This window comes from Leiobunum rupestre, chromosome 7, assembly GCF_980474605.1.
Source record: "Leiobunum rupestre chromosome 7, qqLeiRupe1.1.hap1, whole genome shotgun sequence".
Classification (NCBI taxonomy): domain Eukaryota; kingdom Metazoa; phylum Arthropoda; class Arachnida; order Opiliones; family Sclerosomatidae; genus Leiobunum; species Leiobunum rupestre.
Window position 1 is genome coordinate 13,930,875 of NC_143390.1, and position 72,089 is coordinate 14,002,963.

Here is a 72,089-nt window from a genome sequence, read left to right on the forward strand (position 1 = left end):
GATCGGAGCCCCTGAGAGCAGGAAATGGAACATGCAAAACTTGATCGGGGAAGATCCGAGCACGCAAATGGAACATAAAATGTTGATCAGAGTGATCTAGAGCACTCGAAAGCCGTCAAATGGAAAACGCAATTACATAGTCATTCTCCCCTAAGTAGAAATAAATTTACATTCTTGATTTAAGCGAAGCATTAAACTCCTTTATTAAAAGGTGGGTAAAAATGCCAACCCACCCAGCAAAGTTTGAATTTATATGAAAGGAAAATATGAAACTGCTATTTCGTTACAAGTCGTCTAAAACGACAACGATTTTAAACCTAAAACACGAAACTAGCAAGGCAGGAAATTCGTTTCCATGTAAATTAAAATTTAGCAGGGTGGGTCGACATTTTAGCCCACCTTTTAATATAAGCATTTAAAGCTTAAATAACTTGCATTTATTTAAATTTCCGTGCACTTTGACCTCTTAACCCGAATCTTCCCTTTGGGAAATACAGAGGTTTTAACCTTGACGTCGAATTCGCAGCGACAATGGCTAGGTTACTCAAACGGGGCTTTAAGTTCTGTCATAATTCCTTTAAACTTGCATTATTTAAACTCTACTCATATCCGGTTATATATGACATCGTCATTTGGTCATGATAAAACCTAGAAGGGCGGTTGTAAAAACGGAGCGGATGAAAGTAGACTCTTTCTCAGGTAGCCCAAGGTGATTTCGGTGGCTTTTGATCTTTGCCGGGAGGGTCGTGCGCCGAAAAGAACGCAGTTTGCGTTTCTTTTCCTGTTTTACGAAATTATTTCGATTTCTCTACTTAAATAGTTAAATTTCCGGTATTGAGAAACGCCAGTAATATAATGAACGCTATCAAGAAAGAACTTCATTTATTTTTTTATTTCTTCATCAACAACCGTATTAGAGTCGCGTCACGCTTGAGTAAACCCCAATTGTAACAATTAACAAGGTAGCTTGAACGACCTTAATGTTTTTCGGGAAACCTTTATTATGAAAATATCCTTCACTTTTACTTGACACATTATAACGTTGAAGGCGGTAATTGGGTCCGTGGCTTTGATTAAGCGGTTGAAAGTAGTCTTTGTCGAATATCATACTAATTATGAATTTACTAAATAAAAATGTGTCAAAACTTGACGATTACTTTAAATAACCGTTATGAGTTTTAGTCAGTAATTGGATTATTAATTAATAATTATATATGTTTAGTGACCTTAAATCTCTCTTACTTTGCAACACTGTACTTTGTAGTGGTGGTTTAATTAGGATAATATTTATTTTAACGCGAAAAAAGTATTATAATAATTTTTTTTTCGTTAGGCCTATCACTTACTTCCATTTACAGTTTACACGCTTGACTGATTTTAGTTTTCGATGTTTAGACTTTTTTTCCCGCGTGTCGCGTGAATAAGATATTAGATTAACTCCAAACAAATCTGAATTTCGAGGGACATATGGTGTTAGCGCGTTTCACGTACCTCATCGTACGTTGAACTTACCAGGTTTCAAAAAATTCACATTTGCACGCTTCAATTTTCGATCAGAAATAATGCACATCCATCGTAGGCAAGTGAAAGTCTTGACTGTTTCTGTTTTTCTATCATTACCTAAGCGGTAGAACTGAAAACTTATAATTGATACTATCAGAAGTGTATGAGATAAATCGTATTAGAAAAGTATGTTTCACGGTGGTGGATTTACCAATAGGCACCCGAAGCCTCGTGGACTGGACACTGAGGGCTTCAAAAATTGCATAACAATAAAAAAATTACAAAAACCCCTTTTACTTAAAGGGCCACACCGTCGTTTGAATTTGAATTGTTTCGCGTGCTAGTTGGCAGAATAGGATTGGTCGTATTTGCTACGACGTGCTAAATTCCGTCCCAATTTTTCAAACGCCGGTGTGGCCCTTTAAAAGGATTCTTCTCTCGTAAGAGATGAATTATAAACTTTTGATACGATACTGGTGTCAAAAAAGTAAAGTAATGGACCCCAAACTAGCCCAGTCATCCAACTTCCTAAGATATCAATTTCAACGGTCCTGTCTCTTTGGTAAAATAATGCTTCCCCATTATAACAATACAGGTGTATAATTGTGGACGGTGGGACCATAGGTGAGACGAGAGTTTTTGGCGACGCTTCCCCCCCCCCTCGTTGTCCCACCCCTCTTTTGGCCCTCCGCGTTTTAATTCTGAAATGGCCAGGTGTGGGTGGGAAGGTGGTATTGTAAAAACAGCCTATTGTAATGAATCCGCTCTTTTTGGCACGGCGCATGCGCTCTGTTCAACTGCACCCAACCTGTGAAATTTGAATGCCATTCGCCGACAAAATAATATCATTTACGATTCTGATGTCGCGTGGATCGTGCGGGAGGAATTAATTGTTTATTTTATCCCGGAAGATTTCGTCGGCGTCGTTCCTATCTTCATATCGTGAATTTACAGTTAATAACTTTTATTTCAATTTAGTTTATAATTAAAAGTTTAGGTACAGGATTTTTTTGGCAATACAGAATCAAGATGGATTTGTCTCCATTGCATTGGGGTGAGTTTTTAAATAAATTTATGATATTTTAATGGAAATTTAAGTGTTAAGCTTTCTAGTCTTAAAAACTCCCTATGTTATCATTTCCAATTTGAATTATTATCATAGAAGTTCCAACGGATTATATAATTAGTTTTAAGTGGGATAGAAACTCAAATTAAATCTACAAATGGGAACATTTGAAATATGTGGTAATTTGAATTTCTTAAATTCGCCAATTTGAAAAACATTGAAATGTGGAACTTTAAAGATGTTTTATTTTGAATTTTCTTAAAATGCGGTTATCTCGTGATAGACCCAAATGCAGTCGAAGGCAGGAAGCTGGTATTACCATAAGTAACATTGTAAAAATATGAATGCCACTATCTATCGAGTTAACTGGTAAAATGTTTCCAAAATAAATTGGTTCCTTAAAGGGAATAGAACTTCCAACGCGTTCTTTATGGAAGACCCCATTATTTCCCCTTCACAATCAGCGATTATGAGCGCCGCAGGTGTGAAAAGCCATGGGAGGCAGCGGTCAATATTGGAACCCTCGGAGGGCGACAGAAATACCAGAGGTTATATTCCCTTTAAAAAAGGTCATCAAATTTTTTTCAAATAGACCTGATTTGGCTAAACTTACCAAAATAATTGGTTGGTGAGGTGCGAGGGGCAGGTCACTTCCTTGATTAACGACACACCCGTCAAAAGATTAAATCCGATTTAATCGTGATTATTTTGATTAAACTCCATTTAATCATGATTAAGTTGATTAAATCACGTTTAATCATGATTAGAATGTTTAAATCGGATTTAATAATGATTAAATGATTAAATCTCATTAAAATTATTAAATCTTATTAAAATTATTAAATCTGATTAAAATTATTAAATCTTATTAAAATTATTAAATCGTGATTAAAATGATTAAATCTAATTAAAAATATATCATGATAAGAATGATTAAATCTCATTTAAATGATTAAATCCTGATTAAAAAGATTAGAATGATTAAATCTCGTTTAAATAGTGATTAGATTTTTTAATCTTGATTACCCTGATTTAATCATTTTACTATGATTAAGACGCACCCAAAATGGAAGTGACCTGCCCCTCGGGGAGGTGTTTATCCCCTCAAAAGGTGAATCCCTGACTTGATGAATTTGCTTTGCAATCTCGCTACTTCAAAAGAACTTTGTCCGTCAAAAACCCCATCTGTTTTACGTGGCAACTTGGAAAGTTATTGACTTTCTTTTAACCTTTAGGGTCAAGCGTAGGTCAAATTCCATATAGAATTCTAATTGTCGTTTAGAAGGCGTAAGTGGTTTTGGGTAATTAGGGAGAAAGATTACGAAAGATGGCATGTAGTAAGGTAATAACCGATTCCATTAGCGAATTAGCCATCGTGACATCCGGTGACGAAACGCGCGCCATGATCGATTGTTTGGCGACATTGCCATTTAGTCAACAAATAACCGGACGTTCCGATTGTCTTCATCTTCATCCGTCATTAAGCATTCTGCCCCCCTCCCCTCCCACAAATTGGCGACCTTGCAAATTAGTCACGTTTATTCGAAGGTATATTACTACGATTACCTATTTCGTTTATTTCCCTAAAAACACGGGTAATAGCGACTTTTTAAATCGCGTTCATCGCCTTGAAACTCGTACGAATTCGTTAAGGCAATTATACACGATTTTCATTGTCGCGAATTTAGACGTTTGCGAAATTTACCGTATTATTTTTCCTTCCGTCGTTATTCCGTTCCTAGTGTGGTTTATATAAATGCCTCGTAATGTTTTCGTTCTGGTTGCGTAGGTTTGATGCTAATCGCGTTATGTCTGCCTGTCTCTTTGGCCGAAGAGTGCAACAGTCAGCGTTCGCAGCAGTGTCGCAGCGCCCTCCAGGACGAATTAACGAGGGAAACCAGCCAACAAAATCAGAGGCGGACCACGCAGACCAATCAAAGACAAGAATTGCAGTATCATTGCAGGTATATACCCACGTACAAATGTACCGTGACAAATTTAGGATAACAATTCTAGGAACGGTATTTCCTTTACCCCCCCCCCCCCCCGTAAATAAGGCAAATTATAAGGTACTAAATTTGAACTATAGACAATTATTTTTCCAGTAACGTTCTGCAACTGATTTTTCGAACTAGCTAAAGTATATAATAATAGACAGATTCACAAATAGCTTACAGGAAAACCAACGCTTAGATTTAAATGTCTCTATTTATATTAGATTATTTCTACAATATACGGGAAATCACGTGTAAATGTTTTTTTTCTTCTACGTCACTAGGTGGTTTTTTTTCGCTTGTCCGAAGACAAAAGGTGTAAACTTTTTACACTAAAACGTTTTATTCGCCTGTTCTCGGGGTAAGATTTACCCTGTCCCGAATTTTGTTCGCTTGTTCCAGAGCTCTAAGGTTACACTTTTTACTCCTCCTCGAAAGGAGGTGTAGAGAGAGTAATCTAGCTTTGTCGTCTGCTTAAACGAAAACATGACTCGTTTAGGCCTCTTCACATGAGGCAAGCTTTTTGTAAATAACCTTTAACCTTTAACTCCTCCCTTCTTACTCCAAATGGTTTTTTTCGTCAAGACAGAATTGAAGGAAAATGACGTCATATGGCTACACTTTTTAACCTTCTCAAAAAACCCAGAACAGGCGGGAAAAAAAACACTTAATATAGCTATGATAGAGAGCACGCGCTGGAGTTCAAAATATTCTGATATTTGAAGTACACGTGCGTAACGCACGTGCCAATAAAGTACTAAAAAGCTTAAAGGGACCAAAGATAATGTACCCTAGATTCGAAATAACGGCCTCGCGCGTAGTCAATAGCATTTACCCACTTCCTGTCGAAACTCCATGGTAACCGACTATAGATCAGACTACGGTCAACTCTGATGACGTTATCAAAGTTAGCCATGATAAGGCCAATAGAGGCCGATTTTTCGGAAGTAGGTAATCGCTTCGTTACAAACCCGTCAATCGGAAAGCCCTCAGCATTCGAATCTAGGGTACAGAGTTTTATATTATCTTTAAAGGGACACACCGGAGTTTGAATTTAACCAGTTTCACGCGCTAGTTTTCAGAATATGATTAGTCGTATCTGCTACCACGTGGTAGATCCGGGCCGAAATTTTTTCAAACGCCGGTGTGGCCCTTTAAGCTCGTGACGCGGAGAAAAACATTTAATACTTTTAATTTTTTATTGTATTATTTTATGGAAACACCTGTTTACACTTTTTTGTCGGGATGGGAGTAAATTATATTATAATTATAACATTCTTGGTTATACAGAAGACAATTTCGCTTTTTTTTTTAAATAAAATTTCTACGTTTCAAACTGCTGGTTCCATCTGGTAAGATTTCGGGTATTTAAAAATGGCCTCTAATGGCGTTACCCCTGTGAAAGATTCTTAATTCCTTATCAAATCTGTATTGGTCTATATACCTATACGATAAAGACGTTGGGCTAGGCAATAGGCGCTTAATTAAAACAACTTCAAGGAAATCGCCAAGAAGTAATATTTAATAATAATAAATTATCAGTTAGGTTAATACCCAAGGGACCACTTTAGAATAAGTCATCTAGCGACTTTTAATGCCTTACCAGGTGGCCGAGTTACAACGCGTAGGAGGGTGGTGGCGAGCCCTTCACGCGACTCGAGCCAATAGCTCCCTTCACTGAGTTCACTCAGAGTCAGGACCTGCAAGTTACTTAAAACAGAACATCGTGTTTTGCCAAGCCTTAATATGTAAAAAAAAAGCTACCTGGTTAAAAGGAAAAACTTTTTGCATGAAGAGTTTCCATTAATTCAACAACCACTATGAAAACAGTAACTGGCAGTTAGGAGGGGTGCTGTGTTTGTTGCTCCTAGCTGGCACGCCCTGGCTCTCGGAAATATTACTTATTGGCGTTTTCTTGAAAATGTTTTATTTAAGAACATATTCATCGGTTCTGTTGTTAGATAATAGGCCTTTCCATAAATTCGATACGACTGCCCAGCTGGTTCTTGAAATTGTCCAGTCAAACCTATGGACGAGAGCTGGGGAAGCATTGTAGAAGTGAGAAAAAAAAACAGTAAACAAGAAAGCCACGTTAATTTATAGAAAGGCCTATTTCAGTAAAACAGCCGAAATGTACACCGATTCGTAGGAACCCAAAGACTATATACACGCTTCGCTTACTAGACAGGCGTCTCCATACAAGAAACCTGTTAACACTTTCGAAACACGGGAGAAGCCTTTGACCAGCCGTTAGAGGCGCCACTAGTAGCACTGCTAAAGCGCGGGGAAATTTTGACCAGCGTCTGCTATCGTATGCAAGTTTAGCCATTGAACACGCCAGTCTATTTAGCGAAGCGTATATATAGTCTTTGGTAGGAACCTGTATAATTATTCCTCGACTTATTCACAAACCATATTTTCGTCTGTAATTGAATAAAAATAATATTTTATTATGAATTTGTCCTTGCACAAAGCTACGAAACAGCAGCCGAAGCCGGTGAAGGTACATCTTACAAGAGAGTAGCATTAGCAGTAAATTAAGCTAGATAAGATATACATTATCATAATTATATTGAATACTCTTAGAGATAAGTATTAGCAGAAGAAAATAGGGGAAGTACGTATCTGTAGCTTTGAGCCGTAGAAGTCGTCGTGTGACCCACGAAAACGCCTTTTTACGCATAATAAACCAAACTGAAAAAGTAGTCCTACTTTTGTTTTGATTCAACACGGCTATAATCGACGAAAGCAAATACGCCTTAGCTCAAATAGCAGAGAATGAGAAGGGCAATATGTTACAATTGTTCAATTTAAGAAAAATGACTTTTTAAACGATGTATTCATCCGCGATTTCCCGCCAAACCGTTTTGGCGCGAAAATTCGTGAAAAGTGACGCCTTTCCAAAGCTGACTAGAAGCGTACTTCCCCCTACTTTCTTCTGGTATTAGTCTTGAATGAAATCGTTTGAAACAAGTACATGTGCTTTTTTTTAAATACGTTTCGGATGAAAAAATAATGCGGAGCGAAATACGTAATAGGTGGAGACTTTTCGCTTCTTCTGGTATTTCGCTGTTGGTAAGAAGAGTAACCTTATGACGTCATTTTATTCCGATTCGGTGGTGTGGAATAGCTTGAGTTAGGTTAAAAATGTTTTTCCAAAATGGCCGCCTGTGGCCATTTTAGTAAATAAATTCTGGATAAACAGTTCGAGGTGTGCAAATACCATTTTTTGGGGAATATCAAATATTATTTTTCAAAGCACGCCAAATACCAAATCGAATATTTAAAACGTCAAATACTTTGGTCAAATATTTTTAGGTCAAAAATTTAAGCCAGTTAACTGATCAAATACCAAATAGTATTTCGAATATCAAATAATTCGACGTATTTGGTTTTCAAATAACCAAATAGTTTGCATATTTGTCAAAAAAAAATAAAAAAGTAATTGAAATCACTGTTCGTTTTGCTTGCAAATAGCAAAATACTAAACCAAATATATAATTTTTATTTTTTTTTTTTATTTTATAAACTAAAATACTACACTTTTTCAAAGAAAAAATATTTATTAATTATAATTTAAGTTATCAACTTATCATACATATTTTAATTGGGCACCATGGTAAAATAATAATAATAATTATTATTATTATTATTAGCTAGGCTAATACCCTAGGCCCCACCCCAGGCCTTTAACCTTTAGTAACTACTAACTACAATTAAAATCAAAAGACATGCTATATACTTCATGGTTTGCAAACAATTAAATATGTATAAAACACAAAGGTGAAGATCTTTTATTACAAATTAAAAAATTGCATTTAATTTATAAAAATTTTAAATCAATAATTTAGTGAACTCAAAAATTCTAAACAGACAAATCCAAAAAATTACTTCAACCTAGGTGTAACAAACACAAGGAGAACGCAGCTAGCCTTTAAACACGCTAACGCAGTGTTGTGTACAAATTTAATTGGACGAGCCTTTACGCTGTATGTTTTACGGAAAGGGGGAAGACAATTTCCGAATTTTCCCCTTTCAACGGCAGCAGGGGGCCTATTCTGTAAATATTCGAAATCCAATTTTCGAAGTCGATCTCGATTTCTTACAGAATCTCCCCCCAGGCGCTAAAGCGTCTAACCAATCATAACTGTACACAAGAAAATGCACGACTTTTGACGGGTTGCGTTCTTCTTGTGAGGGGTGCTGTGTTTGTTGCTCCTAGCTTCAACCTTCCTCCCGGTTTTCAGTTTTGTTTTGGACTTGGTTTACGTTTTAGTTTTACTTTGTTATTCTAGAAAATTACATAACAACAGAGTACACGCGAATAATCTAACCAATAGGCGCTAGAATAAACAGCTGCTGCTGCCTTTTACTAAGGGTTTTTAATACACGGTATCAAAAGTAAATAGGGGAGAAAGTCTATCACCGCCTCGCGATTTCAAATAGTCTCTCTTTCAAATGCTGACCATTATTTCCTTCGATAACGGTTGATTTTAATTAATAATTACTATATCAATTGTAAAATAAACAAAAAAAAGCTCGTAGGTTATTTCAGTTAAACTTGCAAATTGTATTCCTTAACATCGTAGATTTACCAATTAGTCCCGATCTCCGCTCTTAGATGGCGCCACGCTCTCCACGATTTAAGTGAGTGTTATTCTAGTTACGGTTTATTACTTTTCGAAAGTCGCGTTATTATTTTTAAAATGTCGCATTTTAGTTTCTATGATATATCTACTTTATTTAGGAACTAAATTAACCAAATTATCGAAAGCAAAAGTTTAATATTCACGTATTTTATAGAGAACTATTTTTCATCGTGGCGGAGTACAACCGATACCTTTGTGTCCCCGTAAAGAGGCGAGGGGGAAGTCATTTCCGAAGCCCAAAAATTTAACCCCTCAAATAAGACATCGTGCGGTTGGACCCAAGTGCCAGACTTTCTCCCCCTATTTACTTTTGACGGTATGGATAACGGACGTCCAAGTTACTCTTTATGTGGTCCTTGTCGCTGTGGCATAAAGAGAGGAGCCAGAAATAAGGACTAGTTCGGAAATTTCACTGCATTATCCTCTGATGGCCTTGAAACTCAACAAATTAGAAAAAGACCAGCGGTTATTCGACCAGTTTGTAAACTATTTGAAAATAATTCGAATAATTGATTTGGTATTTGATCGAATTATTTGGTCTCACCTAATATTTTGCACACCCCTAGAAACAGTTCACTCTCTTCAGTGGCGTAGCTAGGGGGGGGGCAGTGGGGCGATCTGCCCCGGGTGTCACCCATTTGGGCTAGAGACTAGTAAGTAGCAACACCATGATATCCACCCCGGGTGTCACCCCATGCACGCCACTGACTCTCTTTACACTTCCTTTTCAGGAGGAGTAAAAAGTGTAGCTCCAATAGGCGGACCTGGACGAATTGTCCACGGTGGAGAGTAATTATCTGAACCAGAACGAGTGAATAGTTTAACTTAGCGTAACACGTGTACATCTTTTGTTAGAGTATCTACCTAGTGAAATTACAAATAAGTAAATATTTATACAAATTACATCATCCGTTAGAGAAATACAGACGGTATATTTTGAGCCATAATTCGGTGTATGTTTCCGTGATTTGACCCGAGCCCTCCTGCACGACAGGTGAGCGCTCTATTACAGAACCACAGATATTTTGGCTTACCAACTTGTATTAATTGGCGCTTCAATAAAACCTCTTCAAGGAAATCGCCAAGAAAAAATATATCCGAGAGCTAGGACCTGCAAGTTACTGTTTATAAAGTGCTTCAGTGCCGTAACTAGCCTTTCATGGGCCCTGTGCAAGGACTTTATTTTGGGCCCCCAATATATAGAAATCACAGGTAGTCAATTTATGGGCCCCCATATGGGTCGTGGGCCCTGTGCGGCTGCACCTGTCGCACCTGCCTTGTTACGGCACTGAAGTGCTTGTTGAAATAACGGAAGCTTTTCACCTGTAAAAATAACGTTTTGTTTTTGCTAAGCCTTAATATGTCAAAAAAAAGCTACCTGGCTAAAAGGAAACACTTGTTGCATACCGTACAGGTGAAACGTTTTCATTATTTCAACAAGCACTAGGTATAAAAAGTAATTGGCAGGTCCTAACTCTCGGGAACAAATATTTTATTACTACTATTTTATAAAGCTATAGGGAAATATAAATAACAAAAAAATGCATTAATTATCGAATATCCGTTTCATTCATACGTAACTGAAATTGACGGGAAGGTGATTTGGGTCATTGTATTATTCGCGGTTTTTTTCTGTAACCGAATAATTATAAATTTTGGGTACAGGTCGTTGGCCGATAATCTGAGCTGTTTAGTTTGGCAAACTTCTAATTGCTTATCCATCGAAGAACGCGAAAAAAACAGCGACATAATCAATAGGTCCTGGAAATATCTTTCCAGCGTTTGCGATGCCGTTGTCGGTAAGTGACTCGGGCAATTTAGTGATTGTCAAAATCTTATTTCTTTTATTTTCTCTTACGCGAAACAGGTTGGAGAATCAGTCAATGTTTCCAACGAGACGATTTTCGAAGGTGCGAAAGTTTAATCAAGGATTCTTCCAGATACGCGAACGTGGACAATTGTCGGTAAGTTATTTGGTCGAATTTTCGTCTTTCTTCAGCGGCTCAGTTATGATTCCTCGTTAGAAAATTCGTGGCGTTCAAAGAATGCGTCGAAAACATCGTTCGGTATCAATGCCCCGTCGAAGACCAAAGCGTCATGACCTTATATATCTTGGACCAAGGGCGAGAAAAAGCTTGGAAGTGCTCTTCCGCCGAGACAACCCGATACCACGACGACATTCATTATCAAACTTTGCCATTGTCCGATAACGGCGAAGCTCAAGGTGAGTAATCCACGTTTAAGTTAACCATAGTTTAAGTAGTTATCTAATTAAACCATAACGTCTTTCAGACGCCCTCTGTTTGACGAGATCTCAAAGCGCGATTCGCTCGTGTTCGGACAGATATTACGAGAAAATTGACGAAGCCAGACGCTACAGGGACGCGCAAGACAGAATGCATCGCGAATGTTGGTAAGTGTCCTCAAAATGATAAATCAAAAATTGCGCAAAAAAGTGAGTGGTATCGTGTCTTTTTAGCGCTTCGATTGAGTTTGAAAGATGCATCCGCGACACTATTCGGGACTACTGTACTTTGGTTCGTAACTCTTTGGTGCAGTCAATTTTGGATCAACACGGTGTCCGGCCCGATCCGAGGTGTCGTTATTACGGAGAGAATGAGTGTTCAGGCGCAGTGTCTTTAGTGGCCACTTTCTTCTTGTCGGCTTTCTTGGTGGTCTTCTCATCGGGCAAAGGGAAATGGTTTTAATATCTCGAACTTTTTGGATTGTTATTATTTTGCCAAAGCTCTGTATACATTCATATATCTCTCTCATGATCGTCGATGACGCGTTTTTGTCCTTTTTATATTAAGTTTCTCAGGCATATTAGCCTAGATGTAATTATAGTAAGTGGTGTTATTTCATACGAAGTGTCGGTACTTAAATAAAATGTTTATATTTTTGTAATTCCGATTTAAAATTGAATACGTTTCGGAAGGTTAAACGTTACAAATATGTTTTTGTATTAGATTTATTTCTTTTTTTAATGTTTACGACGATATTTTTGTAGACTTTAATTACTTAAATTAAAACATTGTTTTCCATCAAGTATATAAGATGTGATTTCGGTGGTTATGAAACTAATGTTCACTAAAAAAAATTTGTATTTTACGATTTACGAGTTTTGAGGGTTCGGACAGACAACACTTGGGAATACATTAAACAGTCTTTAGCGTAATTACTTTTGAGGTACGTTTTCTTGACGTCAAACGTCCTTCAAATCGCGCCACATTCGAGCGCTGTCGTGCATTCAGTCCCATTCAACAGTTGGCTTCGTAGTTTGGCTCATTTTACTAGATTTTTAGGTAAGAAATTACTCTTAATTTGCCTATTTCAAATGCACACTTTTTAAAGAAATGGAGCCCTTATAATTAAATTATCTGGATTAACTAGCCGGCAAAGCTTTAATTTAACGTCAAAATATCTGTAAAGGTATTGATTCGATTTGATTGACGTTTGTAATGATAAGTGGTTGTATCTATGGGCTGGTCAGATCATAGAAAATGATGGCAATGAAAGTTATTGAACTCTTGTCTTGAAAAGGGAAAGTAGAGGAAATTTAAATTGGCGAAACACAGCTACGCTTTAAAATTAATGAATAATAAAATATTTAATTTCATTTGGTGGTTATGCTTGGGTTAATATAATTTTTGTCGCCCAATTAACTGGTTTTTACAAGGCTGTTAAAATATCCTTCAACATTTCATTCAATCCCATTCTTAAGGTTTAAAGAGAAATTATTCAAATTAGTTTTTAAATTCCTAGGTTCTGGCTGCCTGTACATTTACCACGGTATATATTTTCTCTTAAACTATAAGTAAAATGTGGATTAGACTGCATAAATATCCAAATAAAAACCATCTATCACTTAGTGGTATTGGTAGTTGTAGATGGACGAGCTCTGTAACCAAAAAGGTGAGTATTAGTTATTAGTAATTGTTTCCAAGTTTGTTCATGTGATTTTTCATTTAGATATTAGCCATAAGAAGGGAAGATGCTTCTGTTTGGGAAAGACGGGCTCCTCTGGCTCCGTCCCATGTAAAACAATTAGTCAAAACTGGTGTTAAAATTTTAGTTCAACCTTCCAACCGTAGGGCCTATCCCATGCAGGTAATGTACAAATATCAAAATGTTTTTGTGAAATTACATTTGGATTTATTTAGGCCTACGTGAATGCGGGTGCCATAATACAAGAAGATATAAGCGAAGCTAATTTAATCATGGGTGTCAAACAAGTGCCAGTCGATAGTTTAATTAGGGATAAAACATATACTTTTTTCTCTCATACGATAAAAGCTCAAGAAGCCAACATGCCTTTATTAGATGCAATTCTGGAAAAGGTAAATTTATTATTTTCCTAATTTATTTTGAACCCTTTAAAAATACAGTTTTCTTTCACAGAATATCCGCTTGTTAGATTACGAAAAGATGACTGATAATAAAAGTCATCGATTAGTGGCTTTTGGAAAATACGCAGGTGTTGCTGGAACTATAAACATTCTTCATGGTCTTGGTTTAAGGTTATTAGCCTTAGGTCATCATACGCCATTCATGGTAAGGTTAAAAATTTAAATTTAAATTTTTCTTGATACAACTTGTTGGGTTATTTTAGCATATTGGTCCAGCTCATAACTACAGAAATAGTGGTATGGCACGTCAAGCTATTAGAGATGCCGGTTACGAAATTTCCCTAGGGATGATGCCAAAGTCGATAGGTCCCTTAACATTCGTATTTACTGGTTCAGGGAACGTTTCCCAAGGAGCACAGGAGGTTTTTCAAGAACTGCCTTACGAATATGTGGAGCCTAAAGATTTACCTCAAGTTGCGGAACATGGCTGTAAATATCCGTATTAATTAAAACTTAGATTTTCGAAATAATATTCGGTAAAAATATATAATTACAGCTATTACAAAGGTGTATGGCGCGGTTGTGAGTAGAGATGATCATTTTAGACGGAAAGACGGAAGTGGTTTTGACGCAGACGATTATGAAAATAATCCTGAACTGTATTATTCTACATTTGCCAAAGAGGTTCAAGCATTTAATTTAATTTTAATAATTAACCATTTTAATTTGTTTTGATTTACTTAGATTGCACCCTATGCATCTGTTATTATAAACGGAATTTACTGGGCTGTGAATTCTCCCAAACTTTTAACAATTCCCGATGCTAAACATCTTTTACAACCCAGCTACGCTCCTTGGTTGCCAAGTATGGTTGGATCCCCGTCTCTACCCCATCGTTTGTTAGCAATTTGTGATATCAGTGCTGATCCAGGCGGATCTATCGAATTTATGACTGAATGCACGACTATTGACACTCCATTTTGTCTCTACGACGCTGACCAACATAAGAATAGTGAATCGTAATTATAATTTCTGTATATTCCTAGTATCTAATGGAATTTTTGGTATTATATTCCCCCCACCCCCATTAGCCATTTCATTCTTATGAAGTTTAATGGGGAATTAGGTGGATTAATGATATAAAAGAGGGAAATTACTCTTTTCTCTGTGAATTTAGTATAGAAAGTGTTTTTTTGTTGCAATAGTAGCACATTACGATTCAGACCAACCTGATTTTTCTTTCCTATTTACACTGTTGAATTTTACTTAACGCATCCAGGAGTAACAAGTGCAAAATTTAACTCCATTGAAAACAATGAAAATTTTTAGATTCGCCGGAACAGGAGTACTCGTCTGCTCCATTGACAACATGCCTACGCAACTGCCTATTGAAGCGACAGATTTTTTTGGAACTTTACTCTTCCCTTATGTGCCAAATTTTGTAAGTAACCTAAATATTGTGAATAGGTTGTAGATCAGAAGGGGGTTCATAGTTTAAACCCCACCTGAAATGAAATCCTGGGTACGCCCTTGTTATAAGAAAAAACCCTACCAATTTCATCATCTGCTAGCACTTCTACGAAGAGAAACAAAATTATTCCACCCTTATACAAAATAAGTGCATGAGAACGACCAATGTCTCTTGCACACTAGGGCGCTACTAGATTTGTCCATGCCTATGGTTCGTTTATAGTGCAATATTTCTATTTCGCTTAGCTTGAATCAGATGCGACTAAACCCTTGTCTGAACACAAATTTCATCCTGTAGTTGAAAACGTAAGATATGGATAATATTTAACTTTTTCAATGTATTCAATTAGTAAAACTTTTTTTACAGGCAATAATTACCAGCAACGGACAATTGACGTCAAATTTTGAATACATAACTGAATTAAGAAAAACCTCAAAGTCCAAGAAGAAAGTGTCTTCCTCTTCATCAACCGAAGATAGGGTTTTAATCTTGGGTGCTGGATACGTTTCGGCTCCCTTAGTCGAATATCTCAGTCGTGACAAAAATGTGCAATTAACTGTTGCAACTTCGCTGCAAAATGAAGGGGAAGCTTTGGCTCAAATTGGTGGCAACAATTGTGAAAACGTTATTTTGGATGTAGTCAAAGGAAGTGAAACTTTAACCCAGCTTATTAAAGAATCAAACTTGGTGATTAGTATGTTGCCTTATGCTCTTCACCCTCTTGTAGCGGAAGAATGCATAAAAAATAAAGTCAATATGATCACGCCTAGTTATTTGACCCCTGAAATGGCCAAGTTACATCAGGCGTAAGTTAAAATAATCTATTAGTTAAGTGTTGTTTTAACAAATTTAAGGTCATTACCAACAGGGCAGTTGATGCCGATATTACTATAGTCAATGAGGTTGGATTGGATCCAGGAATAGATCATCTTTTAGGTAAAATATTACAAAGGAAAGTTTAAATAAGTACAAATTAACTCATCAGTATTTTCACAGCTATGGAGTGCTTTAATGAAGTCAAATTAAATGGGGGCAAAGTAAGATGTTTTTTACCATCTTCTTTTTTATATTTAAACTTATGTTTAAAGTTCGTTACCAACTTTCAGGTTGAATCATTCATTTCATTTTGTGGTGGTTTACCAGCTCCCGAAAACTCGGATAACGCCTTGCGGTACAAATTTAGTTGGAGTCCTAAAGGAGTTTTACTAAACACTCTCTCACCAGCGAAGTATTTATTATCGGGAGAAGTAAAAGATGTTCCAGCGGGTGGTGCTCTGATGGATAGCTTAGTAGACATTGACTTTTTGCCTGGTTTCAATTTGGAAGGATATCCCAATCGTAATTCGGTGGCTTATAAAGATTTTTATGACATTCCTAACGCTCATACTATTTTGAGAGGCAGTTTGAGATACAAAGTATGTTTAGGGTTCATTTTTGATAGTGTATTTTAGTCTCTTACTAAGAGTTTATCTTAATTTAGGGCTACGCTGAAGCGGTTAAAGGGTTACATAAAATGGGTTTGATGAGCTCAGAACCTCATCCTAGTCTGCATCCAATGGGACCTGAAATTACTTGGAAACAATTTTTGTGTCACTTATTGGGACACCAAGATAACATTTTGCATTCCAATCTAAAGAATCTCATATATGAACATTTGGGAAGGTCAGAGTTCCAAACTAATGCTATCGAATCTTTAGATTTGATGGCTGAAGCACCCTTGGTTAAATTATCCACACCTATCGATACCTTAGCCAATTTATTAAATAAAAAACTTTCCTTCAGTAAGTTGTTTAAGAATAAATTCAATTTAACATTTCTAATTGTTATTTATTCTAGAATCGGGAGAGCGAGATTTAGTAATATTAAGGCACAATATTGGAATTCAGTGGGCCGATAATAAAAGAGTAAGAGTCATATTATGTGTAACTTTGTTTAGGGATTAATTTAGAAGAGTTCTTCATTGTTTTGTCTATCCTTTCAGGAAATGCGACACATTGATTTAGTTTCATACGGAGAAGTTGATGGTTTCTCGGCCATGGGTAAATTAGTTGGGTATCCAGCCGCTATCGCCAGTAAAATGATATTAGAAGGTGAAATTCAGACCAAGGGGATGGTAGTGCCAGTGGCGAAGGATATTTACCAACCCATGTTGGCAAGGTTGAATCAGGAAGGAATTTGCAGCACTGAGAAAACTGTTAAATTCTGAGAAAACAAAGTGCCAAAGCTTATTTACATATACAGATTGGGGCCAAAAATCAGTATTTATGCAATTTCCCTGCTGCAAAAACCTGACAGTTTTGTCAAAGGCATGTATCCATTTAGTTTGCCTATGATTGAAGTGTCTGGTAAATTGTTCGGTATTTTTTATATGTTTTTGAAATAAATTTATATCATGTTACTTTAATAATATTTGAAATATGTTTTTATATTAATGATTAAGCAATTTTTATTGGAGAGGTTTGATGAAATAGTATTTGAAGATATGATATTATTATAATCTCATTGCCAATTTTTTATCAAATTTTTGCCAACAGATGTTTAAAGCTTTAAGAAATTTAGCAAGATTAACAGTTTTGGCAAGGTTAAATATTAATGATTAAAGTACCACCACTTGAAATAATATTAGTGGTGTCAAGGAGGATTGTTGGGTCTTATCTTTTCTGATGGAATCCCCTTGTTCTTGATTAGAACTTGGTGTGTGGGTGTGGCATTTCTGTAAATTGTAATTGTTTTCGAAGAAGACATTTGAGATAGGAAAGTTTTATTTTTATGCCACTGAAGGGACCGGAAGCTAATCTGGAAAAATACCTATATATCTACATTATATCGAGAGCATTTTCTCGTTTCAAGCACGGACTATGATTCAAGGTCCTCAAGTTAAAAGGGCACCGCTATTTCGGGGGAAGAAAAAATAACAATCGTCGTATCTCGCGCCATCTGTATAGCCGAAGAGGTTTCCCCTTTGCGAGATAATTTCGTGAAGGGGGAGGGGGGACAAAAAAAAACATCTTCCAGTCTGGCGCGACTGGGATTCAACCAATCATGTTTCATAAATGAACCGCGTTTCTCTAGCGAAGGTCTGCTCCGCTTTCAGTTATAAAACTAGGTTTTTTAGTGTGGAATGTCTCTGTCTACTCCAGCGGTGAGAACTAAAAAAATCAGCAATTGCGGAGCGAAACCTTTCCCGATTCGTGGTGAGTACAACAATTTAATTAACCCCGTATTGTAAAGGTAGCCATTTCGCTTTAAACGTATTAGTACGTTAATAAGAGTCATTTGGGTTAAGAATTCAAGGGGAAAATTTCCACGATTTGGTAGTCCTTGGCCTCCTTCGCCTTATGTATTCTCCGGCTTTTTTTTGTTTACATATGCCGGTCTCAGCTTAATAGTCGCTTTAACTGTTAAAACGAGGCCTCATTTAGTTTTAACGGGAAATTCTGCGCCCATTCTACTGGAGCAAAAGAAGGACGCAATACGCTTGCCCAATTTCAAGGGCTTGGTACTGGTACCTAGCTAGGCCTATTCAGCGTTGCGCCGCTGAAAGACCGCTTCCGGTGCAATCAACCCGTCTGGTGGACGGACGGGCCCAGACATAAAAGAAATCCACGATACCGTGTTTTGGAGACGGTTTATTTAAAACTACGGTGTATATATCGAATTATTCAAAATTATATTCGTCATTTGTTAAATAATGAAAAGGATCTTTTCCGTGTGGGTGGGGTTTGTTTTATTAATGTCTGGGTATTCCCCCTTCCCTCATTTACACGCTAGTAGCACGTGCTTTCATTCTCTAGTACGAAAGAGCGCCAAATTTTAACGCCTTCGGTACCTCGGAGACCGCTTCCTTAACCTTTATTTAGTATTTGGCAAAATAACCAAGGTCGTGGCTGCTGTGAGATATTTGATTGTTTTCCCAGTGTATACTACTGCTAACATAGTGCACTGGCTATAATCAAACGTAGATAGATTCGGATTAGATACAGCTATAGTATATTTACCTTTGCTCCTACGCAACATTTTCTCCGATCAATAACGAATTGGTTTTATGTCTACTCGCATCTCTTCGAGGAATACGGTATGCCTATTTTTGTAACCTCATTCTTTTAATCCGATATTTTGCGCCCGGCTCTTAAAACGAATGACGCGATTGGCCATGGTATGCAGTGTTGCCAGACGTACGATAATTATAGTGCAAGTTAATTTTTAGTCCGTACATTAATTTCAATCATGACGTACTATATAGTACACTTTTTTCGATAATTCGTTCTGATTGTACAATAATATTATCCAATTTAGCGGAAAACCAGTTAAAATTCTAACTTTTAATCTTAAGTTTTTTGTTTTGTAAAGATTTTGTATAGGTCCAACTTGATTTAGGCGTTTTGGAAATCCACCGACGAAATTCAAATTTGCCGCCAAATTTCTTGCGCGCGATTTTTTTTCTGAAATCGTAAAGGTTTTGACCTTGGTACTATAATTTGATTTTAAAGGTCTGGTAACGCTTATGGTGTTGTATTATTATTTAACAAGCTGTTTGTAGGCACAGAACGGTGATTGCAGCTTTTTTTTACATCTACGTTTACATTTATGCACTTTTATAGCTTCAGGGGGAAACTTTTAAGGTATTTAGTTTTCAGTAGTACTTCAGTTTGTCCTATGTCCAAGGATTTCCTTGATTCTAGATAAGAAAGAAAAACGAGTGAGTTTTACGTAATGAAGTCCTTGATCGCGTGAGAAAGGTACACGTGAGCAAAGTCAAATGCCACTTGTACGAAATAGGTGAAGCAAGCTGTTTATTAACCAGGCTAACAAAACAGATAAAATTAAACAGAAGTATAATTTTCTCGCTACACTACCATTGTTATTCGCTTGAAACAGGGTTGCCACACGTCAGGGAATTCAATTTTCTCTTGACGCTTTTTGAAGGTGATTTTGCTTTAAATCTATGACCATAGAGATAGAAAAGAAATAGAGGGAAGATTACCGCGTTAAGGCACCCCTGTTTTTGACACGCATGTATGAAAGCGGAGATGGTCAGAATTTGCAACGCCATCTATCTTTCTTTTGTTTACATCAAATGACAGTTGATTTTTCAAAAGGCATAATGTATTTCATTTCTCCGCGCGTCGATGGCACCACGTAATCTGCCCATCTCATGGCTTCCTACATTGGCGAAAAGGGGGTCGGCACTCGCGGTCAACTTCGCCAGATACAATTGTGCCTCTTTCTTTTCTATCTCTATGTCTATGACAAATTGTATGTTTATCATTTATTTCCTTGAAAGTTTGGCCAATTTTTTCAACATTGCAATAACCTTTTTATTTAAATATAAATACATTTAAATTTATTAACTTCTATTAAAAGTAAAATATAAAATAAATATTTTGGTCAGGGAAAATCTCTTAAAATGGTCAGTGAAAACAGGGAATTTGAATCTGAAAATTTTGTGGCAACCCTGTGAAATATGTACTAAGAAAAATTAATTTATAATGGGGAAGGAAACACCTCACGTGGCTCGCTTCGAAAGACGTCAGATTTGGGGAACCAATGAGATACCAGTCTGATTTTATTTTTTAGGGAGAAGAGTTTAGGGTTAGAGGAAACGAGTCTAGGTGGCGTAACGGCGCTAGCTTCTCCGAGGTAGCGCTCATGATCTAGCGTCTGCTACAGCAGGGCCCCCAGAGGTCCTATAATTCCTATAAAATCCTATATATTTTAGCAAAAGTCCTATAAAATCCTGAAATTTTGATATATTGTCCATTTCCAAGATTTAATTCACCAAATATAGATTTTGTTTTTAAATGCATAAAGTTAGTAAATTAAATAACATATCTAGTCCTATAAAATCCTATAATTTTGATATTTTGCACATTTCTAATCCCGCCGCCCACAATTTGTCATTTAAGTGGCTAGATTTAGCTTTAGTATAAATTCCTATATACAAAGTCATTCTAGTCTGTACTTTTGTTATTGTTAACATGGTTAGCTACTAGTATATTTTTGTGATGTGATAAAATTGTCAAATAGTTTCTATTTGTTAAGTGAAAATCAAAGATTTATTTCTAGTGTTGTTAATTTTCCGGAAAAATAAAATGCGGCAAAATTTTCAGAAAATTGAAACATAAATTACTTTTTTAGGGTTTTTAATGTTTTTAACTTTTTATCGATATAAAATGGCTAATATCAGAAAACATACTACAAAACATTAATAGTGTTACATTATTTAAAAAAAAATGTTTAAACTAGTCAAAAGGTTTAGTTTTACTTTTAGATTCGAAAAAATTAGGCAAAAATGCCACTTTATTTAAATTTGCAAACAATATATTAGACTAATCATGGAATGAAATCTTTTTTTTTAATTTTTTTCGGAAAATATACCGGAAAAAAGGCTTCGGTCATTTTCCGGAAACTTTTCACACTTACAACACTATTTATTATGGGGGTTTTTAAATGCATAAAGTTAGTAAATTAAATAGCATATATAGACCTATAAAATCCTATAATTTTAAAAATTGATCTATAAAGTCCTATTTTTCATTTAACAAAATTGAAGATTTGAGTGGGGGCCCTGGCTACAGTCAACTGAGTCAAATTAAAACACTTAAAAGTGATAAGAGCTTTTTTTCTTAAATAAACTTATCAAAACGATGCCCAAATTATATTAAAGTGCAAGTATCCTTATTTCTAGAGTCAAATTTACGAATAACGATGAGGAAAAACTAATAGCGTCTGCTTTAGCCGCTACCTAGAAATGTAGACAAGATGACGGCCGTGACTCTTAGACATGGAATGATGGGGAGGAAAGTGGGATGACGTTAGCCAACCTAGCCTTGCATTATAGTTAGGATGACGCAGGGCCCCAAGAGGTCCTAAAATTCCTATAAAATCCTATATTTTCAAAAATGTCCTATAACATCCTATATTTTTAGCAAAATCCCCCAAAAGTCCTATAAAATCCTATAATTTTGATATTTTGCCCGAGGGGCAGGTCACTTCCTTGATTAACGACGCACCCATCGAAAGATTAAATCCGATTTAATCATGATTATTTTGATTAAATTCAATTAAATCAATATTATGTTGATTAAATCACGTTTAATCAATAATTAGTGGGTTTAAATCTGATTTAATCATGATTAAATCTGATTAAAATAAATAAATCCTGATTGAGACCATTAAATCGTGATTAGTATGATTAACTCGTGATAACAAATTATAACGAGAATCAGATTGATTATAATTGTACGTGATTAGAACGAGCTGATTAGAATTATCAAAAATTAAATAGGGGGAGAAAGTCTGGCACTTGGGTCCAACCGCACGACGTCTTATTTGAGGGGTAAAATTTTTGGGCTTCGGCAATGACTTCCCCCTCGCCTCTTTACAAGGACACAAAGGTATCGGTTGTACTCCGCCACGTTGATAAATAGTTCTCTATAAATACGTGAATATTAAACTTTTGCTTTCGATAATTTGGTTAATTTAGTTCCTAAATAAAGTAGATATATGTTGGAAACTAAAATGCGACATTTTAAAAATAATAACACGACTTTTGAAAAGTAATAAACCGTCACTAGAATAACGCTCACTTAAATCTTGGAGAGCGTGGCGCCATCTAAGAGCAGAGATCGGGACTAATTGGTAAATCTACGATGTTAAGGCCTAACAATTTGCAAGATTAACTGAAATAATAGCTATAGCTACGAGCTTTTTTTTGTTTATTTTACAATTGATATAGTAATTATTAATTAAAATCAACCGTTATCGAAGGAAATAATGGTCAGCATTTGACAGAGAGACCATTTGAAATCGCGAGGCGGTGACATGGTTGCCAGGGAATAAAATTCAAAATTTTCATCTTGAGCGCGGACCGGAATACCACAAATGCACTACTTCGCGCGTAATGCGCTATCCTTATTGGTTAGAAATATCACGTGATGACTAGCTCTTCAAAAAGGGTGTTAAGCATGGTGGAAGGTAAAATATGAAGGCAGTGATAGACTTTCTCCCCCTATTTACTTTTGGAATTATTATTTCGCATTTATCGCGCACGATAAAATCTCGATTCGACCGTTTATATTGATTAAATCGTGATTAAAATGATTAAATCTGATTAAAATGATCAAATCCTGATTAAAAAGATTAGATCGTGATTCGAATAATTAAATCTCGTTTAAATCGTTATTAAAGTGATTAAATCGTGATTAGATTTTTAATCTTGATAACCCTGATTTAATCACGATTACCCTGATTTAATCATTTTACTATGATTAAGACGCACCCAAAATGGAAGTGACCTGCCCCTCGATTTTGCCCATTTCAAATCCAACCACTCAGATAAATTAAAGACAGTCTCAGATAATCTGTACACCGAGTTCGTGCATTTAGCACTGTTAAAGGTACATATTTTCAGAGTTCCCGAGTTCCATTTAGCACTGTCAAAGGTACGGCAGTGTACACCGAGTTCGCAGTGTCTTACCCCTCGAGATTTAGCTATAGGATAAATTATATAAGAGGGTTAATTAAACTAAAGAAAGTTTAATTAACAAACGACACCTGTGTATGATGTAAGATAAAAAAGAGTAAAACTACTTTAGTTACACAGTAAAAACTTTTTAACGCGCTACAAAGAGCGAACGACTGATGATGCCTCCGTATGCGATGGCGAAACTAGTCGTTCGCTCTTTGTAGCGCGTTAAAATTTTTAAAATTTTATTAAAAGTTTTTACTGTGTAACTAAAGTAGTTTTACTCTTTTTTATCTTATAGGATAAATTCCTATACCAAATCATTCTAGTCTATACTTTTGTTATTGTTAACATGGTTAGCTACTAGTATATTTTTGCGATAAAATGGTTAAATAGTTTCTATTTTTTAAGTGAAATAGATATGGATTTTGTTTTTAAATGCATATAGTCTTATAATATCCTATATTTTGTAAAAATAGTCCTATAAAGTTCTATATTTTTTGAAATATAATCCTATTTTTCCTTTAAAAAATTGAAGATTTGAGTGGGGACCCTGGATGACGTCAGCCTTGCATCATAGTTAGGATGTCGTCAGCCTTACGTCATCCTATCTACTGCGGAAGTATCGATGAATTTTGGGGGTGCCTTGGGTATTAGACTAGCTGATTATTATTATTATTTTATTTTCGGTTAGGGAATGGATCGAAAGGTAACCTAGAGCTGGGGAATGGTTTTTCAATGTGGTGGCATTGAGAAATTTGCCCAATGGAATGGGAATAGTTGAGAGACAAATTTTTGCAACGGGAATGGTATGGGAATGGAATTTTCTCAACAAGAATGGTATGTGAATGGATTTTTCAACGGGAATGGTATGTGAATGGAATTTTTCAACGGGAATGGTATGAGAATGGAATTTTCTCAACGGGAATGGTATGTGAATGGAATTTTTCAACGGGAATGGTATGGGAATTAAATTTTTTCAACGGGAATGGAGATTTTTTTCTAACGGGAATGGGCATGAATGTTAAAGTTTCTACATCAAATGCAGCTCACTAGTTGATGTCTCTTGTTTCCGTAAAAGAACACATTTTTTTGTGTAATTCGAGGTGCCCACAGGAAAGTTCTAAAAACGCTATAGGGAAAATGATAGTAAAAGTGGAAAATTAAGGTAAACGTTTGTTGAAATTATACTAAAATATAGCTTTTAAATATTTATGAAGTGAAAACATGCACTTCTTTAAGGAAAATTTAGCTTTCAATTATTTGTGAAGTAAAAACACATTTTTTCTAAGGAAAATTTTGTAAAATAATTGGTCGAGCAAACCATTTCGCTTGTACAAAACTGACGATATTTTGTTCTGAATGTTTTACATTTATGTAGTGTTTGATTACCATAAAAATTAAAAACACATAATGGAAACATGATAAGTAAGAAGAGATGGGAAAATAATTACATTGCTCTTAGTGTTAGGTAACATGAGACTTAATAGCGGTAGCTTTATTCCGTTTGATCCGTTACCTCCTATGTCTCCGGTTATAAATTGTCTACTATTAATTTTCTATTGCAAACAATTAAATATTTGAGTAGGTGATAAGAAAGTTTTGATAGGGTCGCTTTTAAAATTAAGGGATTACCTTTTTTTGTTTTTAGCTATGTTGGAATCGCGTTGAAGGTTGGGAAAACACTTTATTGCTCTTTTTACGGACAGATGGCGGGATTGTCTCTGTTTAGGTTCAACATAGGCCATAGAATCTTTCGTAAAATTGGTTTGGGGGAGATAACTTATCTATTTTCAAACTAATGGTTTATGCGCCGCGTTTTAAAAATCTTTGTTCTAAATAATTTCATTTATAGAAATACCGATTACAGATGAGTAATAAATTATTGTAAACTCTAAACTGCCGGATTTTTTTTTTATAATTGTGACGGGTGGGACAATACAGTCCGCTCGTCCATTTGATTAATCAGGTGCGAGATATGTGCTACGGCCACGCCAACGGGGGGATACTTAGGGATAGGGTTGGGACACCCGTGGCGGAAGTATGACAACCACCCGTTGGGGGATTAGTGGTCGTCCTCACACGGCCTTCCACAAACTCTGCCTCCCGGACGCCTGGGATTACAGGAGTGAGCCACTACTCCCGGCAACTCGGATTTTCATCTGCTAAGTAAACGCTCCTAGATTTATCGACTGCTTAGCAGACGAATATGAACAAATTTATGACATTCTCGCGTTGGCCGCCACGTAGCTTATGTAAACTGAAACGACAGTTAATTTTTTATACTGAAATTTGTATGAAAAATACATAGGACGCGTAAAGGTAAAGGATGAACCTCCACGTTAAAAAGTTGCGAACACCAAATTGGGATATTACAGGGTAGTTCAAATTCTAACCACAGATGGCGATGGCGCATTGTAAAGTCATCTACATTAAAAAAAACATCCGGGAAGTGGGAAATAAAATTCCGGAAACTTGGCATACGCGTGTAGTTTATTTGAAATAAATCGCATTTTTTTCACATTAAACAAAATCAGAATGAAGTGAGACAATGAATTGTTAATTATTCGCTTCAGTAAACTTAATGTCACCATATGTAACATAATTACTCATAAGTATGCCTCTGTATAATATTTCCATTGAAAAAAATTCAATGAGACCTTGTTTCACGCGGAACATACAATGAGCGGACCCAAAAGTGTAAAAATGCTTATAATCCTTGCGCTATTGAAAAGGTTACCATGGAAATGAAATCACGTGATCGTGAGGCACGAGCTAAACTTGACATGGGCAAAGCCAGAAACGCGCGAGGGATTCTCACTAACTTCCGTTTCCCATAAGTAAAGGTGATGACGCGTATTTCGTTACGGAGTTGTAAGTGACATAATTTACGTCAAATCCCGTGAACAAGGTTTCATTAACGAAAATGCTTTTATGGCATACTTATGAGTGATTATGTTACATATGATGTCACATATAGTCATAGTTTCTACGACGACTACTTTTAAGCTTGAATCACAACCGCTGTTGCTGTTGGAGAGTTGATATTTTTGTAGGCCAAAGATAGACCAAGTTGGGTGGATCGTCGGAAAGTTTCGCACCTGTAGCCAGTGGCGTAGCTGATGGTCCGCAGGGCCCGCGGTGCGGGGGAGCCTCGAGCTTCGGAGGGGAGCCCCGCTAACCATAAAAAAAATAAAAAGGGGGGCCTCATAGAGATTTTTGCGGGGGGGGGGGGGCTCTGAGTTCTCAGCTACTGCACTGCCTGTAGCTAGAAAAAACTGCCAGAGCTGGCTCAACAGTTGATTATTTAGAAATAACTGATAGCGAAGGGAGTCGAAACGGGTTATATTTATAAACTTTTGACATTCTATTGAGGCCAAAACGGGAGCTAGATTTAAGAGGCTTAATTTGCGCAGACTCTCAGTCGCTCCAAAATCAGTTGACGTCAAAAAATGTATTTTAACTAGTTTTGTGAGTTTTAAAAGGCCAAGTGTGACGTTCTCTAGGCGTACATTGTATATAATATAAAATAGCTCTATAGATATATTTCTTATCACAATTTGCTGATCAGAATAACCCGCAAGACGGCTAGACCAGATAAAAAAGTGATTACCATTTTGCGCTCTTTTTGTATTAAGTCTTGTTATAAAAGCACCTTTTCGCGTTCTCTGATTGGTTGCCCGGAGCGAGCCTCCAAAGTTTAACGGCGGAGGGCTTTCGCGGACTCCGCCTCTTTTCGGCGCTTTTGGCAAATAACGGCAGTTGTTTCTAACGTTGATTCTTTTTTGGCGCAACCGACCAAAAGGAGGAAAAAGATTCTGCCGTTTACATTTTCCACGCAAAATTAAAAGGAAGGAAGGTGGAAAAACCTGCCAAAAAGGCAGTAGTCTCTATCCCCGCGCACGGAGAAGCGTTAATGGTGAAATATTCTTCAGTTGGACGACGCGTTCCCGCGTTGGATCCACTATCTTTTATTAAATACTTTCCCGGATTTTTGAACGGAGCTAAATAGTTTTATCGTTAAAGTCTTCAGACTTTTGGCAAGATAAGGAAAAGTCGCCTGATTGCATTTCGGCTATTTTTTTTTCGTATGAGTTTTTACCCAGTTGCAACGCGACATTTAACCCCTCCCCCTTTCCTCCCAAAGTTCCGCTTAGAGCTTCCATCAAAATCTATTTCGGTAACTTTTAACAGTAAATATTAGTTTGGTTCGGTTGTTGCTGTTTCGAGCTACGAAAATCCTGCATATTTATTTTCCCAAATGCGTTTAATTTTGACGTAAGCCTCGGTAAAAGATTGCGGTTACTTCCAAACACATTTCTGTTGTCTCCATTCGTCGTTGTTGGTTTTTGATCCAGTCGTGTTTTTTGCCCTTCTGTATATTTTGGTTTTGCACTGCCGGACTGTAACACTCACTCAGCTTCGCCATGCTTGTCGATTGGCACGTTGTAAACGCTCATTCTTTGATGAAGAGAGTTGTGAAATTGGGTGAGATAGATAATTTCATTGATTATATAAGCTTAATTTAGTGACGATAGCATTATCAGAAGAGATTATTTGGGTGACCCTTTAAAGGGTTTAGCTTCCTAAGAGTTTTCCTCATTTGATATTCATTTTTAATACAAGTTAAATGTCTTGAGAATAACTTATATTTATTAGATTTGCTATTTTTAGGCTCAAAGCTGCAAACTAAAAATAGTTTGAGATTGGGTTTTTTTGCCCATTGACATAAAACCACTAGCATTTAAACATTTAATTTAATCAGAGCCAAAGAGGTCACCATCCTAAGACTTTGTGTTAAGTTTTACTGTGGCTATCAGATAATGTTAAAGTAGCGTTTAGTTTTCATTTCAGTTGGAAAACTGACGTGTGATTTTTTTCTGTCTAAACTCTGCTATTTCCAAGTAATTTCAGCCTTCTCAATTAATTTATGCAACAGTTATACAACGTTTTTCACTGTCATTTTATAAATGGCTCATGAACAACATATTGGGACAATGCCAGAAAGTTAATTGACCTTAAATTCCTTACCAAATACGTGTTAATTGAGAGCAAAATAAGTCTATTCTCCATTAAGTTTTTTAATTCTACTCTTAATATTTGACTGTAAAATTTGTGGGCTTATACTTATTTTTGTTTCAGGGGATCGTACCAATTATGTTAATCTTCCACATGTTATTGCTATGGTAGGTCTGCCCGCAAGAGGCAAGACCTACATTGCGAAGAAATTGACTCGTTATTTAAATTGGATTGGGATCAACACTAGAGGTTTGATTATTTTCCTCTTGTCACTTTCGCTTTTCATATTCAGGAAGTGTGTCTAATTGCACGCTGTAACTTTAAAACTATAGTATTCAATGTTGGGGAGTATAGGCGACAAGCCACTGAAGCATACAAAAGCCATGAATTCTTTCATCCGCAAAATAAGCAAGCCATGGCTATTAGAAAGTACGCATTGTGTAATTTTCAATTTAAAATAATTTTTGTTTCTAAATTAAATCAAGTATGTTAATATATTTCATGTTTTTTCCGCACTATCAGTAAAGTGGCTATGGACGCGTTGGAAGATATGTGTAGATGGCTCGAATCTGGGGGAGAAGTTGCTGTAATTAACCCAAATTTAATACATTTGAAAAATATTTTGTTTAATACCTTTAAAACATATTCATCACAATCTCTCAGGTCTATGACGCAACGAACACTACTTACGAAAGACGCCAGTTGATATACAATATTGTCTGTGAGAAATTTGGCTTCAAACTTTTCTTCGTAGAATCCCATTGCGACGACCCTGAAATTGTGGCAGCCAATATCAAGGTTAGTCATTTGTCTGTTCAGACAATAGAAAAAATAGCAGCTGATTATCTTTGAGCTACTTCAAGGAACACTTTGATAACAGATATCTTGTCAGTCTTTATATTGCATCAATTTCTAGGGCCTTTTGAAATACACCGATTATCTATTCTATATCAGTCTGATGTGGGGATTTAATTATGTTTACAGGAGGTCAAAATACATAGTCCCGACTACAAAGATATGAATAAGGAGGCAGCCTTAACTGATTTCATCCAAAGAATCGAGCATTATAAATTGACCTATCAGACGTTGGACGAAGTGAATGAAAAGAACTACTCGTATATGAAGATTTTCAACGCGGGGGAAAAAGTTCTGGTTCATCGTCATGAAGGTGCACTTTCCAGTTATTTAGGAAGAAAATTGCCCTCACTTAAAATTAATGCGGGCGCTAGTCAGTCAGATTATAGTTACACTAGTAAGTAGTTATAGTGAGCCATTTTTGGCTTGAGCCTCACCTTCTTTTGAGGAAAACGACGCTGAGCTCGCTATTCTGCTTTGAATCTGCTTGTTTTGGCAGCTTTTTATTTAGTTTTTGAACTTAGCTTTTATGTTTAATTTTCTAAGTGTCCTAGGAAATGACTTATCTCTATCAAAGAGCAGATAATTGATTGATCTGACCAGTTTATTTAAAAACTGGTGGTCACTCGTCCTTGGAACCAGTTTATTAATTGGAATAAACTCACTGGTAGGGCTGTGCGATTAGTGGTTTTAGGCAATCGAGTCTGTTATAGAGTATCAATTGTTTTTCCGTGTATTCGAGTTGAGTACTTGAATATGGGGAAACTTTCTTTTATTCGAGTCGAGTAACTAAAAATAAACTAATATTTTTAACGTGTCGGGTTATCGAGGACTTGATTAGGAGCTGGTTTTATTCAAGTAATTAGGAAATTAAATTTAAAAGGAGTAGAAAGTAACTTTCAATGTTGAAAAATATTCCTTTAATTTAAATGAACCATAGTTTCCACAACTTTTAGCACTGTTTATTGCCCCCAAAAGTTGTGAGAACCCCTCTTGGAACTTTGAAGCAACGAGGATAGAAAAACAAATACTTGGCGAGTTTAGAGAGCAGCTTCTTCGTGTAATTGGGTACCTAAATATGCAATTTTTTGGTACTCGGTTAGAGTACTCAACCTCATAAGAGTCAAGAGTACTCGCACAGCCCTACTCACTGGTACTAGATAATAGTTGAGAAAATCTTTTTTTCCAAACCTGTTTAGTGTTAGTATCAGTAGTAATTGAAAGAATCTTATTCAAATTTACAAGTTTTACTCCAATATTACTCATTTACTTTTGGTAATACCACCTAAATTTTAAGCTAAGTCTTAATTTTTTTTGATTTATGTATGGTTTAAATTTTTATATACTTATGGCAATAACCAATATCCGATTTTTTGTGTTAGTTTTTTGAGGAACTGCAATAATTTTCCTTATAAAATTAACGCTAATAAATTATATCATAGGTCATATACAGTGCAGGATTGTCTACTATTTGATGAATATTCATATCATTCCACGCTCTATTTATTTAACTAGAGTAAGTTTCAATTTGTCAACGAAATATTTTGGCAGTCTTGTACTCATTTCAATTGTCTCTTAAAGCACGGGGAAAGTGTATTTAACCTTCAAGGTAAAATTGGTGGCGATTCGGATCTTTCTGAAAGAGGATGGGAGTATTCTAGGACTTTAGCTAAGTATATTTCGGAGCAAAACATCCCTAGATTAAGGGTTTGGACAAGTCATATGAAACGAACTATTCAAACTGCCGAGAAAATAGAAGCTCCTCAAGAAACATGGAAGGCTTTGAATGAAATAGATGCTGTAAGATGTCTAATTAATGCGAAACAAATGATTTTTTTTATTGTACTTATTCTTAATCTCAAAGGGCATCTGTGAGGAAATGACTTACGAGGAAATTCAAGAGAAATTTCCAGAAGAGTTCGCAGCGCGAGATGAATCTAAATTCAGCTATCGATATCCAAGAGGAGAGGTGAATATCGAAATCTTTTAGTGTCTGCTATAATTTATACAATATGTACTTTATGTAGAGCTATGAGGATTTGGTATCACGTTTGGAACCAGTTATAATGGAACTGGAAAGACAAGAAAATGTGTTGGTTGTGGCTCATCAGGCTGTCTTGCGGTGTCTTCTCGCCTATTTCATGGACAAAAACTCGGGTAAGTTTTATCTCGTTTATACCAATTTACCGGAGTTAAGTGATAGTTAGTTGAAAATTGTTCAAATTTGTGACTCTAACATTGTTATCTCAGAGCAGAGCAAATGTTTAACAAGTCTTAAAAAGCTTTATTTAAGAAAAAGTTATATTTATTATCTAGGATAATTATATTATTAATGTAATGATCTAATACCAGAAGTAAATGAACCAAAGTTATTAGAATTTACCTGAAAACTGGAAGGCATTTTCCTTATGGAAATCTAGTTAAAACGAAGCTGATGTACAGCCCTGTAGTGTTTAACTCATGGATATTAATCACGCTTGGTTAGTTAATCTACTATTTTGTTCATACTTAAGAGTTATTCGATTAAAAGTTACAAAGGTCTGCCTCGCAGGATGATTGAATCAAGAGTTCCTATCTAGTCCCCTTAACTGGGGTAGAAGCAGATCTTCCCCCCTTTTCAGGTGATAGGCTTAGGACACCATCTATACTAATGTTAGTTCTATATTTGCATGCATATACAACAAGCCCCATCTACTCCTACAATAAATTGCTCTAGAGAATTGTGGGTACTATATTTCCTATGTAAATGCTGTATATATTTCTTTGATTTAAGCACGCGCTTTAAAAGTACGTGAAAAATTGTCAGTGTGCATTTGGAAATTATGTAAAGACAGGCATCATGTCAAAATCACGTGTTATTTTATCCATTGAAATGTAACTTAAGCCTAACAATGGGTAACACTAGTATAGTGCTTAGCTGTTTTCTACGAGAGATGGTAGGAGGCGATAGTAAAACTTAGGCTCGATGGCCACTTAGCACGTGAATTTTTAAAGGATGCTTTAAAATATGTTTCCATAAGGGAAACGTCTCTGACATGGCCAATATAGCGGTCTGATAACTTCGGTTCATTTACTTCTGCTAATACTGAAAGGTATATTGTGAAAAACCCTAGCTAATTTTGGTTTTTGAATGTCACGTATCTCAACTTGCTGAACTTTTGCTCTCAGATGGTGTATAATGATCTTAAATTGAGAATACTATATTTTCTTTTTATAATTGAAAGTTTTGCAAGAATTATTTCTTAATACTGTATGGCCACAGCTTTGAACAATTTTAGACTGAATGAGTTTTATTTACGTAATATATAGACACTGATTGCATGGTTTGGAAATGCAACTGGGTTAAAGAGATTTAACAAGGATTGCGTAGAATATTTATTGGCAATTGTTCCCTATCCCCAAAAAAGAAAATATAATACATTTACCCACCTGCCTCTTGAAATTAATTGGTCTGCCTTGAACATTTTTTCATAGTTGTACTTGTACATTGTAGTATTAGATTATATCAGAAGTATATAATTACGTTTAAAAGAGAAGTATCCACCTTAGCCATAAAAGTTTTAAATGTAGAGCTTTCGCAGATTTTAAGCTATTTTCAATTGGTCTGCATTTTTCTCAAACCGTGGAAACTTAACCAAATTGTGGATCAAAATATAAAGCTTATATTACTCCACTTAATGATGGAAAATGGAAATATTATATCACATAAGCTATTTACAAGAATGTATTTATTTATACTCAGGGTATAAATAAATACATTCTTGCTATTTAATATTTACTTTATTATATTTTTGCAATGTAATGGTTTGGTACTTGGAACTATTTTATTTTTTCAAAATTTATTTAGAATCTGCGAAGGTACATGTTTCAAACAAATAAACATGAGCACTCCTTCTCTGAAATTTGGATTATAAACTTCTGGTTATATATTATATTCTGAGCTAGAGACCTTGACAAACTTGATTCTCAGCAACCAAGAATAACAATCTTTAAATAGAATTTAAAAAAAGTTGTATTCTTGAATTGTGAAATCGGTTTTGTTCATTTTCAAAATCTTTCATACATGCCTTGCCTATTTTTCCTTGAATATTTTTTTCTTTTTCCCCTTTTTCATCCCTTCCAATTTTTTTCTTCATTTTAAACCGAACGATCATTTTAAATCTGCTAAAAATAACCCCATCTTTAAATGTAAATTAAACTGGGGCTATTTGCGTAGACGAACTTTGTTCCTTACCAATTCCGCTACACAAGATTCTCAAGTTGACCACTTCGGGAGATGGGGGAACTTTAGAGGAAATTCAAATACCCATTGCTGGTGTTGAAGACCCTAGACTTCTATAACTCAATTAGTAGTTCCTTCGCAAGTTTGCTTTTTACTAGAGTATGGTTTTCACAGTTTAGCTGCTATTTAAATTGTGTATCCAGTGATATTTTACACATTGTAAAGCTCAAAAAAACGTTTAATTTTTATCAAAAACATGCTTTCTTGAAAGACTAGTTCACCATTTCAAGCTGAGGTTAAATCTCAAAGCACACAATTTAATTTTTGCACACTGTAATCCATCCATTTAAATTAGCGATTTTGAGTATTTTCTATTTATTTTTGGTTCTTGGTAATACTCTATACATCACAAAATACGTAAAAGATAAGTAAAACTTAAGTGATATTTTACTACTGTAGAATCAGTTCACAATATTCTTTGTTTGCCCAAATATCCAACTATATATAGGAGCTAAAATATTAAATTAATACATACAATATTAAAAAGAAAGCATGTACAAATTTATTACTATTTTGCTTATAAGACTAAAACACTTCACATTTTTTTGCCAAAAAGGTTTATACATTAAATTACATCACATGAAACTATTTGCAGTTTAAGTCTTAAGAAGCAAAATTGTAAGCAGCCCAGAAAATGTTTTGATATAAACAATTAAATTTTATCAGTAATTTTTTTATACATGTAATCTCATACGTATTTTTTAGAACTTATTTACTTGTATTAATGATGTTGTTAAATCTTGATATTTTAAGATTTAAATTAGTTACATACTCGTTTTTTTGTAGATATTTTAATAGATTTATATCTGTTAAATAATTGTGCAATTTGTCAAGGTGTAAATATTTCTAGTGTTAGGTCATTTCTTTGTTAAGTCATTACTCGTAAATTTAAATAAATTATTATTAGTTAATGAAAGACAGAGTTTATTCGTTCGCAAGTGCTTCTAGGCAAATTTCAACAATTCAGTTGGACGTACAAAGATTTAAATCATTTCCTCCTATTTTTTAAATCCATTCTCTCTGCTCCTTAAACCTTGGTATTTTTTGGTCCCTTCTTTCACTCCTTCCTTCTAGATGAGTTACCGTATCTCAGAGTGCCGCTACATTGTGTCCTAAAGCTGACACCAGTTGCGTATGGCTGCGAGTTGGAATTTCTGAAGTTGCCTATTACAGCTGTAGACACTCACCGTGACAAGCCACCTGTAAGTTTTAATTTTCATTTTCAACAAAATTTACTGTTGCGCTTTACTTTTATAAGGGGTTAATTGTATATTTTCTGCTGCAATAAAATAAGACTTAATTTGTTAGGTACCCTCATCTATAGTCCACGTGAATGGTCATATCTTGGAAAATGAAATGAATCATATTGGTAATTAAGTTTGTTACGGGATTCCCATATTATTTTACCCCAAAATCTCACCTTAATTGTGGAATTATTAAAAATCCCCCATTAACATTTGCATGATTTTAGCCCTTGAGTTAGCATGCTTTGGTAATTTCCGTATTTATATTCATGGGTAATGTAGGTGTATAATAACTTTGTGGTTTTCCAGATACCAGGTGCAATTGATGAAAAATTCAAGAATATACAATAATTTTAACATAACAATTTTTTTGTTGATACTTAAATGGGGTTTTATTTATCCGATGACTAGGCCTCAAAACCGACTTTTTTAAATGAATTTCTAGTCGTATTTCTTATATATTCGGTATTAATTTAATTTTACGTTTCCTTCCTCAACCCTTTAAAAAAAAATGTGAACTATAAGCAGGTATAAATATTTTGTGAAACCTTATTAGATTGTAAGAAAGTACTTTTTTAAATATACGTAAAATAAAAATCCTTTTCTTTTTCTTTTCATGGCTATTAGAATGTGGGTAAAGATCGTTCTCGGGAGGACGCTTTGTTAACAGTACCACCCCATTACTGACTTGTCTGCTCCGTGTTTGTAAAGAAAATGCTTTTATTGTTTACCAAAGTTGTGCGCATTTACAGGACGTTTCCATCACTCGTGTTATTTTAAACAGTTCCTAGCAATATTTTTTAAGCGTTTTACAAATTTATTTTATACTAATGGTTTTTGTTTTTTTAAACGCATTAAGAATTTGGGGTTTTTGATATAAAAATCTATACAAATTGTACAACCGTAATTATTATTTCAAAAAGGCAAGAGAAAATCGTGGCACAAGTATGGCGTGATATAATATGCTATTAATCTTGTTGAAATTTTTATACAGTTCAATAATTCTTATTGGGGTTTTACACTGGGTTTTTAGACAGTTATAATTGTAATTTTTAGTTTATATACTTTTTTGTAAAACTTTTTTGGTTCATTGGCCTTTTCACGTGAAATTTGTGTTAATACATAGAAGTACAAATTATCTTAGAAATGAAAGTAGTCCAAATTATAGTTATGTATCGTAATGTGCGCTGTTGGTAAAACTTGTGGATTCCCAAAATAGCTCAAATTTGTGTATATAAATATATTTAATAGTTTTTCAATGTTAGAAATAAAGATAAGTTTTTAAATTTTAATATATTGTACTTGGAACAAATGTCGTTCTATAGGCCCCAGCGTGTTCAAACCCATATTGAATATTGTAAGGAATAATCGCATCATCGATTTATTGTTCCATTTGCGTGCTCTGATTTGCCCCGACCAATTTTAGCGGGTGTGATTTAAAGGGCCACAGATAAGTTTGCCTGTTAAAGGTTGAGCTATATAATCGCGTGTTTTGTAAAGCGAGAATGCTCTGGAATCAACTTTTTTGCAGGTTCCAATGTTAAATGTTATGTAGCGTTTTCCATTTGACTCCGATCAACTTTCTCGTGTTCAATTTCTCTCTCTCGGGCGCTCCGAGATTGCCGAAAACCGATGGAGATAGGAGCAAATGTTTGAGTGTTCCTTTCAGATTTATATGGGAAATGGCAGACCAAGACGCGAAAATTCAAATTACTAGCAGACGAAAAACAAAAGCGCGGGAATATGTTAATGGGATGTTCCATTTGCTGTTTTACTCTAGCCGATTGGTGCGAGATCTAGGACGTCAGAGATAGATTCTTAGCGAATCTCGAACAATAAAAAGGAAAACGCTATTAGCCTACCATTTGATTGCTCAAGATCAACTCATATCTATCGATTTAGAGTGATCTCGGAGCGGTTAATGGAAAATACGAAAATTGATTTTGAGCGAAGCCCAGCACACAAATGGAACGTGAAAATAGCCCCCGAGAGTAGTCAAATGGAAACACTATCTAATTTGTTGGATTTTGTCATGTGACTAAGCTAGTTCAACCGTTCATTGGATCATGGGGTAGTAGTTTGCCCATGATTGGATCGAGGGGTAAGACACACTGCGAACTCGGTGTACACTGCCGTACCTTTGACAGTGCTAAATGGAACTCGCGAACTCTTGAAAATATGTACCTTTAACAGTGCTAAATGCAAGAACTCTGTGTACAGATTATCTGAGACTGTCTTACCCCTCGGATTGGATGGACAATTTTTAAATTTTAACGAAAACTTATAGCGTTTTTCATTTGATTGCTCTAGATCGATCTGATCAACATTTTATGTTCCATTTGCGTGCTCGGATCTGCTCCGATCCAGTTTCGCGTGTTCCATTTCCCGCTCTCGGGTGCTCAGAGATCGCCCAAAACCGATCTACCGATTTCGACAGATCAACGGATCGAGCTCTTTTTGCGTGTTCCATTTAGTTTGGTTGGCAAAATGGCAGACCATGACGCGAAAATTAATATAACTAGCAAATGAAAAACAACAAAGCGCGGGAATATGTTAATGTTATGTTCCATTTGCGGTTTTACTCTAGTCGATTGGGGCGAGATCTATGACGTCAGAGACAGATTCGGAGCTAATCTAGAGCAATCAAATGGAAAAAGCTATTAGCGAAGCGTCTCGGGAGTTTTTTTGCGTCTCAGGGGACTGGGGACGGAAAAGATTCCCAAGATTTCTGGTTTGTTAATCTTTATTGACGGCTTTAAATTTAATTTTTCTCCTGAAAATAATTCGTCATATTTTGTACAAAAAAGTAGATAAATAAGGCTGTTTGCCCAAGACATGTGGTGGTGTCGCATGTAAACGTCATTTCCAATGAATGTTAATGAAAATTTTAGATACATTTAGAATGCCATTAAGCACTGCTTTTTTGACAATGTTGTCCTGTAGATCAAACTTTTAAAAAAAGATTTCCAATGCTTTACGGTAAAAATCAAATAATCATAGTGGAACATGTAATCAATGAAAAATATGGCTACCAAAACCAAAATGACTAAACTATGTTAGTAAAGTTTATATGCTCCGCCTTTTGTGCGCGCATTTCAAGGAAGAGACAATAGTTTGAGTTCTACACCAATTCTTAACCCATTTGCAATATTTTTAATATATACCCTCCTACTCATATTCTAATGAACATAACAATTCGATTTTGACAGTGTTGCAAATGTCAAGTTACGTTTCCGGACCATTGAAATGCTAATGCAATTGGAAGTCATAAAATTGGCTTAAAATTATATCAATATGAAACCATGTATTCAGTAAATTGATAAATTATTTTATGGGTTTTTGTGGTTTTGGTTCTAAACAAGATACAGACCCTAAATTAAGTTGATACTCTAATGCTATAAATTGGAATGAAATATCAGTTTGAACAGCTGCAGTAGAAGTGTGTTTATCATATAAATTGCATTGTGTTGATTCATCTACTTTATCCTCAATGATATTTACATCTTTTCGACAGCGTTTATTGGATTTTATTTGAGGCACTACAGAACCATCTGTCTGCGTCGTTTGATGCTTCTTTTTAACACAGTTTGCTTGAATGGATTGGTTACAAGTTAAGGGAACACACTGTGAAGCCATGTCGTTGTTTTTAATCCCTAGTTTACGCATTTCGTCCCAAGTTATCCATTGGTTTGTATAAGGACAACCTAATAGAAATCTGGGGCCTGCAATATAAGTTTGAACATTTTTAGGCGAGTTTAATTTTATATGGAAATCACACTGTGTAGCGACATCTCTTAAGTTCCAGAATTTTTTTTTTCTACGTGGCATTTTTAAATTTCCCCGGACTAAACGCCGTCCATTCGCAAGGTTTTTAAAAGCATGCACTGAAAGTGGTTCATTCGTAAAGACACTGGAAGCAGACGACGGACCAGACGGATTTTCAAAATCACGTTTGAAAATAAGCCTCGAATATAAGCCATTTTTATCGTTTTTTTATCAGTCCTGGGCCGCGTTAACAATTTCCCCTCCGTTGAGCGTCACTGAACGCGGCCCAGTTAACTTGGACTTGATTTAACTGTCCTCGCAAAACCTTTTCCTCGAAACCATCGTAGTATTAGTTAAGATGAGAAATGGCCGAAATACAACGGACGGATGGCATGTGAATGGAAAAAAGATACTCGTTGAAAAGCAATACCGTAGGGCAACTTCGTTTTGATTGGCCATTTAAAGTTACTTACAGTTATACATTTGCTCTTAAAGCAGCGTTCAGACTAGGTGAAAATATTACGTTTGCGTCGATTGTGTCGGTTCTTTCGATTTCTTACACCGTTCAGACTTCTCAACAGAGACTTTAAATTTTCGCGCGTGTCATTTACATTTTTTCATTTCGTTGATAACTGCCTAGATGGCGTCTCGGTTTAAAGGTCAAAAAGTTTATAGCAGACAATTCAGGATTTTAACCATAGAAATAGAAATTAGACTAGAAGCACTGCCCTTTCCGCCAATCCCAAGGGAAACAGGCGAGCTAGAAGGCTGACATTAGGGTGGAATCCCGATGTACGCGCCATCTGACAAACGCATTAAACATTGTCGCCATGGCTACGACGCGAATTTCGAAGAGGGAAAAAAGGCGATCCACTGCGCATCACGTCGTGCGCAGCGGGGTCTTTTCGTGTTAATATTTTGCGTCTAAAAGCATATCCGCAAAAATGGTTAAAAACTGTGCTATTTCACATTGTAAAGAGAGATCTGGGAAAGAAATAAAATTATCATTTCGTAAGTATGCAATATTATAGTAAATATTTTATAATAATCTCGGAATAAGATATTTTCATTATTTTATTTCCTCTGAGAAATGCTGAATTACTAGGAAAATGGGTTTTAGCGGTAAATCGCGAAAATTGGACTCCATTTTCAATTACTTCATACACGGCCAACTTTGATGTCTAACGCATCTCTCGCGCTACAGCGGCCATCTCATTCGTTGACGTTTCTGTGTTAACCTATGAGCAAAAGATGTGTATGACGTCAGCGCCCCTAGCGGATTATTATTTTTAGTATAGTTTTTACATTGAGGACAATATAACAACCGAGCGTGGCGCTGACCTCCTACACATTATAGTACAGTTTATAGGGGAAAAATCCTTGCTCGCGGAATTTCGACGAATGTGTTGGCCGCTGTAGCGCGAACAGCGCGTGATCAAAGTTGGCCGTGCTTCATATGACTTTGAGTGTAGTAAACATTTTCTGCCGGATGAAATTTACTTTCAAAATGGAAGACACCATTTGAAAGCAAATGCTGTAAATACACAAGTAAAAATTACCCTATACACTCTGATATCTATTCCAGAACAAAGCATATTTACATCTTCTAGAGTATGCCAATTTATTGAGTTTAGTAATTGTTATTTAGTTTCCCTATTTATCAGAGGTTATTTCAGAAAACTTACGGAGAAAGTGAACTACCGGAAACCACTCAATTTGACTTGACTAATACCAAAAGTAAATAGGGGGAGAAAGTCTGGCACTTGGGTCCAACCGCACGACGTCTTATTTGAGGGGTAAAATTTTTGGGCTTCGGAAATGACTTCCCCCTCGCCTCTTTACAGGGACCCAAAGGTATCGGTTGTACTCCGCCACGATGAAAAATAGTTCTCTATAAAATACGTGAATATTAAACTTTTGCTTTCGATAATTTGGTTAATTTAGTTCCTAAATAAAGTGGATATATGATAGAAACTAAATTGCGACATTTTAAAAATAATACCACGACTTTTGAAAAGTAATAAACCGTAACTAGAATAACGCTCACTTAAATCGTGGAGAGCGTGGCGCCATCTAAGAGCGGAGATCGGGACTAATTGGTAAATCTACGATGTTAAGGCCAAACAATTTGCAAGTTTAACTGAAATAATAGCTATAGCTACGAGCTTTTTTTGTTTATTTTACAATTGATATAGTAATTATTAATTAAAATCAGCCGTTATCGAAGGAAATAATGGTCAGCATTTGACAGATAGACTATTTGAAATCGCGAGGCGGTGACATGGTTGCCAGGGAATAAAATTCAAAATTTTCATCTTGAGCGCGGACCGGAGTACCACAAATGCACTACTTCGCGCGTAATGTGCTATCCTTATTGGTTAGAAATATCACGTGATCACTAGCTCTTCAAAAAGGGTGTCGAGCACGGTGGAAGGTAAAATCTGAAGGCAGTGATAGACTTTCTCCCCCTATTTACTTTTGCTAATACTGATGATAGTTTAAAAGACACTGAAACCAAGATTTTGGAATCTCATGTAGGCATATTTTAAACCACACTGAAATAATTAAAATTTAGTTAAACTGTGATGATTTGTGGTATTTCAGACTTACAAAGATTGCGCAAAGTTAACGTGTGACTTTAAGGGTGACATGGTAGATATAGTAGATTCTTGAGATTTTTATGATTTTCCTAAAGCTGTTTAAATAACTTAATATAATGTCAGATAAATAAATAAATAAAAGTTTTTAATACGTTGCCTACGATATGTTTTCTGTTATTCCACGTGACCATATTTACTTATTGTTTAAATTGTTTCTATGAGATGGCGCGACTATCGCGATTCCACTCTGATGGCAGCCTTCTAGCTGATACGTCCCCGCCCAATCCAATCGTGCTTCTAGTCTAATTTCTATATCTATGATTTAACGCGGGGCTTAGGAGGAGCACAGACCTCTAACACCCATTCGCGTCGGGATAAGATAGTGGAAATCTCCTTCTTTCTCTCTATCTGTAAAAATCACTCATCAAAATTTCCCTATTTCTTCGGTTTTTAATTCTATTGATCATGTAGGCCGCAAGTAAATTTTTATTATTCAAAATTAGGGCCTTTCTATTAACTGTCGCCATTGTAGCCTATTTCAATTTTTTCGCCGTTATTACTGAGCTCTGATTGCATGAACAATCGTTGAGTTGGGAATATTAATCTAGAGGTCCAATCAAAATGTCGGATTTCAGTATTTCGCGAAACAAGATTTTAAATAAAAGAATACTGCCGTCTACTCCCAAATGACGAGAAAACTTTATCATTCTACCCGTGGTGCCGTCTATCTCTCAATGGTTCGTTCAAATAAGACGCGTTTTCCGGCAAAAAAATATATTTTTTTTTAAATAATGGATAGCGCCACGGGTCACATTCGTAATTTTCAAAACCTGGTTTCGCGGGGAGCATATTTGATTAGATCTCTAGATTAATATTCCCAACTCAATGTGAACAATCACCTTTTATTTTAATATCCGTGCAAGGTTGGTTCCTTTCTGAACAGTGAAATGAACGAACCGACGCGACCAACATAACCGAAACGATACGACCGACGCTAACGTTACATTTTCACATAATCTGAACGCTGCTTTAGTCTCAATAACTTTAGAAAAGACAACGTGATTACTCTAGGCGCTGCAATACTGCCTAAAGTAAATAGGGGGAGAAAGTCTATCACTGCCTTCAGATTTTACCTTCCACCATGCTCGACACCCTTTTTGAAGAGCTAGTGATCACGTGATATTTCTAACCAATAAGGATAGCACATTACGCGCGAAGTAGTGCATTTGTGGTACTCCGGTCCCCGCTCAAGATGAAAATTTTGAATTTTATTCCCTGGCAACCATGTCACCGCCTCGCGATTTCAAATAGTCTATCTGTCAAATGCTGACCATTATTTCCTTCGATAACGGCTGATTTTAATTAATAATTACTATATAAATTGTAAAATAAACAAAAAAAGCTCGTAGCTATAGCTATTATTTCAGTTAAACTTGCAAATTGTTTGGCCTTAACATCGTAGATTTACCAATTAGTCCCGATCTCTGCTCTTAGATGGCGCCACGCTCTCCACGATTTAAGTGAGCGTTTTTCTAGTTACGGTTTATTACTTTTCAAAAGTCGTGGTATTATTTTTAAAATGTCGCAATTTAGTTTCTATCATATATCCACTTTATTTAGGAACTAAATTAACCAAATTATCGAAAGCAAAAGTTTAATATTCACGTATTTTATAGAGAACTATTTTTCATCGTGGCGGAGTACAACCGATACCTTTGGGTCCCTGTAAAGAGGCGAGGGGGAAGTCATTTCCGAAGCCCAAAAATTTTACCCCTCAAATAAGACGTCGTGCGGTTGGACCCAAGTGCCAGACTTTCTCCCCCTATTTACTTTTGGTATTAGTCAAGTCAAATTGAGTGGTTTCCGGTAGTTCACTTTCTCCGTAAGTTTTCTGAAATAACCTCTGATAAATAGGGAAACTAAATAACAATTACTAAACTCAATAAATTGGCATACTCTAGAAGATGTAAATATGCTTTGTTCTGGAATAGATATCAGAGTGTATAGGGTAATTTTTACTTGTGTATTTACAGCATTTGCTTTCAAATGGTGTCTTCCATTTTGAAAGTAAATTTCATCCGGCAGAAAATGTTTACTACACTCAAAGTCATATGAAGCACGGCCAACTTTGATCACGCGCTGTTCGCGCTACAGCGGCCAACACATTCGTCGAAATTCCGCGAGCAAGGATTTTTCCCCTATAAACTGTACTATAATGTGTAGGAGGTCAGCGCCACGCTCGGTTGTTATATTGTCCTCAATGTAAAAACTATACTAAAAATAATAATCCGCTAGGGGCGCTGACGTCATACACATCTTTTGCTCATAGGTTAACACAGAAACGTCAACGAATGAGATGGCCGCTGTAGCGCGAGAGATGCGTTAGACATCAAAGTTGGCCGTGTATGAAGTAATTGAAAATGGAGTCCAATTTTCGCGATTTACCGCTAAAACCCATTTTCCTAGTAATTCAGCATTTCTCAGAGGAAATAAAATAATGAAAATATCTTATTCCGAGATTATTATAAAATATTTACTATAATATTGCATACTTACGAAATGATAATTTTATTTCTTTCCCAGATCTCTCTTTACAATGTGAAATAGCACAGTTTTTAACCATTTTTGCGGATATGCTTTTAGACGCAAAATATTAACACGAAAAGACCCCGCTGCGCACGACGTGATGCGCAGTGGATCGCCTTTTTTTCCCTCTTCGAAATTCGCGTCGTAGCCATGGCGACAATGTTTAATGCGTTTGTCAGATGGCGCGTACATCGCGATTCCACCCTAATGTCAGCCTTCTAGCTCGCCTGTTTCCCTTGGGATTGGCGGAAAGGGCAGTGCTTCTAGTCTAATTTCTATTTCTATGGTTAAAATCCTGAATTGTCTGCTATGAACTTTTTGACCTTTAAACCGAGACGCCATCTAGGCAGTTATCAACGAAATGAAAAAATGTAAATGACACGCGCGAAAATTTAAAGTCTCTGTTGAGAAGTCTGAACGGTGTAAGAAATCGAAAGAACCGACACAATCGACGCAAACGTAATATTTTCACCTAGTCTGAACGCTGCTTTAAGAGCAAATGTATAACTGTAAGTAACTTTAAATGGCCAATCAAAACGAAGTTGCCCTACGGTATTGCTTTTCAACGAGTATCTTTTTTCCATTCACATGCCATCCGTCCGTTGTATTTCGGCCATTTCTCATCTTAACTAATACTACGATGGTTTCGAGGAAAAGGTTTTGCGAGGACAGTTAAATCAAGTCCAAGTTAACTGGGCCGCGTTCAGTGACGCTCAACGGAGGGGAAATTGTTAACGCGGCCCAGGACTGATAAAAAAACGATAAAAATGGCTTATATTCGAGGCTTATTTTCAAACGTGATTTTGAAAATCCGTCTGGTCCGTCGTCTGCTTCCAGTGTCTTTACGAATGAACCACTTTCAGTGCATGCTTTTAAAAACCTTGCGAATGGACGGCGTTTAGTCCGGGGAAATTTAAAAATGCCACGTAGAAAAAAAAAATTCTGGAACTTAAGAGATGTCGCTACACAGTGTGATTTCCATATAAAATTAAACTCGCCTAAAAATGTTCAAACTTATATTGCAGGCCCCAGATTTCTATTAGGTTGTCCTTATACAAACCAATGGATAACTTGGGACGAAATGCGTAAACTAGGGATTAAAAACAACGACATAGCTTCACAGTGTGTTCCCTTAACTTGTAACCAATCCATTCAAGCAAACTGTGTTAAAAAGAAGCATCAAACGACGCAGACAGATGGTTCTGTAGTGCCTCAAATAAAATCCAATAAACGCTGTCGAAAAGATGTAAATATCATTGACGATAAAGTAGATGAATCAACACAATGCAATTTATATGATAAACACACTTCTACTGCAGCTGTTCAAACTGATATTTCATTCCAATTTATAGCATTAGAGTATCAACTTAATTTAGGGTCTGTATCTTGTTTAGAACCCAAACCACAAAAACCCATAAAATAATTTATCAATTTACTGAATACATGGTTTCATATTGATATAATTTTAAGCCAATTTTATGGCTTCCAATTGCATTAGCATTTTAATGGTCCCACTATGATTATTTGATTTTTACCGTCGAAAACTAAATATAAAGCGTGTTAAGCTACGTTCACACTTACCCCTAAATTCGCTTCGTTAAGATAACTGGTTTTTAAAACCAACGTGAGAAATCGCTTCGTGTTGGTTCGGGAAGCAACTCGTCCAAGTCGGTTCGCTTAGAATCGCTTTCAAAACGACAATGCGGGGAAGTAAAATTGCTCGTATTTTCAAAAATAATGGGGATAAAATTCTAAATAATGTCAAATAATATTACTATATGTATAGTAAACATGATTAACTAATTGTTTTGGGATATATTTTAGTATTTTCAAAATTCTAGTCATAATTTGAAATGGCGTTAAGCTTTGGCTATAAGCGAAACGGGGTGAAGCGATTTCGCACGTGTGAACTGAGAATTACCGTCGGCGGTCAAAACTGGCATACAAACCCGTCCTAAACTGGGTTTTAGGCTCTAGTGTGAACGTGGCTTTAGTAGCTTGTTAGAGGGTTTAGATCGATAAAATAGACGCTATAAAAGGATAAAATTTGTATGTTATTATAATTTACGCTGTTTTGTGTTTCCTCCATGGTAAATCGGCGGCGGGAGTTTCGATTTTCGCCTATTTTGTGTTGAATTCCTATAGGTTCCTACGCGTATTATATTAATCCATTTAAGAAATATCTATTGCGTAGATTTGAAAGTAATCAATAAATATTTAATGTAGATTATTATTTTTAAGCTTCATTATAGTATTATGCTTCTAAACAATCATCAAATCGCACGTTTATGTACTTCAACGTGGTAATCTCTTCATTACCCGTTCTAGAGACGAGTCGGGCCCCCGATTGAATCGGGCTTTTTATGGCCGACCCGGCCCGAGCCCGCTTCGGGCCAGGTCGGGCAGAAATAAATTTTAATTTTTACGGGTCGGGCAAATTTAATTTTTCGGGCCGGGTTTTATTTATTTTAAAATTAAATGGACCGGGTCGGGCCGGGTCAATTTTATAAAGGGCCGTGCTTTTAAAAAAAAGCCCGGCCCGGCCCGACCCGACCCTTACCCGCGACTGCGTAGGGCTTGTGAAATGTTTCGGCCCTTCAGATGTTGTACGAAGTGGGATCCATGGTGGGATAGAGGAAGAGAGAGGGTGTGGCCCGTGGGTGAGAGATATAGACGTAGTGACGTAATGAGTTCTGCGAGCAGCGCGACTAGCGTCTATTGACTATCATTTAAAGGTCGTCTCAGTCGTCCGATTTGCCAAAGCTTCTCTTACGTTTAGTTTTGGTATTAATTTCGATTTCCCGGCGTTAAATTGCGAATTGGCAAGTCGCGTGTCTCGGCGTACTTTGAAAAAATATAGCTAGAAGAATTCTAGGTATTCCCGCGTCACAAACGAGTGACGAACATGTATTTTACAGCACGAGACTGACACTTGGTCCTCGATGAACAAATTTCAACTCTTTCGCAACTAACTTTTCTTCACAAAAATTGTTTAAATAAATAAATGCTTCTTGTTATATTTTATATAATGCATATCTACACCTACACTATATAATAAAATAAAAAAAAGCTTCATGCTATGGGGTCGGGTCGGGGTAAATTTAATTTTAAAAATTTCGGGTTGGGTCGGATCGGGCAAAATTTATGTTTACGTTTTTCGGGTCGGGTCGGTTACGTTTTTCGGGTCGGATCGGGTTGAGTCGGGCCGTAAAAAAAGTGGACCCGAGTCGTCTCTAACCCGTTCTATACTTAGCCTGGACTCACCAAACGGAATTTTTAAGGTACAAAAAATAAATTATTAAAACTTTTTAAATCTTATCTATCTTCATTAATTAATTATCACTTTAAAATATAAAGCAATAGACGGTATTTTCCAAAATTATATTACGCGCGCGGATATACTTAGAAATTCAACCGTAAACAGGTCAAATTCGAAATTCGCGCAGCCGATTTACCGGAAATTCGTGATAGTATCCTTCCTCCAAATGCATCTGGAAGAGGGAATGGGGGTTATATGCGTCACAGTGTTCAGCGATATCTAGATACGGATCTAGCTACGTTTTTAGGTACTTTTTTTAGGTACAAGATACTATTGTGGGTAATACTAACTTTTTTCAGGCGAACACAGATAAATAAAAATCTCTTACACATACCTTTTTTTCCGTAGATCTGTTTGCAAAGAATGTATCTTATGTATCTAAATTATTGCCCTTTGGTATCTATCTTTTTTGAAGGGCTATATTTGTGACGTTCCTTATCTGTATCTTTCTTGTTTTGGTAATTATATTTTAATACATCGATAAAAAGATATACCAGGTACAAAGAGTGAAAACTAACGTAAATTATGTTTTTAGTTTGAATAAGCATTATCTGGGTTTCTTTTAGGCATCTCTTGGCGTTAAGAGCTTGCCAATGGACATCACACACTTGTTTGTCTGGTAAAAACATAGATATAGGAAACGTATATAAAGGTCTAGATAAAATATTTCAAAGGGAGTGAATACGGAGGCGACAGCTAGCAGAAACGCGTAATTTCTGCAGGCTATAATTATAACGCGCTATCTATCGGTAAGAAAGCTCGTGCTATCGACGCGAGAGCCATTGTCTCCTGCTTAAAAATTATACTAAAAGTCACCAACAGATGGTGTCTAAAGACTACGGCCTGCGGAAAGGTCAAGCACTTAGTACTAAAATGCTAAGAGAGCTCGCGCTCTTGGTCACGTGCCTTCCTCGGTGTCTGCTAGGTGTCAATTCCGTATTTTATGTTAGGCTTAGACGCCCCGAAATTTATCTAGACCTTTATATACATATCTTATATCTATGGGTAAAAACCACCGTGAGCCTAGTTACCTTCCCCCGAGGAAACGTTTCTGAGAGAAACACTGAGCAATATTAACGTTTATAGCGTACAAGAGTCAGACTCAGGGGCGGACAGGGGCCTTTTTCGTGAAGTGGGTACTGTAGGCTTGCGGCCCCCCAAAAATCACTTTTCAAGCGGTCCCCAGTCGAACTAAAGGGTAATTTTGTTCGAGGCCCCGTGAGATAACGCTCACCAGCCCACCTGCCCACCTGCCCAATCCGCCCCTGGTCAGACTTTAAAAGAAACACCTACTCTTCACATGACGGACATCGTCGTTTGCAGTGATGAATGTAATTTAATTAGTATTTCGCATAAATGTGTCGGTACTATTAATATGGTATGTATGGTGACTACCGCTGAGTTCAGTGTTTCTCCATCTTTCCACTACTATCCTGTCATAAAGGAAGACGACGAAGTGGTCGACGATATGACGTGGGGAAGTAAGGTCGGCGCTAGGGCATGGCGACCAAGGCGACGGCCTAGAGCGCCACACTCAGCGGCACTTATTGGGGGCCAGCATTAATCCGTCAAGAGGGGTAGCCGAAATCTGGACCCGGAACCCCCCTGGTCTACGCCACTTGCCCGCACTTAGCGGCGGTTTTTGGTTCCCCCCGTCCTTAGCGGCACTTATTGGTTCGCCCCCTCTTTTTCCTTCAATTGCGTTGAGAGAAGGGGCCCCTTCTCACTACTTAGGGCCCCGCACTCTCTAATTCCGGGCCTGAGGGGGGAAGTTGGACTTCACTTCACGCAAATTATCACCCACTTTCTTTCTGAATCTACCTATCGGTTGATTGAACGTCTTGAGTTAGCTCTGTTGATATTCGGTCTATGCCTGCTCTTCTTTGAAATGTTCTGTTAAATTTCATGTCGCTACTCACAGTACATAGGAATCGTTTTGTATATCTAAACTGTACCTATTATCTAGATACAGATATTTTAACCTTTAGATAAAATCATTTTTTACTGGGTAGTATATTTTAAGTTAATATGTGTTCGAGGAAATATCCGATACGCGAATATAACTCTCGAATACGTATGAGAAGATAAACAGTATAGCACGATTAGATAATTATAGCTGAACTAGATAAAAGTATCTTTCCACTAACAATCAACAGATACGCTAGATACTTTAACCTTAGGTACAAATATCTTTTACCTAGTATCTTTTATCTGTTACCTAGATACCAAATCGCTGAACACTGAATTTTCCTATCTGTACCAGCAACTTACGTTGTTAGTATACACTTGGAATGTCTAAGGTTCCATTGGGACGGTGATACGAAAGCGCGTCGAGAAAAACGCGGGGATTAACTACGTCAAGTGTAAAGCTTGTTTTCCACTAGCGCGCGCAACGACGCGTTTCTCAGCTTTGAAACGTTCAAACGTTTTTACGCGCGTAAAGAAAATAACATTATGACGCGCGCTAGTGGAAAACAAGCTTTAGACGTAATGCTTGTTTTCCACTGGCGCGCGCAACGATGCGTTTCTCAGCTTTGAAACGTTCAAACGTTTTTACGCGCGTAAAGAAAATAACATTATAACGTGCGCTAGTGGAAAACAAGCTTAACACGATATTTCAAATTCATTGGCTCGAGGTTTGACGCGAAAAGAATGCGTCGTCATGGTAACAAATAGGCGATCTTCCCGCGCAAAAAAAGGCTTATAAAACAATGGATTTAAAAACCTCAATTTGTTATCGTACTTAATATTTTGAAGTAATTATAACGTTCTTCGCGAAAGAAGTGTAGTGATACCTATTTTCAGGTATTTGTATGGTTATAAAAGAGATAATCAGGTAAGCTAATAATATAATAACCATGACTAGGCTTAATGACGAGTTTTCGTCGAATTAGGGTAGCGAGGCGCGAGAGTTTTCCCCATTTCTACGAACTTCATCACAGCCGTAAAAATCTTCCTTAGACATTCCAAGTGTATACCTATAGAGTTTCCTGGTAATATAGTACATTTTACTTATTGACTGTTACCCCCCAGGCGAAGCCACCCGGATGTTAAAGGGTGCCTAATAAGCAGACGCACTTTTGTAATAACACCTGAATGTATTGATGTTACCAAAGAGTATAAAAACTACGTAACCTAGAGATATAATGACGGTCGAAAGCAGTAAAGGAAGTTGTAGCAATCGGGGGGGAAGGCACTCAGTGAATTTGCACTTCAAATTTCGGTACCGCAGCGCCACTACGGCAGTTTTTAGTACAATAAATAATAATACCGGAGAAAAATGGCAGTTACGGTGTTGCGGAGGTGCTAAATTTGGCATTTTGGATATTTAATTGTCTAATATCTGTCAATTCAAAAAAGTGACAGTAATTGGTTACTGTTTCGTGATTTTTTAGTTAGAATTTGTGGATTCGTTGTTTCGGTGTTTATTTTCAAAAAGTGAAGAATAAGGCGTTTGTTCTCTAACGTTGCGAAGTCCTAAAGGTAGCCAAGTCCTTAAGGAATTTTCAAGAATGTTGAACTAAATCAAAATGATTGCCACTTAAAACTGCCGTAGTGGCGCTGCGGTACCGAAATTTAAAGTGCAAATTCACTGAGTGCCTTCCCCCCCGGTTGCTACAACTTCCTTTACTGCTTTCGACCGTCATTATATCTCTAGGTTACGTAGTTTTTATACTCTTTGATGTTACTAAGAATATTGGACTACACGATTCTGATTCCGATCCTCGCAGCCTTTGTAGCTTAAAGGTATCCCTCACTCACAACAGGGGAAGGCATAGGGGTCACAAAAAAACTGCAAGTCTGGATTTTATGTTACCCCTATGCCTCCCCCTGTTGTGAGTGATGGATCCCTTTAAATTCGTCTGCTTTCCCATTGAGGTTTGCTATATGGTATGACTTTGAATGATCCTTAAATGCAGACGAACTTTCTCCACAAAAGCTGCGAGGATAATACCAGGGGTTAATGCTATGCTGAAATATTCTTAGTAACTTCAATACATTCTTGATAACACTAGATTCGTTGCTGAAACACAATTTAGCGTTGCTAATTGATAATTCAGCAATAAATCTAAAGATGGCGCCACGTTTTCGGCTGTCACGCGCTAGTCTAAAAGACAGGGTAGAATCGTCTCTTTACGCGATCCAAATAAGGTTATTCGTTCATATTGACCCAACAAACGACCGACGTGGTGAACCGATCACGGTCATCACCACCCCCCACTGTGGCCCTACCGTTAACGGTATTGAGCCTCCCTGTCCCTGATTCCAAAGGGACATCTAGGATTGGGAACTGAACTGAATGTTACGGATGCAATTTGGTTATCGTAATCACAGAGTTAAGTAAAGCCATATAATTTATAGCTAATTACAAGGGTATTATTAGAGGCGTAGGAACCGGGGGGGAATGCCCCCCCCCTAGAATTTTGCTGGAAGGGGCAACTAATGTTTTTGCCCCCCCCCCCACTTTTTGGTCAGTTGAAATCTTCAAAAGGCTCAAATTCTCATTTTAAAAGCATATGAAGCTTATAGAACCTCAACTGTGTTTAAATTTCAGTCTTTTCCCGCCAATTTAACTAGTATTAAAATGTACACATGCATTCGGAGAAGCTACACTCCATTAAAAATTCAAAACCATTCTCCAGACCCCTTTTCGTTTCTCTTTGGCCCCTCCAACTTCTAGAACGTTCCTACGCAACTGGGCCTTATCATTAAACAGGTTGCAATGATAGAGCCGACAGTTGCTTTAAATATAGCTCTTTAAAATATTATGTTCCTCATTTAGAAATCGTTCTCGTACGAATGATGACATCACGCGTAAAATTATCTTGATCCGAGTGGGAGTTGAGAGTAGTTTCGCGGAACCCCAAATATAGAAAGAAACCATTGGAGTTGGTCCGACTTTGTCGCGTTGGCTGCTTCGTGGCCCTAAGTACACTCTGAAGTCTAATTTACAAACTCGGAGATAAATCTGTGTTCTTCACCCACAAAGTTGCAGTATCCATTTCCGTTAGATATCGGAAAGTATAAGAATATTTTTTTTAAATCGATACCTTTAATACCCTAGCTCAATACCTTTTGAAGCGATTGGAATTCGCCTCCTATAAATTTTTAGCTAAGCGATAAATCTGGGGTGAGATATGTGTCAAGACCACGCGAACGGGGTGATATACTTGGGGCTAGGGACGGGACACCCGTGGCGGAAGTGTGACACCCCCCGTTGGGGGATTGGTAGCCGTATTCACAAGGTCGTCCACATTCTTTGCCTCCCAGACGCCTGGGATTACAGGACTATGCCACTAGTCCCAGCTGCTACATTATTTTGTGTTTGGAGTTGTGATATTATGATAATCTCCACTTTAGATGGCGCTCTATGTTGGGTCACTACATTGTTTTTGACAATGAGGTAGAATAAATAGAGATCCAAATCCGCCTTCCAGGACCTACCATTTCGCGGGACAGTGTTTGTTGAGTTGGAGAGTTAGGCCTATTAAATGAACTTAATCAAATCGTGTTGGCGCCATCTATCGTGTTATTAGAAAACTAAAACTTACTATATTTTGTAAAAGTGTCTGCTTATAGAAACAGATGGCGCCAACACGATTCGATAGAGTTGAAACTTAAGCCTAATTCTCCTACTCAAATAAAACGTGTCCCGCGAATCCCAGATTTGCTTGGATCTCTATTTATTCTACCTCATTGGTTTTTGATGTAACTTTTACCGCCAAACTACAGTATATAAACCTGTGTTACCGCGGGACTACTCACTCTGAACTATGTAATAAAACTATCTTAACCTGATCTCCGTACCTTCATTCAAACTTATTAAAAAATGTCTGAAAATGTGAAAGAACTAATGTGATGTTTAATGCTAAAGATAAGATTTAGATTTATAGGCTTATTTTATATCAAATTTTTAAGGCTCCCAGATAAGGGTCACAAGGCCCTGTACAAATAAAAGACTCGATTCCTCACGCTAGTTTTTTGATAAATTTTCCAACAAATCGAAAGGGTGCGTGTTAAGAATCGTTTTGACGCTTTAAGATTTGATTTTACTACGTTTAATCGAACCGAAAGGATGAACCCTAATATCTCCATAGTCCCGTCCATATCGTGAATGGTTTAAAGTGAAGTTTACTAGGTCGTAAAATAAGTGATATATGGGATTTATCTTGGCAGAAATCTTCCGTTTAAAAATTAAGGTTTAACATGCAAAGACTATATGTATTAAAATCACAATGGGAATAAAATAGGAGACGAATTCCAATCGCTTCAAAAGGTATTGAACTAGGGCATTAAATGGATCGATTTTAAAAATTATTCTTATACCTTCCGATATCGAAAGGAAATGGATACTGCACCGCTGTAGCTTCGTCTATTTAGCCTAAAATAGCGTAAAAGCTCATTTATACAAGTCAACATTTATGGTCAACTTTGTGGGTGAAGAACACATATTTCGATTCGAGTTTTAAATTAGACTTTTGAGTGTACATAGGACCCGAAGCAGCCAACGCGACTAAGTCGGACCAACTCTAATGGTTTCTTTTTCTTTTTGGGCTGCAATATTTAAAGCAATTGTCGTTCTCAGTAGCGCCTCCAGGATTTTTTCGCCAGTATGCACGTCATCATTTGGAGGCCCCATCTAACTTAATTTTTTTCTTGCTATCACATATCATCAAAAGTAAATAGGGGGAGAAAGTCTATCACTGCCTTCAGATTTTACCTTCCACCATGCTTGACACCCTTTTTGAAGAGCTAGTGATCACGAGATATTTCTAACCAATAAGGATAGCGCATTACGCGCGAAGTAGTGCATTTGTGGTATTCCGGTCCGCGCTCAAGATGAAAATTTTGAATTTTATTCCCTGGCAACCATGACACCGCCTCGCGATTTCAAATAGTCTCTCTGTCAAATACTGACCATTATTTCCTTCGATAACCGTTGATTTTAATTAATAATTACTATATCAATTGTAAAATAAACAAAAAAGCTCGTAGCTATAGCTATTATTTAGTTAAACTTGCAAATTGTTAGGCCTTAACATCGTAGATTTACCAATTAGTCCCGATCTCTGCTCTTAGATGGCGCCACGCTCTCCACGATTTAAGTGAGCGTTATTCTAGTTACGGTTTATTACTTTTCAAAAGTCGCGTCATTATTTTTAAAATGTCGCAATTTAGTTTCTATCATATATCTACTTTATTTAGGAATTAAATTAACCAAATTATCGAAAGCAAAAGTTTAATATTCACGTATTTTATAGAGAACTATTTTTCATCGTGGCGGAGTACAACCGATACCTTTGTGTCCCTGTAAAGAGGCGAGGGGGAAGTCATTTCCGAAGCCCAAAAATTTTACCCCTCAAATAAGACGTCGTGCGGTTGGACCCAAGTGTCAGACTTTCTCCCCCTATTTACTTTTGATATCATTATAGGATACTAAGTACTTCTGGTTTTAAGTGTTATGATATATATGGAAATAAAATTTTGCGTCACATAAATACACCCCCCCCCCCCTCATTTTTACCTCCTTACAAAATATTCTGTCTTTATTCTTTATACTCTTATTGGCAATAGTAAAATAAAACATTTTGGCTTATAAGTAAATTTCTTAATAAAAAAAAACGATATTCTACGGTTAAATGTTTTTCAAACATAGGGTTTTCTTTTATGCAGTTAAATAAGTCGCGATTAATCGAAAGTATGGCCAGATTTGAAAGTCTGTCCTCGCCCATTAATTGTTGTCCGTCGACGCGTTTCAATTCTGTTGAGAGTACTAAAACTTCTTTCTGAAATTTTATTTGCCACGGGAATGCGCGGGACAGTTTTAAAGTACTTGACTAAATCTGGAAAGCCATCTTCCAACGTTATTAAATACAGAAAGCAGTCAGTAATAATAAAACCCACCGGATTCATTGACCTCTTGTACAATCGTCCTCCTCACTAAATTTCCACTTACATTGATCAGTTCATTTTGAATTTTGCCATGAGTATATTTGGCATTGTTGGGCATGCTCTCGCACTTGGCTTTCAAATCAGGACATTTTCTTTTAAGTAGATCTAAAATTTCAGAGAAGTTCCCCCTATTTCCATTTTCTTCATTAGATCTATGACCCCTAAACGGTAGGTCTTGTTGAGCGCAGATAATTATGATTTCCACGTGTGCGGATAACACATCCCTATTTCTAATTACGCCAAGCCTATGATGGTCAATGAACTGAAACGCAATTGAACCACGTGCTTTAGTAGATTCTAAATAATCTAAGTAAAATGCTATTCCAATTTTTTCGCCATATTTTTCCAATCCGAAAACTCATTAACAAAACCTGTGTTTCTACTACTCAAAAAATGGCGGCAACAAAAACAAAAAACTCTATCCTTTACTACGGAGTATTCGAGCACTTTATATTTCTCACACCAAGAAGAATTAAAACCTCGGTTTTTACCACCAATTAAAGTTTTAGGAAAAGAAGTTATTTTAGGCTGAACGGGCAGACAATCCTTACTCAAACTTCGCCTTAGTAGGACTAAAGTTTCCCTTAGTAGGACCAAGGACACTTGCTTTAAAGACAAATTTTGGGCTAAAACTTAAAATAAAAGGCATGGTTTAGTTCTATAACTTTTCCTGACAAAAGAACAATGGGACCGTTTATTCCCATTCGACCGAAATCCCATTCGACCGAAAGAATTTTAAAATGTAGCCCAATTGGCGGGGTGATTTGGTATTTTATTTATAAGGTATGTACTATCGAAGATCCATGTTTAGGTTAGGTTAGGTTAGGTTAGGTTAGGTTAGGTTAGGTTAGGTTAGGTTAGGTTAGAGTTGGTTAAGTTTACTATTTCAGTTTTGGTTCAGTTACTTTTCTTGACTAGGTGAAGATAAAAATATAATTCATGCTCATTCCAAAAGCCAATTTATATAGCAGCGTTCGGTCGAATGGGACACATAAAAGCGTTCGGTCGAATGGGACACATAAAAGCGTTTGGTCGAATGGGACACATAAAAGCGTTTGGTCGAATGGGACACATAAAAACCGCACGTTTCGGCGGAATTCGGTCGAATGGGACACCTCAAAAACCGCCTTCGGTCGAATGGGATTTCGGTCGAATGGGACACCTCAAAAACCGCCTTCGGTCGAATGGGATTTCGGTCGAATGGGACTAAAGCCAATGGGACAGGTGTAGACGTTGGGTGTATTTTTCTCAATGGACCTTGCTCCAAAGAAAAACGATATTAAATTTCTTGATTTTCGTTTGCTAAGTATTCGTTTTGCGTTTTATAATATCAAGCGAAATAATGTTATGTGCATTTTATTAGACAAAAATTACATTTCCCATAATTGCTACACATCGCGAGACATGCGAATTTTTAAACCAACTGGCTTACAAATATTTTCATCGAGAAAAATGTTTAAATATGGGCGTCGAAATTTCATTGGAAGAAACACTAAAACCATCTAACACGCTAATAACATCTGCTAATACCAAAAGTTGGGATACATTTTAGTTACCCCAGTGACCGACTTGTGGCGTTGCTCCGTCCGCCAAGTGTTCTGTGATAGAGTACTGGCAGAGGGGGGAGGAAACCAAAAAATCGTCTGCTAATTACAACGACTCTATAGCTTAATGGACGGGACTAAGTATAATATACATATTCTTTGGGAAAATATTTTTTGTGAGCGGCCATTTTGGGCACTACTGAGAACTCGAGTAGAAATGACGCATTTTTCAGAATATTATGATAGCCTAGAAGTAAATGTTAAAAATAGATATAAAGAAAAAATCTCTTTTATTAATAATGTAGACCCTTATTTAGTTAAAACAAAAGATTGTAATATAATAAAGCCAAGTGAAGTTTCTAGTTTTATTCATTTGCCTCCAGTAACTTTTGCTGATATATACATCTATTTAATCGATGGTATATCCCCATTTACTAAAATGAAACTAAAAAATTATAAAAGCCTAAATGCTTATAACCTTTTTGTGTGTGGGTTTGTACGAGACGTAATGGTAAAGACCTTTGATAGTTGTGATTATCTTTTAGTAAAAGCTACTGTAAGTATCTATTGTTTGTGAACTTCTCTATGTAATGTAATTTACCAGAGGTTGCGAGAAACACCTTTAAAACCTTGGGTAATAACCCAAAAAGATGGTACAATTGAGTCTGGCCATTGTCTTGCTCACACAGTGCAGCCCTTTTGTTTTACTTGGATTATGTTGTGCGTTTTTGTGAAAAAACTACAGTGACTGGTGTAAAAGCATATTGGTTAGTGCCTGTAACGAAAGAGGCAAGCTATGCACCCATCAGTGAAATGAATTTGAGTTCTGTTAATAAAAGAAAAAATGAACTAGATAAAGTTTTAGAAGCAGATGAAAATTCTGGATCTAAGACTAATAAGAGCATCGTTTTAGTTCAAAACATAACGCCCAAAATCACAACTGACGAACATTATGCATTAGCCGACAAAATTTTTAATTTGGGTAAGAAAAATTCTTACTTCAGCATTGATAGGAAATATCAACAAAGCTACAAACCCCAATTTTTGAATGGCCAATTTCCAATTGTTCTAACTACGATGAAAACGTTTCTCAGTTAACTTTCAATGAGCTGCTTAACCATTGTGAAAAAATTAAGATTGATTTTACTAGTCAGCAAGTCTTTAAATTAGAAGCTGAGACCAAAACGCAGTCGAAGAGTAAGCTGTGGCATCGTTTTCGCGCTGGCCGGATTACTGCGTCAAATTTTAGAGCGGCTTGCCATACTAATCCAGCCATGCCATCAACTTCCTTAATTTTTAGAATTTGCTATCCCAATGAACACGTTGGGGGATACACAATGAAGACACCGCAAGAAAGGTTTACAATAATCACATGAAATCACACCAAAATTTCAAGCTTGAAAACTCCGGACTTTGTTTAAATTTCAATTATCCCCACCTTGGTGCATCCCCGGATGGGTTTGTAAGTTGTGATTGCTGTGGGGAAGGGGTCATCGAGCTGAAGTGTCCTTTCAGTATGAAGGACAGATCTCTGAAAGACGGGGATCACAAATTTTATTTACAAATGACTGAGACAGGGTTAAAGCTTAACATAAATAGCGAATATTTTTACCAAGTTCAAACACAGTTGTTTGTTACTGAAAGGAAGTATGCTGATTTCTGCGTTTGGACCACAGTAGATTTTAATATGGAACGTATATTCCCAGATCAAGATTTTTGGGAAATTTCTAATAATAAAACCAAAGACATTTTCTACACTGCCATCCTCCCAGAACTGGTAGGGCATTTCTTTACGAAGGATAACTCAATAGAAAAAAACATGGGAGGAAAGTCTCGAAACCTCTAGCCGTCTGTGATATTTTGTCTCCAAAAAAAAAGAATAATACAAATTCCAAAGTTCCTATTAACTTTTCAAAGGATTTGATTGCACCATCAACATCAACCATCACCACTAATATTCCGTCCCCATCAAAAGAACAAAAAACATTCACAACTCGCAAATTTTCATCCGAATCCAAAGAAAATTCAGGGATAAAAAAAGGTGGGAGGAAAGTCTCGAAACCTCTAGCTGTCTGTGATATTTTGTCTCCCACAAAAAAGAATACCACAAACATTCCTGTTCATTTTTCAAAGGATCTGTATGCACCATCAACATCAACCATCACCACCAATTTTTCTTCCCCATCAAAAAACCAAAATGTATTTTCATCACAATCAAAAGAATTTAGTCATGCCCCTGCCAAACTACATGTGGGAAGTACTGAAAAAAAGGAATGGTGTATTTGTAAATTCCCAGAGTCAGGCGATATGATCTGTTGTGATGGGATACATTGCGAAATTGAATGGTTCCATATTTCATGTCTTAAAATAAAATGCATTCCAAAAGGAAAATGGTTTTGTTCAAAATGTGCTAATATTAATCGAGAAAACAGATCAAAGAAAAGAATGAAAGTTTGATTTTGTTTATCGTAGAACTGTGATTTTCAAATGTAAAAAAATTATTGAAAACAGGAAGAATTTGCAATTTTGTTTTATTAATAAAATTTTTATCACTTTTTTTTGGCATTTATTCAATTGGAACTACTGAAGGTGTTAAGTTGGTTAGTGCACAGCACACTGTAGCTATTTTATCAATGGTGGCAATATTTTCATCTGGAGCTCGGTGGAGCAATACAACCGGAACTTTTGTATGGAGTATTTTATATTTTTGTCGCAGTTGTCCAATGACCCTCTCCACATGAATTCTAACATTTGCTAGTCGTCGTGTGCTTTCCACATCATTTGGGGATAGTTGCTTTTTACCATGAGTGAATGCTGGATACTTGACAGAAGCACAAAACAATCCAACAGAGTGCTTAAAGGTGTAGATGTTGCGGATGGAAGGTTTGGATTTGTACTCCTAGATGTTTTGGGTGTGGTACAGAAATCAAGCTTGGCTCGTTTCAGCTTCTTTTCATTACAGTGGTCATCTTCAATTTCAGCACCGTTGTCTTGATCAAGATAAAGACACGGAAGCCAATCAGAGTTTGTCTCATCATACAGCCTTGATGGTTTCGCTAAAAACCAATTATTAAAAACCAATTATTTATACATATGAATTTGAAGTGATGATCAGAAGTTATGAAAAATAGAATACCTGAGGAAAAATGTCTCGAACACATACGATGTTTTTCATTATAGCCATCAAGCCTTAGCTTAATTATCCACTGATGTTGCCTATCAGCTGAGAGTTTCTTCTCCTTGGTTTTTAATAACACATGGAATTCGATAAAAACTTATATCATCCGAAGAAAAACTTTCTCCGCTACAATTCTTAATAAAACAACGTCGCCGTTTTTTACCCATTTCAAAGAAACCCTAAATTTTTCCGATCAAAGAGTACTAACAAGATATCGCGCTCAAAATGGTGGCCTCTTATTAAAAAAAATACACGTTTATAGATGGCCTTACCATCGCGATTTTCTTCCCCCAGGAATTTTCGTTCCCCTCTGAAGCTGTGACGTTTCACAAATCCCCTCTACCTTTAGTCTATTGGCTAAATTCAAATATTATCGTTTTTAAGTCTGGCCCTGCCATCTTGTTGAAACGTTGCCTCCCCGCTTCAGCTGTGGATCCGTTTTCTCTCCCACTAAAGAGTTTATGAACTCATTCTTAGGCATTGGCTGAACTATTCCAGGGCAACATTTCAACCAGTTGGGCAAGCGTAAAGACATTTTATAAAATCAACTATTGGGCAGAGAGATATGCTCTAAAACGCCACACTTGGTGACGCCATGGACGAATTACTAAATGACACTTCTCGGGCTGCTTTTCATTTCCCACTTACGTTCTGTAGCAACTAGAGATAGGGTTAATTCGCGATTCTCTCACAAGGGTGCGCTGGCTTCGACTTCAGGGGCAAATAAAACGTCACGTGATCACCGAATCTCCACGTGTATTTAAAACAAGCCAGCGTGCTATTTTTGAAAGGTCTATTGGCGATTTAACAAGCGGTAATTAAAAAAAACACTTTATATCTTTATTAAAAACGTAAAATAAAATTTTTGAATATTTCTCGAGAGCAGACAGTATTTTATTTATAATATTTCTGAAATTCGCCAATAGAGGGCAACAGTGTTTCTCGAGTGATCACTTATCTTGCCCCTGAAAAATCTGTTTTTACCCCCAACACGTGAGATAAATCTGCCTTGATACAGAAGTCAAACTTTGAAGTATCTTTCAGTAATTCGTCCATGGTGACGCTGGAGTGGCAAATTTTTTATTTTGATGACGAATTCTTAACCCTAGAGCCTAAAATAGCGGGCAGTTCTAAAACTCGGATTTTCAGTTCTAAAATCTGATTTGGGCAGTGCTATTTATCGCAAAAAGTATGAAAAATGTAAAACACCTGATTACCTCATGGGAGGTATCGCGGTCGACGGGTCTTTCCGGTACATATCGACAAACGCAGCCAACTTTTCTAAACTAACAATGTAAGTTACTCATAATTTTGTTAAAATATTCGTCCGCTACAAATTCTGAATTCCGCGAATGTGTAAAATAATTGTACCTACTACTTTCTGTTGATTTATTTAAAAAGTTGTTAAAAAGTAAAATAATTCCTAGTCTGTTGCTGACGTCACCCAGATGAGTTCCCATTGATTTTCAATAGGATCTCAACTCAGTGACGTCACGATGTTCGTTAGCAACGAAGTTACCAACCTTAGCCCTTAGCATGGAGGACTTCCTCCATGCCCTTAGCAACCACAGCGTATCGAGGCAACCTTTTATAGCCTAAAATTTACTAACCTTGGGTTCCAACTGCTTTTAGGATAGCTCATTGAAATTATGTTTTGGAGGTTTAGTTTGTATATAGCGGCTCGCTCACCGTAATTTTTTTTTGGTTAGTTCTAAAAAATCCTTATTTTAGCCCCTGCTTAAAGAAAGTGTCGGCTCGACGTGTATCAGCTCTTTTTTGTTTTTTTCAACAGATGTCACTAGCGTCGACATAAAAACAAGATGCTTAAGCTACATTTTGACCAAAAAAGCGGGACATAAAAGTACCCCGCACGTTGATTGGCTCGTTTATAAATTTGACAATAGCTTAAATTATAGTAATTTTTTACAATATATTTTATAGATTTGGGTACATTTGTTCGAATTTCATTCGTGCGAACGATGGTACAAATGTCCGAATGCCGGAAAACAGGATCGTATGTCCGAAAATGTATTTCATTTGCCCGAAAAATTTATCACAACTTTTGTTGGTGATTTAGTCGTTCAATTTGTGTTAACTTTACTGGCCTACGTAGGCAGCGATTGAATCGTTTGGAAATCGCACAATAACATATATTACAGTAATTTTAAACAATAGTTTTTACATGGGATATATAATTTAGGTTAAAGTCCACTAATTAATGTATAATTTGTTTAATTATAATACTCTACAATGCTTCTCTGACGACCTTATCGTTTCGCTATTTTGAATTTTAGCTTCCGGTGACATTGATAAATGGCACCACGCTCTCCACTAAAGTCGCTTTTTTCGAAGATTCGGATAGATTCATGGCCATCTTTAATAACAATGGCCTTATCATTATACAGGTGGCAATGATAGAGCCGACAGTTGCTTTAACCCAAGGTTACTAGAGATTTTCACTGATATGGCTTAAGCCCCCTCTCCTACACTCTTTTTTTACCTTCGCGACAAGCTCTTACTCTTAGTGGAAAATATAACGTTCTGACATACTTTAGGGTCTTAAAATGTCACTTTTGCTAATACGCTAGCTATCTAATTTTTGACGACAACTAAAAGATGGCTACTGTCCTAGATGTCCTGTAAGTTTTTATTCGTTTTAAAAAGACGCGTCGTCACTCGTAAAAGTGCCTGGGGTTTATTTCCCGTGGCCAAGATGAGACTAAACTTTACTTATAAAAGAGTTTTCTATTTAACCGATAAATATTTAATGAGGCTAACCTTTATATAAATATATTGAGAAAGGCAAGAGCTGTTACCTTCCGATTGTGGCGTGGGTGACTTCAAAAAGAAGTGCTGTTAGGGCAAGGTGAATACAGATACGCTATAATGCTGTTAGGGTTCGCACAAACACGGCCAACTTCGATCACGCGTACCGTGCTTTAGCGGCCGGCACCCCGTCAATCGCCTCGCATCTTATGTTAATTTACGTGTATGAATAATCCCAATAGGGGCGCTACAAACGACCAAAAACCTACTATCACCAAAGGCCGGGAATACAAGCGAAATCGCGGAAAAATGTTTTTTCTTCGGTTTTCCACTTTCCTAATTAGAAAAAACAAGGTATAGTTAGTTAAACTATCTTTTCGCAATATATTTATGTTAAATTCATAATTGAAAAAAAATATTACCTTATAAATATTAAATGAAGAAAAAGAGACGCGTTTTTTACGCGAAGGCGCCATATTAGAATACATAGTTTTGAAGGCTGTAGAGGTGTTTAGAGCGTTTTGACGCGTAAATTATGTATCTCTTAAAATTTATAAATCTTTAATAATAACAAATCTTTATTAATAGTATATATATATTCACGAGTTTATAACCGTTCTTAGGTAGTATTTTCTGTAAATCTAATTAGTTTTAAGAGTAAGAATCATAAAACTAATATAATTGAAGATAAAAGATGCTTAAGTACATCTTTGGAACTAAATAGGTAAAAGATAGATGGTCTTCAGCCTGCATTTCAAGGAGGATGATTTCTGTTCAGGTTTGTACCTTTATTATGGAAAAAATTTCAGTCAGATAAAATTACAAACCGGCCCTTACTAAATATATAATATTATTCTAGGTTTAAAAAGACGAAAGCTTAAAACTTGTTGAAACCTAAAATTACAATTTATTGCGCTTATAATATATTTTAACTTAATATTATTTAATAAAAAATGTGAAAATAATATATTTACCCTGAAGTTACAGTGAATCTTCTTTTAACTTTTGTTTTATTTATTTATTTACATGTGTTTCAAGTATTAAACAATAATACTATGTTGCTGACAGCATCTAGAGGATGTTCTTGGTTTCGGTTTAACTCTTTTATAATTTATAAACACCGTTAAAAAATTAGAATCATTAAAAAAGTATTATACTATTAGTTAAAAATTAACCTACATTCGGTTTAATTCAATGTTTTTTAAAATTTATTTAAAAATAATTGTTTTTGGTGGATTTTTCCTATCTGACTAACGTTAAATTTTGGTCGTAGCGAAACCCTGGTGGGAAAATATATACACGGTAAAATCAGGCGATTGACGGGGCCGCTAAAGCGCGGTACGCGTAATTGAAGTTGGCCGTGGCACAAATTAACTTAAGGCATGCTCTGACAAGGAGACATCCCGAGCTGTTTCTCCAACTCGGGGGTAAGTAGACCTTCGTGTACCTTGAAAGCTCCTAAAGAGAAAACTTTCAATGGCCATTCGTTTTGCCATGGCAACCAAAAAATTTTTTCACAACTCAAGTTTAAACTTTCTCTACGTAAAATAGCATGGGAAAATCACGGTTTTCAAAAATTAAAATGTTGGCAAATCCATTTCGTGAAATCATAAGTCTATCATTCTTATTAAATTATGCAGTCTGGCTGCACATTTTGAGTAGAAATCGCAAAGATATTTTCCGTTAGGTACTGATGACGAATTATAACCTAAAAAGGTAAACCAGAGTACAGTAAACACTCGACGTTACATTAACTTTTGGACGATACTAACACAACAGTAAGGTGTATATCAACAAATGAGCAAACGGGACTCTGTACCCCATATCGTGTGGGTAAGCTTGGAGCTGCGAAGTTAAATTAATCCCCCACTTTAAATGAAATCATAAGCCTATTATATGAGGTCCCCATAATAGTGAGAGCGCATGGTTACAAAAAACATCCCAATTGGTATACAGCTCTGAAAATTGATATACACGTGCCTTTTACTATACTCTCGACTACCTATTTTTTATTTTTCTAAAATACCTACTGGAAAAAAGTTTATAAGCAAAAACTCCGCTTGTTGCCGAGGGCGCGCGCATCTTCGTTTGCAAGTGTTCTTTAAAATAGTTATTCTATGTTGCACTGCATCTCCCCAACTTTACGAATAAAAAAATGGTAAATCGCCTGTGGCTCCGGTAGTAAGTTAAGAATTTTTTTATGGTCATACGTGTCATAGTACTACCTAAAACCTGATATGGAACCACATCGAGATATTTAAAATAAATTCTTTTTTTCCGCTTTCTTCTGATTTGCGCGAAGGCGAACCTCAAATCGTAGAGATAGAATATAAGTAGAAGCCCAACCCGGCCCAACCCGGCCCAACCCGGCCCAACCAGGGGGGAAAAAGAGCTTCTTTCTGTTATGAAAATTTCATCCCCCCCGCCCCGCCCCGCCCCGCCGTGGCATGCGTTATAGGGACAGGGCCGTGCTTAGGGGGCGGCGAACAGGGCGGTCGCCCAGGGCCGCTAAAATTTTATCATAGGGATGTAAATGCCGGAGGGCCGCTACACTCAGTTTCGCCCATGCATTTCGCCCGGGGCCGCGAGACCTCTAAGCACGGCCCTGTATAGGGAAGAAGTACGTAGCGCCACCACACCGTTCTGAAGGAACTAGAAATAGACGTAAGAAACATAGAGATAGAAAATAAGTAGAGGCCCAATGAAATCTGAGGGTTTGTTCGCGAGCTACGCGTTATAGGGAAGAAAACACGTGGCGCCACAAACGGCCATCTAAACTAAACTCCCGTTATGGCAACCAGCTGGGCTCTACGACGTCATTGCACAATGTAAACAACGTCGATATTTCAAGTATTTCGAGCAAAAAAAAGTAAGTTTACCTCTTATTTTCAAAATTAAATACAACTCCACCTGGGTTGTCCCGCGATGATGGAAAACGCCCGGACGGAATGTCCCTTGTCAAGTTGTCCCATGGTCCGGCGGAAAATCGTTGGTGTGGGATTTCACCTGCACAGACCCTCTAGCGTCTACGTATTTGTCCTCATCTTCATCAGCCCCTCTCTGAGAGAACTGTTCGACATTGCAGAGAGGTCTACGGGTAACCTCTCTGAAAGAGAAGTGGCGGAGAAAACTGGAAATCAGTCACCTCGTAGCGGTCTCAAAGGCGCGCTTACTGCTCCAAATCCCGAAGAGCAGTATCGGTTAACCTATAAAAACGTTCTGCGGAGAAGACGGAGAAAATAAAGGAGGTTAGCTGCTAGTAGGCGTAAGCTCTCGAGAAAGGTGAATTTTCTGTTTAAAATACTAGAGAGTCTGACAGAATATTCGAATTGGCTCGTATATTCTGCTGAATTTAAAGGCGTTCTTTGTATAACTTGTGTTTTATTTCGATCAACCACGCTTCGTAGTCCATCCTTTTACGAAATACCAACATACGCATGAACGATGTAATGACCATTTAAAATTGGAATACCACAAATTTTCTACTCTACAAGCAAAAGCGTTTTTGGATACTGTTGACAAAAAGAAGTAAGAAAGTAGCGAAACAAATAACTTCCGCTGCTAGTCAGACTATTCACAGGGTTCGTACGAAAATTTCTGACATAAAATCCCTGACTTTTCCAGGTTACCCCTGACCAATTTTTGACAATATCCATGACATGTTTTAATTATTTTAGGTCAAAAGTTCTTTGTTAATGCTGGGTTCGGTTGACTAACTAAAATCCCTGACCTATCCCTGACTTTCTACGAATTTATTTAAATCCCTGACTTATCCCTGACATTATACCTCCATTTTACAGATCCCTGACTTATCCAGGTTTTCCAGGATATCCAGGTTCTGTACGAACCCTGATTCAACAGAATAGAGAAAAACTCGTATCATGTTAAATCCCGTAAAGAAAAGTTTAAATTTAGTTGTCAAAAACATTTTCGGAAAACGGAAGCCCATTGAAATTTTTCCCTTGGGGAAATTTCGCGTCGTCTCCTTGTTAGTAAAACGCGAGGGTTAAGAGTTTCAATTGTCTGTTTGCGGATTTTAATTATTTTCAAATGATTAAGAACTTAGTTTCACGTTAATATTGGTTAACTGCCTTGTTAAAAATAGTTTGAGTAGGATAATTTGATACACTTTGCCAACTTCTTTTTGTAGATGTTCATTTGATGTTTTATTTAAATAACCCGGGATTAAAATCTTATCTGGTTTTGTTTATGGCCCATAACGATATTAAATTAGAAATTTTAAAGCATTAATCTAATTTTGTAGCTTCGATGAGATTACCAACATAATGGTATACCTAACAGGCTGAGAAATAAGGAATTTTTTTTACTGGACCTGTGGCCAGTAGAGCCTAGGTAGTTTAATTAAAAAACTGGCCACTGACCATTTTTATCCATGTTATCTTCCCATAGACGCTAATACAGTAAAAGGCACAGCATAAAAGCGAAGACCAAACAATTTTAGTGATTAATATAGTATTTTTAATGAACTAAAATCTTGAAGGGAAAAAACTTTGAATTAATTAAGTGGTCACCAGGGCCACTAACACCCCAAGCATTTAATTTTTAAACTGGCGATTGGCCTGTGATAGTCCCTTATTTCTCACACATTACCTAATTAAGAACAGAGATTGAATAAAAACTGTAGACTTGTGCTATATTAAGATATTAATTAAAAATAAAAACTGTAACTTTTGTACAATTGAAAGAAATATAAATTTTAATCAAACTATCTACAATCATCTGATAGAGATAAATTTAAGTATTTTTTAATTGTCAACAGTTCGATTTTTCACTACGAATAAGCCTTTGTAAATATGGCTTTTTTTAAAGAAATCTCTTTAAAAATAGGAATATATAGGAACATCTTACGCATAAAACCCTTATAACAAAAGTCAAATACTTTACTTACATTTAATATTGCTTTAATATTTACTTAAAAATTAAAATAGGAAAAATATTTTTTTTTTGATAAAAAGATTCCATAAGAATGCCATAACGCTGGCTCCATTAACTTAGCAACGCCTATGGCCTAACCCCCAATTTCAAAATTAATATGTGCACCACAATGCACTCTTCATGCACGAACGTGCACCACCAAAACATAAGGCTGCTTACAGCAGCCAGGTAAAAAAGTTCTAACCCTAAGTCCATCATTATTATTTATAAGTGATTATTATTATTAAGTGATTTTTTAAGATTTCCTATAAGTTAAGGTCTTTAGTACATTTTCCATAAGCATTTCAGTAGCTATCTAATGACAATTTTAAAAATTATAAGGATTTATAGGTACAGTTTTTGAAAAATAGGAACAATTTAAAAATATAAGAATTTATAGGAATTATAGGTATTCTGGCAGCCTTGCACTAGTGGCACGACAGTCTAGTCTAGTGCTCGGATTTCGATTAATTTTTATCCATGAATAAAATAAATTCGGCGATATTTAAATAATATTTATTTAAATAACCAATAGTTGAATAAAAATTGTAAAATGTTTAAATAATCGAAAGTTAATAAGCCTATTATTTAAATAAAACAAACAATTATTTAAATAAATGCCACTTTTATTCAAATAAATGCTTGGTTGCGTAAAAAACATAATTAAATAAGTTAAAATGATATTCTTTTTACCAACGATTTTTAAATAAATCGGAAAATTTGTGGATAATGAATAAACAACTCCGAGCACTAGTCTAGTTTATCTAGCTACCTTTCCTGCTGGGGAATTTATCATTACGAAATCTAACTAGAATGAAGAAAAATATCTGTGAAGGCATTTAAATGAAAATTTCTCAATGAGTCTTGACCTTTTTAGAGATTACTTGACTCAGGCACGGACTGCGTTCTACCTTTTGTTTATCGTCGAATTTTCGTTTAAAATTCAAAGTACGCAACAGACCAATTTCGAGGCAAGAGAAAATCCATTCGATTGACGGTGGCAGGTTGAATTTAGCGAAGGCTTAACTTCAATTGGGAAACCAGAAAAGCAATTAAAAAACTCTGCATCCTGGTTGATGAGGCTACGCACTTTCGATCTGCTCGGTTTAGTAGAGACATAGAGAGAGACGTACCTATTACCTTTACGTACACTGTAGTCGATGTCGAATACCATTATAGCGTGAATCATAAGCCTATCATAACGTCCCCATAAGCAAAGGTCTAGGCCAAATTTTTGACGATAGCATACCCGTTATTAAGAGGTAGGTATTCAAAATCTGCACCTCCTAGTGGCTACGTCATCAACTACGCATTTCTAAAATAAATTTAGCGAAATGCATCAGTAGCGGCGCTAAGGTTTTTTCACAGGTGGGCTAATTATTTTGTGGCCCTTACAACCATGGAGTGTACCTACACTCCATTTTACAAATTTAGTGACCCCTTATAAATTTTCCAGGAAGCGAGAAGAGCAAGGTCGTTTTATTGTTGCGGCTCTCGTCGCGTTAACTGGACACCCTATGACCTTGTGTCCGACTTGGAGGGGACACGTGCACGCCCGGGGTATTTCCCTAAATTCCCTTTCTATTCTTTCTATTGTCCATTCAAGTTTATCTCAATTTCCGCTCCCTTCCTCCCGGATCTATCTGTTTATGGTCTACTATCTTATTGAGTAAACAAATTGATTTTGAAAGTTTTTTCCAGAAATATTTTTCTTGGCAATAAAACAAATTTCTAGAGATAAAGAAAATTCATAAATTCAAATATGTGGCCTCTTAATCATAAATATGTGGCCCTTTTAATATAAATATGTGGCCCCTCTCAGAAATGCAGGGGGGCTAAAGCCCACTTCAGCCCACCCTTAGCGCCGCTACTGAAATGCATTATGAATGCGCGCAAGCCGTGCGCGAACGTTTTTAAACTAACAAGTTAGAACCACGCGGGATAAATCTCCGCCGCGAGCCCTTAGCACCGTAGCCAAGGCTTAGTCGCAAATTATCGCTTGTTACTTAAAATTAACACTTATCTTTGCAAATTGATTCATCAGAACCTAAAGCTGTCTATTAGAAATAAGAGTTGCGTTTCTGGAGGTATTAATTTTTTAAATTTGAGATTTAGACGCGTTTGGTGTGGCATTTATCAACCCGAGCGTGGCTGCTCTACCAAGTAAGAGAATATTTTAGATGTAGAAATTTGGAAAAAGAAGATGATGCTACTGCCCTTTATCATCGTATCTTAATTTTCTTCTCTCCAGGACAACGCCGTTACCATGGGCCCCTATGGCAGACCTTTGCTTATGGGGACCTTATGATAGGCTTATGCATAAATGTATTAATATCAACCATGACTATGCAACCGATTCTCGGAACACAGTTGCGTAATCGAGCTGAACAAAGGAAATAATATAGTTAGTTCAGCTATCGGATTATCCGCATTTTACGCTCAGATTATCAGATATTATCAGATCAGTTGATATTGGTCAAAATGCAAACCAGATAGACTAAACTAATCTGACAATGGAAAGCCACCAACAGTCAAAATATTAAAAGTAAATGAACATGGGTTAAGTTAGACCGTTTTAATTTGAAATAATGTCGCGTGACCGACATAAACAGAGAAGCTCAATAGCCCTCCGGAAATAGGGGTACAACCCACGCTACCGCTAGGCGGAAAGTTTGATTAAAATTTATATTTCTTTCGATTGTACCAAAGTTACAGTTTTTATTTTTAATGAATATCAATACTGAGAACAGACCACACTAGACACCATATAATTACGATTTCGTTTGTGGTGAGCATTTTCTAGAAAGGGAAGTACAAATACAAAGTGGAACACGGGTTTTACTTAAAAATGTCATTCCATTTTTTATAAAAGGTTAAAATTTTTAGCCATTCCAACTCAGGTTTTTAAGAAATGAAAACATTTTAGTACCTAAATAAAAAAAATCTTCTTTGAAAGGAAATTACACTAACAAGGAGAGTACCCGAGGTGTTTATTGCCGATTTTGTTCAAAGTCGGCCGTAATGTGGACCTATATGAGATATGAAATTTCCCAAAAGGAGACGTTGCACTACCCATTCGATTTGCCATAGCAACCGAAAATGTTTTTGACCACTTAAAACCAAAATAAGATTTTTACCTTATTTTACCCAAAATTTGTTACAAATTTACCCTAAAAATGTTTCAATTTACCCAAACTTGATGATATTTACCTAAACGTGGTCCAAATTACACATTTCGTGATTTTCAAAATTTTTCAAAATCCCATGCTTTTTTAAATGGAGATTTTATTGTTTTAAGTGATCAAAAACATTTTCGGTTGCTATAGCAAAACGAATGGGTAGTGCAACGTCTCCTTTTGGGAAATTTCATATCTCATATAGGTCTACATTACGCCCGACTTTGAACAAAATCGGCAATAAACACCTCGGGTACTCTCCTTGTAAGTTGAAAAAAAACCCCTGAAAAACCTGGTGACATACTAGTTGCAGGTTAAGAAAGGCAAAAAGATACTAGCACAAATTTCTGGTAAATCGGCGGCGATAATTTCGAATTTGACCTGTTTACCGTTGAATTTCTAAGTATACCCTCGCGGCGCGCGCGTTATATAATTTCGGAACGTACCGTCTATTGCTTTATATTTTAAAGTGATAATTAATTAATTAAGATAAGATTTAATAATTTATTTTCTGTACCTAAAAAATTCCGTTTTTGTGAGTCCAGGCTAAGTAGAACGGGTAATGAAGAGATTACCACGTTGACGTACATAAACGTGCGATTTGATGATTGTTTAAAAGCAGAATACTATAATGAAGCTTGAAAATAATAATCTACATTAAATATTTATAGATCACTTTGAAATTTAAGCAATAGATATTTCTTAAATGGATTAATATAACACGCGTAGGCCCCTTTAGGAAATAGGAATTCAACAGAAAATAGGCGAAATTCCCGCCGCCGATTTATCGGAAATTCGTACTAGTATCTTTCCGCCAAATACATTTTGCTTTCTTAACCTTCAACTGAGAATATCTTTAAATTTTGAGCACAGATTCTTTGGCGTAGGTCTAAGTATGGAGTCTTTAGCTGAAAACTATTCGTGAGTTCTGAACCGTTCAACCAGTCCCCATGCGCACTATTCGGCAAAAAAAATTCTAGAACTACCCAAATGCAAACTATTCGCAGACAAGAACCTCTTGTTGAACCGTTCGGAACCGTTCTAAATGGTACCTGCTCAAGAGCAAGTACTGGTCGGAACTCAAGGTTGAAATCTCTAAAATTCGTCTGCACATCGGGCTGCGTACGTCAAATCGTACGAATCACAACTATTCGTACAAAAGTTCTGAACTATCCAGAACTTTTGCGTGACGTTACAGCTCAGTCCTAGGCCGTTCTCTTAACGGTTCAGAACTCACGAATAGTTTTCAGCTATGATTACTATGAAGTGGAATCTACACTGGTTTTCTCACGAGGGAGTGATAATCCATTCTACTCCCAATAACAAAGATTCCATTGTCTAAAAAAGCTAAATATCTCCATTTTTTTT

The 72,089-nt window shown here is 36.5% G+C and overlaps 3 protein-coding genes across 8 annotated transcripts; all 3 read left to right on the forward strand.

Moving 5' to 3' along the window:
* Positions 1-2,486: 2,486 nt before the first annotated feature.
* Positions 2,487-12,201, forward strand: LOC149934841 (uncharacterized). Its single transcript, XM_090152910.1, has 7 exons — positions 2,487-2,557; positions 4,359-4,533; positions 10,878-11,011; positions 11,080-11,176; positions 11,237-11,436; positions 11,505-11,625; positions 11,692-12,201. The coding sequence occupies exons 1-7, from the start codon at positions 2,533-2,535 to the stop codon at positions 11,918-11,920; spliced, it is 981 nt and encodes a 326-aa protein (XP_090009036.1). The 5' UTR covers positions 2,487-2,532; the 3' UTR covers positions 11,921-12,201.
* Positions 12,202-12,358: 157 nt separating this feature from the next.
* Positions 12,359-17,412, forward strand: LOC149934842 (alpha-aminoadipic semialdehyde synthase, mitochondrial-like). The gene is made up of 17 exons (XM_090181413.1): positions 12,359-12,517; positions 12,978-13,127; positions 13,185-13,322; positions 13,376-13,552; positions 13,614-13,766; positions 13,825-14,050; positions 14,118-14,245; positions 14,306-14,580; positions 14,891-15,002; positions 15,278-15,337; positions 15,399-15,838; positions 15,901-15,968; positions 16,029-16,069; positions 16,139-16,447; positions 16,513-16,813; positions 16,869-16,936; positions 17,014-17,412. The coding sequence occupies exons 2-17, from the start codon at positions 13,035-13,037 to the stop codon at positions 17,236-17,238; spliced, it is 2,814 nt and encodes a 937-aa protein (XP_090037539.1). The 5' UTR covers positions 12,359-12,517; positions 12,978-13,034; the 3' UTR covers positions 17,239-17,412.
* A 650-nt stretch (positions 17,413-18,062) lies between these two features.
* Pfrx (6-phosphofructo-2-kinase/fructose-2,6-biphosphatase) lies at positions 18,063-36,191 on the forward strand. Of its 6 annotated transcripts, none has more exons than XM_090154834.1 (13): positions 18,064-18,226; positions 28,642-28,767; positions 28,851-28,947; positions 29,041-29,104; positions 29,182-29,316; positions 29,503-29,686; positions 30,816-30,889; positions 30,955-31,173; positions 31,238-31,342; positions 31,401-31,530; positions 34,730-34,857; positions 34,964-35,024; positions 35,527-36,191. In XM_090154834.1, the coding sequence occupies exons 1-13, from the start codon at positions 18,154-18,156 to the stop codon at positions 35,535-35,537; spliced, it is 1,407 nt and encodes a 468-aa protein (XP_090010960.1). In that variant the 5' UTR covers positions 18,064-18,153; the 3' UTR covers positions 35,538-36,191. The 6 variants fall into 6 exon arrangements, with proteins under 6 accessions (XP_090010964.1, XP_090010960.1, XP_090010958.1 ...); XM_090154832.1 differs by lacking the exon at positions 35,527-36,191 and adding an exon at positions 35,209-35,493 and having other exon boundaries at positions 18,065-18,226; XM_090154835.1 differs by lacking the exons at positions 18,064-18,226; positions 35,527-36,191 and adding exons at positions 27,451-27,987; positions 35,209-35,493.
* The last annotated feature ends 35,898 nt before the right edge of the window (positions 36,192-72,089 follow it).

Excerpts from the sequence above, each read along its gene's own strand:
- Pfrx (XM_090154832.1), top strand. The coding sequence starts at position 18,154 with ATGTCTCTGTCTACTCCAGCGGTGAGAACTAAAAAAATCAGCAATTGC. Across the intron at positions 28,768-28,850 it reads GATTGGGATCAACACTAGAG|TATTCAATGTTGGGGAGTAT; the intron begins GTTTGATTATTT and ends TTAAAACTATAG. Across the intron at positions 28,948-29,040 it reads CAAGCCATGGCTATTAGAAA|TAAAGTGGCTATGGACGCGT; the intron begins GTACGCATTGTG and ends CCGCACTATCAG.
- LOC149934841 (XM_090152910.1), top strand. The coding sequence starts at position 2,533 with ATGGATTTGTCTCCATTGCATTGGG. Across the intron at positions 2,558-4,358 it reads TTTGTCTCCATTGCATTGGG|GTTTGATGCTAATCGCGTTA; the intron begins GTGAGTTTTTAA and ends CTGGTTGCGTAG. Across the intron at positions 4,534-10,877 it reads GAATTGCAGTATCATTGCAG|GTCGTTGGCCGATAATCTGA; the intron begins GTATATACCCAC and ends TTTTGGGTACAG.
- LOC149934842 (XM_090181413.1), top strand. The coding sequence starts at position 13,035 with ATGTGGATTAGACTGCATAAATATCCAAATAAAAACCATCTATCACTT. Across the intron at positions 13,767-13,824 it reads GTCATCATACGCCATTCATG|CATATTGGTCCAGCTCATAA; the intron begins GTAAGGTTAAAA and ends GGGTTATTTTAG. Across the intron at positions 15,839-15,900 it reads ATGGCCAAGTTACATCAGGC|GGCAGTTGATGCCGATATTA; the intron begins GTAAGTTAAAAT and ends CATTACCAACAG.